This window comes from Hordeum vulgare, chromosome 5H, assembly GCF_904849725.1.
Source record: "Hordeum vulgare subsp. vulgare chromosome 5H, MorexV3_pseudomolecules_assembly, whole genome shotgun sequence".
Lineage (NCBI taxonomy): Eukaryota > Viridiplantae > Streptophyta > Magnoliopsida > Poales > Poaceae > Hordeum > Hordeum vulgare.
Window position 1 is genome coordinate 526,623,638 of NC_058522.1, and position 72,089 is coordinate 526,695,726.

Here is a 72,089-nt window from a genome sequence, read left to right on the forward strand (position 1 = left end):
GTAACTAGCTCCAATTCGTCAATCTAATGTAGGCATGTATTCTGTATGTAGTCATACGTGCTTAGGGAAAAGAACTTACATGACATCTATTGTCCATCCCTCCCGTGGCAGCGGGGTCCTAATGGAAACTACGGGATATTAAGGTTCTCCTTTTAATAAAGAACCGAACCAACGCATTAACACTTGGTGAATACATGAACTCCTCATACTATGGTCATCTCCAGGAGTGGTTCCGGCTATTGTCACTCCAGGGTTGTCGGGTCATAACACATAGTAGGTGACTACAACTTGCAAGATAGGATCAAGAACACACATATATTGACGACAACATAATAGGTTTAGATCTGAAATCATGGCACTCGGGCCCTAGTGACAAGCATTAAGCATAGCAAAGTAGTAGCAACATCAATCTCGGAACATAGTGGATACTAGGGATCAATCCCCGTCAAAACTAACTCGATTACATGATAGATCTCATCCAACCCATCACCGTCCAGCAAGCCTACGATGAGATTACTCGCGAACGGTGAAGAGCATCATGGAATTGGCGATGAAAGAGGGTTGATGATGACGATGGCGACGATCTCCCCTCTCCGGAGCCTAGAACAGACTCCAGATCTGCCCTCCAGATGAAGAACAAGAGGTGGCGGCACCTCCGTATTGTAAAATGCGATGAACTCTTCTCCTTGATTTTTTTCCGGGCGAGACGGACTAAATAGAGCTGAGATTGGAGGCGGTGGAGCATCGTGGGCCCCACAAGCCTGCCAGGCGCGGCTAGGGGGGCCCGCGCCTGGTGGGCTTGTGGCCTCACAGCTCCACCCCTCCGGTTGATTCTTGCGCCAGTATTTTTTATATATTGTAGAAAAATTCTCTGTAAATTTTCAGGTCATTCCGAGAACTTTTATTTCTGCGCAAAAACAACACCATGGCAATTCTGCTGAAAACATCGTTAGTCCGGGTTAGTTCCATTCAAATCATGCAAATTAGAGTCCAAAACAAGGGCAAAAGAGTTCGGAAAAGTAGATACGACGGAGACGTATCACATGCGCTGGGGGATATCATATAATTTGAACTCAACCATGGGAGGATTCTTCCTCGGATAGAAGTTAAAGCTTTGTACGAATATATTAGTGAGGAGGAGGTATTGCGGACACTTATCTTCAACGAAGGCGATAAGGCCTGCGTTCTCCATCAAGTAATAAAAGTCTTCATAAAGTCCGGCGGCGCGTAAGAACACATCGCTTGGCCATTCGCACACTCGAACTTCTGCAACTCAAGGGACCGGATACTTGGGCTTCTTCTCACTTCCATCATCCTTGGGGTCACGGCTTGAAGAGCCTCTTAAGAACCTCCTCATCTTTTCCCTTTTCTATCTCTGAAATTTTCTGAAATTTTTAGTGACTCTAAGGAAAAGTGACCAAGGCTCAACAAAACTCATAGCAACTACTCCCACAAATGCCTAGAGGCCATATTACGCATCAAAACTACTTGGGACCAGCTAAAATTAGCATGCAAAGCTCAAGAAGAGGGTCACCAAGGCAGCAAAAATACGCGAAGTATAAGGCACTAGAGCAAAAACTAATTGGACCAATGGAGGAGTCGCTTACCAAGGAGCAATTTCCCCAAAACAGTTCGGAGAATGGTGCTTTGAGCAAGGAGATCAAAAATTCCAGCAAGAAGAGCAAGAACACAGGTTTAAGCTGCGAAACAATTTTTTCTGGAGGTAGGAGAAGTAGATGGGAGCTAGAATGAGTGGAGGGGGTGCACGTGGGCCTCACAATCCTGGTAGGCACGGCCAGGGGGGTGCCCGCGCCTCCGCGGCTTGTGGCCCACTAGTGTAGCCCCCAAACTAGCTCTTCGTCTCAGTATTTTTCAAAAATTCCACAAAAAATCATACTTGATTTTCACGACGTTCGGAGAACTTTTATTTTTGGGGTACTTTTCCACGGGACGCTAAAAGCAGAAAACCGGGGAAACTAAACTAAACCTATCATTTTTCTTCTAAGCAACCGAAGGTGAAAGCTTGGAACAGAGGTTTGTGACTCCTCGATTCATCCATCTCATGGTCATCGAAAGTAATCCGTCAATGAGGTTGATCAAGTCTCCTTGACAAACTTTTCAAAATGCAAAAGAAGACGGAGAATTTTCAAATAGTCACTAGGTTACCTCAATCGGGATGTGTATCTCCCCAACAAGCAAATCATACTTAATCTTAACACGAGGAATGGGGCATTCAAAGCTCCCAGTAATAATCGACGAAGTTTTTTTGATAGCATTGATGCAATGTACTCGATATTGTTTCTTTGGAAAGTGCACCGTATGCTCATTGCCGTTGACATGGAAAGTGACATTGCCTTTGTTGCAATCTATAACAACCCCTGTAGTGTTTAAAAAGGGTCTTCCGAGGATGACCGCCATGGCATCATCCTCGGGAATATCCAGAACAACAAAGTCTGTTAAGATAGTGACGTTAGCAACCACAACAGGCACATCCTCGCAAATGCCGATAGGGAAACCAGTTGATTTGTCGGCCATTTGCAGAGAGATTTCAGTGGGTATCAACTTATCCAGTTCAAGCCTTTGATAAAGAGAGAGAGGCATAACACTAACACCGACTCCAAGATCTCATAAAGCAGTTCTAACGAGTTGACTTTAATGGAGTAAGGTATAGTGGGCACTCCAGGATCACCTAGTTTCTTAGGAGTTCCACCCTTGAAGGTATAATTAGCGAGCATGGTGGAAATCTCAACCTCAGGTATCCTCCTTTTATTAGTCACAGTATATTTCATGTACTTAGCATACAGAGACATTTTGATCATATCTGTCAAACGTATTTGCAGAAAGACAGGTCTAATCATTTCAACAAATCGCTCAAAATCCTCATCATCCTTTTTCTTGGATGGTTTGGGAGGAAAGGGCATGGGTTTCTGAACCCATGGTTCCCTTTCTTTACCATGCTTCCTAGCAGCGAAGTCGTTCTTATCGTATCTCTTATCCTTAGGTTGTGGGTTATCAAGATCAACAGGTTCAATCTCCACATCCTTATCATTGCTAGGTTGAGCATCATCATGAACATCACTATTGATATTATCATTAGGCTCATGTTCATCACCACATTGTGTTTCAGCATCAGAGACAAAGACATCGTTTGGACTCTCAGGTGTAGCAGCAATACGGTTGCTACCTGCAAGTTCCTATCATCTTTCTTCTTCTTTCTAGGATGACTAGGTGCATGAGTGCTAACTCCTTGAGAATCTTGTTCAATTCTCTTCGCACCCTCACGATACAAAGGTTCCTGGGTCATTCTACCGCCTCTAGTAACGACTCTGAAAGAATTGTCATTCAACTCATTGAGCAAGTCATTCTGAGCTTTAAGTACTTGTTCTACCTGAGTAGTAACCATAGAGGCATGTTTACTCAGAAACTTAAGATCGTTGACGTTTCTGTCCACACAAGCACTTAAATGACTAAGCATACGAGCATTCTGTTCCAATTGTATGCTAACATAATCATTGAAACTTTCTTGTTTGGCAACAAAGTTATCAAATTCATCTAGGCATAAGCTAGCAGGTTTATCAAAAGAAAAATCACTCTCATTGAATCTACGAACAGAATTTACTTCTACTACCTGTATCGGGTTATCAAGACAATGGATCTCTTCGATAGGTGGTAGATTTTTTACATCTTCCGATTTAATGCCTTTCTCTTTCATAGATTTCTTAGCTTCTTGCATATCTTCAGATCTGAAATCATGGCACTCGGGCCCTAGTGACAAGCATTAAGCATGGCAAAGTAGTAGCAACATCAATCTCACAACATAGTGGATACTAGGGATCAATCCCCGTCAAAACTAACTCGATTACATGATAGATCTTATCCAACCCATCACCGTCCAGCAAGCCTACGATGAGATTACTCGCGAACGGTGAAGAGCATCATGGAATTGGCGATGAAAGAGGGCTGATGATGACGATGGCGACGATCTCCCCTCCCCGGAGCCCAGAACAGACTCCAGATCTGCCCTCCAGATGAAGAATAGGAGGTGGCGGCGCCTCCGTATTGTAAAACGCGATGAACTCTTATCCTTGATTTTTTCCCGGGCGAGACGGACTAAATAGAGCTGAGATTGGAGGCGGTGGAGCGTTGTGGGCCCCACAAGCCTGCCAGGCGCAGCGAGGGGGCCCGCGCCTGGTGGGCTTGTGGCCTCATAGCTCCACCCCTCCAGTTGATTCTTGCGCCAGTATTTTTTATATATTCTAGAAAAATTCTCTGTAAATTTTCAGGTCATTCCGAGAACTTTTATTTCTGCGCAAAAACAACACCATGGCAATTCTGCTGAAAACATCGTTAGTCCGGGTTAGTTCCACTCAAATCATGCAAATTAGAGTCCAAAACAAGGGCAAAAGAGTTCGGAAAAGTAGATACGACGGAGACGTATCACATGCGCTGGGGGATATCATATAATTTGAACTCAACCATGGGAGGATTCTTCCTCGGATAAAAGTTAAAGCTTTGTACGAAGATATTAGTGAGGAGGAGGTATTGCGGACACTTATCTTCAACGAAGGCGGTAAGGCCTGCGTTCTCCACCAAGTAATAAAAGTCCTCATAAAGTCCGACGGCGCGTAAGAACACATCGCTTGGCCATTCGCACGCTCGAACTTCTGCAACTCAAGGGACCGAATACTTGGGCTTCTTCTCACTTCCATCATCCTTGGGGTCACGACTTGAAGAGTCTCTTAAGAACCTCCTCATCTTTTCCCTTTTCTATCTCTGAAAATTTATGAAATTTTTAGTGACTCTAAGGAAAAGTGAACAAGGCTCAACAAAACTCATAGCAACTACTCCCACAAGTGCCTAGAGGTCATATTACGCATCAAAACTACTTGGGACCAGCTAAAATTAGCATGCAAAGCTCAAGAAGAGGGTCACCAAGGCAGAAAAAATACGCGAAGTATAAGGCACTAGAGCAAAAACTAATTGGACCAATGGAGGAGTCGCTTACCAAGGAGCAATTTCCCCAAAACAGTTCGGAGAATGGTGCTTTGAGCAAGGAGATCGAAAATTCCAGCAAGAAGAGCAAGAACACGGGTTTGAGCTGCGAAACAATTTTTTCTGGAGGTAGGAGAAGTAGATGGGAGCTAGAATGAGTGGAGGGGGTGCACGTGGGCCCCACAAGCCTGGTAGGCACGGCTAGGGGGGTGCCCGCGCCTCCATGACTTGTGGCCCACTAGTGCAGCCCCCAGACTAGCTCTTCGTCTCAGTATTTTTCAAAAATTCCACAAAAAATCATACTTGATTTTCACGACGTTCGGAAAACTTTTATTTTCGGGGTACTTTTCCACGGGACGCTAAAAGCAGAAAACAGCGAAAACTAAACTAAACCTATCATTTTTCTTCTAAGCAACCGAAGGTGAAAGCTTGGAATAGAGGTTTGTGACTCCTCGATTCATCCATCTCATGGTCATCGAAAGTAATCCGTCAATGAGGTTGATCAAGTCTCCTTGACAAACTTTTCAAAACGCAAAAGAAGACGGAGAATTTTTCGAATAGTCACTAGGTTACCTCAATCGGGATGTGTATCTCCCCAACAAGCAAATCATACTTCATCTTAACACGAGGAATAGGGCATTAAAGCTCCCAGTAATAATCGATGAAGTTTTTTCGATAGCATTGATGCAATGTACTCGATATTGTTTCTTTGGAAAGTGCACCGTATGCTCATTACCGTTGACATGGAAAGTGACATTGCCTTTGTTGCAATCTATAACAGCCCCTGCAGTGTCTAAAAAGGGTCTTCCGAGGATGACCGCCATGGCATCGTCCTCGGGAATATCCAGAACAACAAAGTCTGTTAAGATAGTGACATTAGCAACCACAACAGGCACATCCTCGCAAATGCCGATAGAGAAAGTAGTTGATTTGTCCGCCATTTGTAGAGAGATTTCAGTGGGTGTCAACTTATCCAGTTCAAGCCTTTGATAAAGAGAGAGATAGGCATAACACTAACATCGGCTCCAAGATCGCATAAATCAGTTCTAACGAGTTGCCTTTAATGGAGCAAGGTATAGTGGGCACTCCAGGATCGCCTAGTTTCTTAGGAGTTCCACCCTTGAAGGTATAATTAGCGAGCATGGTGGAAATCTCAACCTCAGGTATCCTCCTTTTATTAGTCACAGTATCTTTCATGTACTTAGCATACAGAGACATTTTGAGCATATCTGTCAAACACATTCGCAGAAAGACAGGTCTAATCATTTCAACAAATCGCTCAAAATCCTCATCATCCTTTTTCTTGGATGGTTTGGGAGGAAAGGGCATGGGTTTCTGAACCCATGGTTCCCTTTCTTTACCATGCTTCCTAGCAGCGAAGTCGTTCTTATCGTATCTCTTATCCTTAGGTTGTGGGTTATCAAGATCAACAGGTTCAATCTCCACATCCTTATCATTGCTAGGTTGAGCATCATCATGAACATCACTATTGATATTATCATTAGGCTCATGTTCATCACCAGATTGTGTTTCAGCATCAGAGACAAAGACATCGTTTGGACTCTCAGGTGTAGCAGCAACACGGTTGCTACCGTGCAAGTTCCTATCATCTTTCTTCTTCTTTCTAGGATGACTAGGTGCATGAGTGCTAACTCCTTGAGAATCTTGTTCAATTCTCTTCGCACCCTCACGATACAAAGGTTCCTGGGTCATTCTACCGCCTCTAGTGACGACTTTGACAGAATTGTCATTCAACTCATTGAGCAAGTCATTCTGAGCTTTAAGTACTTGTTCTACCTGAGTAGTAACCATAGAGGCATGTTTACTCAGAAACTTAAGATCGTTGGCGTTTCTGTCCACACAAGCACTTAAATGACTAAGCATACGAGCATTCTGTTCCAATTGTATGCTAACATAATCATTGAAACTTTCTTGTTTGGCAACAAAGTTATCAAATTCATCCAGGCATAAGCTAGCAGGTTTATCAAAAGGAAAATCACTCTCATTGAATCTACGAACAGAATTTACTTCTACTACCTGTATCGGGTTATAAAGACAATGGATCTCTTCGATAGGTGGTAGATTTTTGACATCTTCCGATTTAATGCCTTTCTCTTTCATAGATTTCTTAGCTTCTTGCATATCTTCAGGACCGAGGAATAGAATACCTCTTTTCTTAGGAGTTGGCTTAGGAGGTGGTTCAGGAATAGTCCAAGCATTCTCATTGCACAAGATGTTATTCAATAGAATCTCAGCTTGTTCTACAGTTTGTTCCCTAAAAACACAACCGACACAACTATCTAGGTGGTCTCTAGAAGCATCGGTAAGTCCATTATAGAAGATATCAAGTATTTCATTCTTCTCAAGAGGGTGATCAGGCAAAGCATTTAGTAGCCGGGCGAGCCTCCCCCAAGCTTGTGGGAGACTCTCTTCTTCAACTTGTGCAAAGTTGTATATTTCCTACAAGGCAGCTTGCTTCTTATGGGCAGGGAAATATTTTTCAGAGAAGTAGTAGACCATATCCTAGGGTCTACGCACACAACCAGGAGCAATAGAAGTGAACCAAGTCTTAGCATCATCCTTTAGTGAGAAAGGAAACAACTTGAGGATATAGTAGTGGCGGATCTTTTCCTCACTAGTGAATAAGGTGGCTATATCGTGCAGTTTGGTAAGATGGGCTACAACCATTTCAGACTCATAACCGTGAAAACGATCAGATTCGATAAGTGTGATTAACTCAGGGTCGACAGAGAATTCATAATCCTTATCGGTTACAAAGATAGGCAAAGTAGCAAACTTCGGGTCGTATTTGTTGTGCCGAAGATGCATGCTGCCACTGTCATTTGCCTGCTGTGCTGCCAGCTAGCTGCTGCTTGTAGTTGCTGGCTACTGGTGCTGTTGCTTAGTTGCTTTGTTGCCTAGTGCACTGCTGCTAGGTTAGTTTCCTAGCCGGTTGCTCCTAGTTAGTAATTGCTAGCTGCTGTAGTTTGTTGCTCGCTGACGCTAGATAGATGCTAGGATGTCGGTTGCTGCATGCTAGTTTGTCGTGCTGTTGGTTGCCTGCTGCCGCTTTGCTGTTGTGTCGCCTGCCATCCCCGCCTATCGTGAGTCTTCGACTAATTCGCCGAGCACCACGACGTCCTCGACGACCCCGTAAACGAGTTCGACTTCCTCGACGTCGCTGAAGACCCGTGTTCGACTACTGAGGTGAAGACCATAACTGTCGTCGAAGACCGTGTACCACTACTTCAACTACCGGCGCGGGAACGACTACTTCCACGACTTCCACGACGACCGTTGGTCTCCTTCTCCGAATCGAACCGCTCCGATGTGCACGCTCCGAAGGTATAACGTTGAGACGTTGTCGTGTACCGTGTACAAGTGATGTATGAATATATGTATGTATGCACCGTATGTTGCCCGTTGCCCGCTGTCTTCTTTCGTCGTGCCTCGACACATGGGAACCCGAGATACAGGATCACCCCATCTTTACTTACCGTTTCCGCACACGCTTGTATACGTTGGCACGATATCTCGACGAGTTATCGGGACAGGAACGTTGCCGTGGCATCGTTTCCGATTTGCCGCCATGGTTCCCTCTCGCTCGTTGTGGCAACACCTGTTTCTTTCCCTTCTTGCCCGTGTTGAAACTCGCATGCATGACGCATTCATGGCATATATTATGTGTTGCATGTTCTTGTGCCGTAGCTCGTTCTATGTTTCGCGTGTTAAACCGACTAGGATGACACGTAGAACCGTCGCTTCACCCCTTGCCATGTTAACAACATTTAATATTGCGTGTTAAATAATCGGGTGTGAATTAAATAATTAAACGTGGAGTTTCGTCGATATGCAACCCGTTGCATATCGAGCTTCATTTAATGTGTAGTGTTTGCGTGAGGTGATTTGCCATGCCATCCCTTGCATATTGAACTGATCATGCATCATATTAGGGTATGCATCATGTCTTGCTTTTGTTGTGGTGAAAATCTGTGTTGATGTTTGTTTCTGGTTTGCTCCGTCTCGATAGAGTTCTGCAAGCGTGTCGGAATGTGAGGACCCGTTCGACTACGTTGGTTCGCCGACTTCTTGGAGTTGTTCTTCTTCCAAGAGGGATCTCAGGTAAGATGATCATTTCCCCAGATACCATTACTACCATTGCCATGCTAGTTTTATCACTTCTATCGATTATGTCTCATTGCCTACCACATGTTAAATATCAGCCTCTCAACAATGCCATGAAACCTTCAACCTGTTTAACCTAGCAAACCACTGATTGGCTATGTTACCGCTTGCTTAACCCTGTGTTAGCGTTGCTAGTTGCAGGTGCACATGCTTCCATGTGAAAACATGGGTTCCTTGTTATATCACCCTATTAACCGCTATCTAATTTAATGCACCTATATACTTGGTAAAAGGTGGAAGGCTCGGCCTTTCTAGCCTGGTGTTTTGTTCCACCTTTGCCCCCTTAGTTTTCGGCTACCGGTGTTATGTTCCATAAATGAGCGCTCCTAACACGATCGAGGTTGTTATGGGGACCCCCTTGATAATTCGTTTTAGATTAAGGCTGGTCCGGCAAGGCCCAACATTGGTTCTACATTTGCCCAACATAATAATTTTGTTAATATTGAAATGCATAGGGCGTCATGAACCCGAGGAGTAATTTTACATAAACACGGGGGCAGTACTGATGGTGTTGGTCCCAAAAGGACAAACTGCGGGGCCACCACGGGGCAACTCGAGGTTTGGTACCTGTAGGCTTTTCCATCCGTCGTGTCCTGAGAACGAGATACGCGGCTCCTATCGGGATCGTCGACATGCCGGGCGGCCTTGCTGGATTAGTTTTACCTTTGACGAGATATCTTGTGCATCGGGATTTCGGTGATGCTTTGGGTAATCTCAGAGTTGAGGTTTTCCACTAGGGAATCCGACGAGATCGCGAGCTTCGTGATAGAGGATTTCTATGCGGCTTGTGGTAATTTGTGATGGACTAGTGGGAGCACCCCTGCAGGGTTAAATCTTTTCGGAAAGCCGTGCCCGCGGTTATGTGGCAACGTGGAAACTTTGTTTAACACTGGTTCTAGATAACTTGAAGTTAACTTAATTAAAAACTTGCCAACTGTGTGCGTAACCGTGACTGTCTCTTTCGTGAGTTCCTTCTCCGATCAAGGACATGGTGGGGTTATGTCTGACGTAGGTAGGTGTTCAGGATCATTCATTTCATCATCAGTAGTTCACGTCCGTTATGCGTAGATCTTCCCCCTCTTATTTCTTGTACTCGTAAGTTAGCCACCTCATATATGCTTAGTCACTGCTGCAACCTCACCACTTAACCATGTCTCACCCATTAAGCTTTGCTAGTCTTGATACCTTTGGAAATGAGATTGCTGAGTCCCCTGTGGCTCACAGATTACTACAACACGAGTTGCAGGTACAGGTAAAGGTTACTTGACGCGAGCGCATTGATTGTTCATTTGGAGTTGCTTCTTCTTCTTCTTCTTCATCATCGATCTAGGATGGGTTCCAGGCCGGCAGCCTGGGATAGCAAGGATGGACGTCATTCTTATTTTTCTCGTTTGTTTTCGTCCAAAGTCGGACCCTGCTCTTACTCTTGATGATTATGTAATGTACTGATGTGACTCTGTTGTAGCTTGTGGCGAGTGTAAACCAACTCTGTATAGATATCTCTTCTTTTCAGTACATGTACTTGTAACGATATCCATTCTTGCGACACGACGAGATGCGCTTCTATCCTTGACGAGGCCTTCGTGCCAAATTGAGGATATGGTCGCATCTTGAGCGTGACAAGCTGGTATCAGAGCAGTACCGACCTAGGAGCCCCTTGATTGATCGAACTTGGCCTAGTCGAGTCTAGTGAAAAACTATTTCGAGTATAGTTATATATCGGAGAGTAGGATTCTTTTTTTTCTCCTCTTCTATGCTCTGGTGAGGAATCTTGATGTAATAATTTAATTCTACTCCTCTTCTCACTAAATTTTTTTTAGGATCACGCGGATATTGTTGGAATATATATGATGCCGATGTGACGGAGTTCTGTCTTGGTGCCTCCTATCTACTTTGAGTTTCAGGGGAGTTGAGCTCCAGGGGATTCTCGAGCACATCGGTATCATTCAGATTTCTTAGTATCTCAGAGCGAAGGATGTTCGTAATTGCTTCAATACTAGTAGTGGCGAGATAACCCCGATGTCCCCAGTACTGGTGCAGATTGTTCGGGAGTACTGCCATACTTTGTATCGTTGTGATCACGAGGGTCTGTATTAGATGAAGGTCCGAGATTCTAGTTGTGTGTTGACGGACGTGATACAGGTGACGGGTTAGTATAGGAGTTGTGTGATATTACTCCTTGTATCCGTGTACCAGATTGCATGACCAGATATTTCGGGAATTCTTAGGTGGGAATTCAAGGTGTTACTTATAGGACGATCTTCCAACAAATTCGTGTTGCTTCGATGTCAAGTGGTGATTTCAGATCTTTTCTAAGAGGTGTTCTCATATTTTTATGAGACTATTAATTCTTTTGCTATATCAATTATCATGTCAATTCCTTTTCAACCGGAGTCATCGTATTAATTCTTTTCAACCGGTGTGCTTCTCTTCAGTGAATTCAATCCTCTCAAATTATTGCAGATCATTCTCTCATTTTATTCCGGAGTTCATCTCATCCGTCCCAAGCTGTCTTTGTTTTCCCCCGCCCTCCCGCCCTTTTTCTTCAGTGATTGGATTTTCATCCAAGAGTTTTCTTTTCATTGTGCTTCCACTGTCTGTTCTTTTCTCTCTTGTCCGGTGATTCGTTGTGAAGTTCTCAGGAGCTTCATGTTCATCTTTATTCATTCTTGTCATCCTTACCGGTGAATTCATTTCAGTTATCCATGGTCATCATATCCTTTTCAACCATTAAATTATTTCCGACGTTCGAAATTCTTTCAGCCTATCTTGTTTATTAATTCCTCTCTCTTTCTATCCGGAGTGTTAAAGATATTTCAGTAGTTTCTCGTTTTCAATTCTTTTAATTATTTCGAGGTGCTAACTTCATCAAGTTTTCATTTCTACCGGTGCAATATCTTTCTTTGTTAGTAATTGTTTCAACGGTGGTTTCTTTGAGTGGGCCCATTGTTGGGGAACGTCGCATGGGAAACAAAAAATTTCCTACGCGCACGAAGACCTATCATGGTGATGTCCATCTACGAGAGGGGATGAGTGATCTACGTACCCTTGTAGATCGCACAGCAGAAGCGTTAGAGAACGCGGTTGATGTAGTGGAACGTCCTCACGTCCCTCGATCCGCCCCGCGAACAATCCCGCGATCAGTCCCACGATCTAGTACCGAACGGACGGCACCTCCGCGTTCAGCACACGTACAGCTCGACGATGATCTCGGCCTTCTTGATCCAGCAAGAGAGACGGAGAGGTAGAAGAGTTCTCCGGCAGCGTGACGGCGCTCCGGAGGTTGGTGATGATCTTGTCTCAGCAGGGCTCCGCCCGAGCTCCGCAGAAACACGATCTAGAGGAAAAACTATGGAGGTATGTGGTCGGGCAGCCGTGAGAAAGTCGTTCCAAATCTGCCCTAAAAGCCCCATATATATAGGAGGAGGGAGGGGGACCTTGCCTTGGGGTCCAAGGGATCCCCAAGGGGTCGGCCGAGCCAGGGGGGAGGACTCTCCCCCCCCCCCCAAACCGAGTCCTACTTGGTTTGGTGGGAGGGAGTCCTTCCCCCTTCCCACTTCTTCCTTTTTTTTTCTTTCCTTTGATTTTTTTCTCTCTTGGCGCATAGGGGATTGGTGGGCTGTCCCACCAGCCCACTAAGGGCTGGTGTGACCCCCCCAAATGCCTATGGGCTTCCCCGGAGTGGGTTGCCCCCCTCCGGTGAACTCCCGGAACTTCATTCGTCATTCCCGGTACATTCCCGGTAACTCCGAAAACCTTCCGGTAATCAAATGAGGTCATCCTATATATCAATCTTCGTTTCCGGACTATTCCGGAAACCCTCGTGACGTCCGTGATCTCATCCGGGACTCCGAACAACATTCGGTAACCAACCATATAACTCAAATACGCATAAAACAACGTCGAACCTTAAGTGTGCAGACCCTGCGGGTTCGAGAACTATGTAGACATGACCCGAGAGACTCCTCGGTCAATATCCAATAGCGGGACCTGGATGCCCATATTGGATCCTACATATTCTACGAAGATCTTATCGTTTGAACCTCAGTGCCAAGGATTCGTATAATCCCGTATGTCATTCCCTTTGTCCTTCGGTATGTTACTTGCCCGAGATTCGATCGTCAGTATCCGTATACCTATTTCAACCTCGTTTACCGGCAAGTCTCTTTACTCGTTCTGTAATACAAGATCCCGCAACTTACACTAAGTTACATTGCTTGCAAGGCTTGTATGTGATGTTGTATTACCGAGTGGGCCCCGAGATACCTCTCCGTCACACGGAGTGACAAATCCCAGTCTTGATCCATACTAACTCAACTAACACCTTCGGAGATACCTGTAGAGCATCTTTATAGTCACCCAGTTACGTTGCGACGTTTGATACACACAAAGCATTCCTCCGGTGTCAGTGAGTTATATGATCTCATGGTCATAGGAACAAATACTTGACACGCAGAAAACAGTAGCAACAAAATGACACGATCAACATGCTACGTCTATTAGTTTGGGTCTAGTCCATCACGTGATTCTCCCAATGACGTGATCCAGTTATCAAGCAACAACACCTTGTTCATAATCAGAAGACACTGACTATCATCGATCAACTGGCTAGCCAACTAGAGGCATGCTAGGGACGGTGTTTTGTCTATGTATCCACACATGTAAATGAGTCTTCATTCAATACAATTATAGCATGGATAATAAACTATTATCTTGATACAGGAATTATAATAATAACTATACATGTATTATTGCCTCTAGGGCATAATTCCAACAGTCTCCCACTTGCACTAGAGTCAATAATCTAGCCCTCACATCACCATGTGAATTACATTGTAATAAATCTAACACCCATACAGTTCTGGTGTCGATCATGTTTTGGCCGTGGAAGAGGCTTAGTCAGCGGGTCTGCTACATTCAGATCCGTGTGCACTTTGCATATATTTACGTCCTCCTCCTCGACGTAGTCGCGGATGAGGTTGAAGCGTCGTTTGATGTGTCTGGTCTTCTTGTGAAACCTTGGTTCCTTTGCTAAGGCAATGGCACCAGTGTTGTCACAGAACAAGGTTATTGGATCCAGTGCACTTGGCACCACTCCAAGATCCGTCATGAACTGCTTCATCCAGACACCCTCCTTAGCCGCCTCCGAGGCAGCCATGTACTCCGCTTCACATGTAGAATCTGCTACGACGCTTTGCTTGGAACTGCACCAGCTTACTGCACCCCCATTAAGAATAAATACGTATCCGGTTTGCGACTTAGAGTCGTCCGGATCTGTGTCAAAGCTTGCATCGACGTAACCTTTTACGGCGAGCTCTTCGTCACCTCCATACACGAGAAACATCTCCTTAGTCCTTTTCAGGTACTTCAGGATATTCTTGACCGCCGTCCAGTGATCCACTCCTGGATTACTCTGGAACCTACCTGCCATACTTATGGCCAGGCTAACATCCGGTCTAGTGCACAGCATTGCATACATGATAGAGCCTATGGCTGAAGCATAGGGGACGGAGCGCATATGCTCTCTATCTTCATCAGTTGCTGGGCACTGAGTCTTACTCAATCTCGTACCTTGTAACACTGGCAAGAACCCTTTCTTGGACTGTTCCATTTTGAACCTCTTCAAAACTTTATCAAGGTATGTGCTTTGTGAAAGTCCTATCAGGCGTTTTGATCTATCCCTATAGATCTTAATGCCTAGAATGTAAGCAGCTTCTCCTAGGTCCTTCATAGAGAAACTTTTATTCAAGTAACCTTTTATGCTCTCCAAAAGCTCTACGTTGTTTCCAATCAGTAATATGTCATCCACATATAATATTAGAAACGCCACAGAGATCCCACTCACTTTCTTGTAAATACAAGATTCTCCAACCACTTGTATAAACCCAAATGCTTTGATCACCTCATCAAAGCGTTTGTTCCAACTCCGAGATGCTTGCACCAGTCCATAAATGGATCGCTGGAGCTTGCACACCTTGTCAGCATTTTTAGGATCGACAAAACCTTTGGGTTGCATCATATACAACTCTTCCTTAAGGAAACCGTTAAGGAACGCCGTTTTGACATCCATCTGCCAGATTTCATAATCGAAAAATGCAGCTATTGCTAACATGATTCTGACGGACTTAAGCATCGCTACGGGAGAGAAAGTCTCATCGTAGTCAATTCCTGGAACTTGTGAAAAACCCTTTGCCACAAGTCGAGCTTTATAAACGGTCACATTACCGTCAGCGTCCGTCTTCTTCTTAAAGATCCATTTGTTCTGAATAGCCTTGCGGCCCTCAGGCAGTATCTCCAAAGTCCACACTTTGTTCTCATACATGGATCCTATCTCGGATTTCATGGCTTCTAGCCATTTGTTGGAATCTGGGCCCACCATTGCTTCTTCATAATTTGCAGGTTCATTGTTGTCTAACAACATGATTGATAAGACGGGATTACCGTACCACTCTGGAGCAGCGCGTGATCTCGTCGACCTGCGTGGTTCAACAGAAACTTGAACTGGAGTTTCATGATCATCATCATTAACTTCCTCCTCAACCGGCGTTGCAATGACAGAGGTTTCCCCTTGCCCTGCGCCACCATCCAGAGGGATGAGAGGTTCGACAACCTCGTCAAGTTCTATCTTCCTCCCACTCAATTCTCTCGAGAGAAACTCCTTCTCGAGAAAAGTTCCGTTCTTAGCAATAAACACTTTGCCCTCGGATTTGAGATAGAAGGTGTACCCAACTGTCTCTTTTGGGTAACCTATGAAGACGCACTTTTCCGCTTTGGGTTCCAGCTTTTCAGGCTGAAGCTTTTTGACATAAGCATCACATCCCCAAACTTTAAGAAACGACAACTTTGGCCTTTTGCCATGCCACAGTTCGTATGGTGTCGTCTCAACGGATTTCGATGGTGCCCTATTTAAAGTGAATGCAGCTGTTTCTAATGCACAACCCCAAAACGATAACGGCAAATCAGTAAGAGACATCATAGATCGCACCATTTCTAACAAAGTACGATTACGACGTTCGGACACACCATTACGCTGTGGTGTTCCAGGCGGTGTTAACTGCGAAACAATTCCACATTGTCTTAAGTGAGTACCAAACTCAAAACTCAGATATTCACCCCCACGGTCAGACCGTAGGAACTTGATCTTCTTGTTACGATGATTTTCCACTTCACTCTGAAATTGCTTGAACTTTTCAAATGTTTCAGACTTGTGCTTCATCAAGTAGACATAACCATATCTACTTAAATCGTCAGTGAAGGTGAGAAAATAACGATATCCGCCGCGTGCCTCCACGCTCATTGGACCACACACATCGGTATGTACGATTTCCAATAAGTCACTTGCACGCTCCATTGTTCCGGAGAACAGAGTCTTAGTCATCTTGCCCATGAGGCATGGTTCGCACGTGTCAAGTGAATCAAAGTCAAGTGACTCCAAAAGTCCATCAGCATGGAGTTTCTTCATGCGCTTTACACCAATATGACCCAAGCGGCAGTGCCACAAAAATATGGTGCTATCATTGTTTACTCTAACTCTTTTGGTCTCAATGTTATGTATATGCGTATCTCTATCAAGATTCAATATGAACAATCCTCTCACATTCGGTGCATGACCATAAAAGATGTTATTCATAGAAATAGAACAACCATTATTCTCAGACTTAAAAGAGTAACCGTCTCGCAATAAACAAGATCCAGATATAATGTTCATGCTCAACGCAGGCACTAAATAACAATGATTTAAGTTCATCACTAATCCCGATGGTAGTTGAAGTGACACTGTGCCGACGGCGATTGCATCAACCTTGGAACCGTTTCCTACGCGCATCGTCACTTCATCTTTCGCCAGCCTTCGTCTATTCCGCAGTTCCTGCTTCGAGTTGCAAATGTGAGCAACAGAACCGGTATCGAATACCCAGGCACTACTACGAGAGCCGGTTAAGTAGACATCAATAACATGTATATCAAATATACCTGATTTTTCTTTGCCCGCCTTCTTATCTGCCAGATACTTGGGGCAATTGCGCTTCCAGTGACCCATACCCTTGCAATAGAAGCACTCTGTTTCAGGCTTAGGTCCAGCCTTGGGTTTCTTCGGTGGATTGGCAACGGGCTTGCCGCTCTTCTTCGAATTGCCCTTCTTGCCTTTGCCGTTTCTCTTGAAACTAGTGGTCTTGCTCACCATCAACACTTGATGTTCTTTACGGAGTTCAGACTCTGCGACTTTCAGCATCGCAAACAACTCGCCGGGAGACTTGTTCATCCCTTGCATGTTGTAGTTCAACACAAAGCCTTTATAGCTTGGCGGCAGGGATTGAAGGATTCTGTCAGTGATAGCTTCTTGCGGGAGTTCAATCCCCAGTTCAGCTAGACGGTTTGAGTACCCAGACATTTTGAGCACATGTTCACTGACAGACGAGTTTTCCTCCATCTTGCAAGCATAGAATTTATCGGAGGTCTCATACCTCTCGATCCGGGCGTTCTTCTGAAAGATAAACTTCAACTCCTGGAACATCTCAAATGCTCCATGACGCTCAAAGCGACGTTGAAGTCCCGGTTCTAAGCCATACAAGACTGCACATTGAACTATTGAGTAGTCCTCCTTACGTGCTAACCAAGCGTTCTTAACATCCTGATCAGCCGTAGCGGGAGGTTCATCTCCTAGAGCAGCATTAAGGACATAATCCTTCTTTCCAGCTTGTAAGATTAGCTTAAGATTACGAGCCCAGTCTACAAAGTTGCTTCCATCATCTTTCAACTTAGCTTTCTCTAGGAACGTATTAAAATTCAGGATGACACTTGCGTGAGCCATGATCTACAACACAAATATATATTCAAAGTGGACTTAGACTATGTTCAAGATAATTAGAGTTCAACTTAATCAAATTATATGCTAAACTCCCACTCAAAAAGTACATCTCTCTAGTCATTTGAGTGGTTCATGATACACTTACACTATCCCAAGTCCGATCATCACGTGAGTTGAGTATAGTTTCAGTGGTAAGCATCCCTATGCTAATCATATCAACTATATGATTCATGATCGACCTTTCGGTCTCATGTGTTCCGAGGCCATGTCTGCACATGCTAGGCTCGTCAAGCTTAACCCGAGTGTTCCGCGTGCGCAACTGTTTTGCACCCGTTGTATGTGAACGTTGAGTCTATCACACCCGATCATCACGTGGTGTCTCGAAACGACGAACTGTAGCAACGGTGCACAGTCGGGGAGAACACAATTTCGTCTTGAAATTTTAGTGAGAGATCACCTCATAATGCTACCGTCGTTCTAAGCAAAATAAGGTGCAAAAAAGGATTAACATCACATGCAATTCATAAGTGACATGATATGGCCATCATCACGTGCTTCTTGATCTCCATCACCAAAGCACCGGCACGATCTTCTTGTCACCGGCGCCACACCATGATCATCCATCAACGTGTTGCCATCGGGGTTGTCGTGCTACTTATGCTATTACTACTAAAGCTACATCCTAGCAAAATAGTAAACGCATCTGCAAGCACAAACGTTAGTATAAAGACAACCCTATGGCTCCTGCCGGTTGTCGTACCATCAACATGCAAGTCGATATTTCTATTACAACATGATCATCTCATACATCCAATATATCACATCACATCGTTGGCCATATCACATCACAATCATACCCTGCAAAAACAAGTTAGACGTCCTCTAATTTTGTTGTTGCATGTTTTACGTGGTGACCAAGGGTATCTGGTAGGATCGCATCTTACTTACGCAAACACCACAACGGAGATATATGAGTTGCTATTTAACCTCATCCAAGGACCTCCTCGGTCAAATCCGATTCAACTAAAGTTGGAGAAACCGTCACTTGCTAGTCATCTTTGAGCAAAGGGGGTTACTCGTAACGATGAAACCAGTCTCCGGTAAGCGTACGAGTAATGTCGGTCCAAGCCGCTTCAATCCAACAATGCCGCGGAATCAAGAAAAGACTAAGGAGGGCAGCAAAACGCACATCACCGCCCACAAAACCTTTTGTGTTCTACTCGATAAGACATCTACGCATGAACCTAGCTCATGATGCCACTGTTGGGGAACGTCGCATGGGAAACAAAAATTTTCCTACGCGCACGAAGACCTATCATGGTGATGTCCATCTACGAGAGGGGATGAGTGATCTACGTACCCTTGTAGATCGCACAGCAGAAGCGTTAGAGAACGCGGTTGATGTAGTGGAACGTCCTCACGTCCCTCGATCCGCCCCGCGAACAATCCCGCGATCAGTCCCACGATCTAGTACCGAACGGACGGCACCTCCGCGTTCAGCACACGTACAGCTCGACGATGATCTCGGCCTTCTTGATCCAGCAAGAGAGACGGAGAGGTAGAAGAGTTCTCCGGCAGCGTGACGGCGCTCCGGAGGTTGGTGATGATCTTGTCTCAGCAGGGCTCCGCCCGAGCTCCGCAGAAACACGATCTAGAGGAAAAACTATGGAGGTATGTGGTCGGGCAGCCGTGAGAAAGTCGTTCCAAATCTGCCCTAAAAGCCCCATATATATAGGAGGAGGGAGGGGGACCTTGCCTTGGGGTCCAAGGGATCCCCAAGGGGTCGGCCGAGCCAGGGGGGAGGACTCTCCCCCCCCAAACCGAGTCCTACTTGGTTTGGTGGGAGGGAGTCCTTCCCCCTTCCCACTTCTTCCTTTTTTTTTTTTCTTTCCTTTGATTTTTTTCTCTCTTGGCGCATAGGGGATTGGTGGGCTGTCCCACCAGCCCACTAAGGGCTGGTGTGACCCCCCCAAATGCCTATGGGCTTCCCCGGAGTGGGTTGCCCCCCTCCGGTGAACTCCCGGAACTTCATTCGTCATTCCCGGTACATTCCCGGTAACTCCGAAAACCTTCCGGTAATCAAATGAGGTCATCCTATATATCAATCTTCGTTTCCGGACTATTCCGGAAACCCTCGTGACGTCCGTGATCTCATCCGGGACTCCGAACAACATTCGGTAACCAACCATATAACTCAAATACGCATAAAACAACGTCGAACCTTAAGTGTGCAGACCCTGCGGGTTCGAGAACTATGTAGACATGACCCGAGAGACTCCTCGGTCAATATCCAATAGCGGGACCTGGATGCCCATATTGGATCCTACATATTCTACGAAGATCTTATCGTTTGAACCTCAGTGCCAAGGATTCGTATAATCCCGTATGTCATTCCCTTTGTCCTTCGGTATGTTACTTGCCCGAGATTCGATCGTCAGTATCCGTATACCTATTTCAACCTCGTTTACCGGCAAGTCTCTTTACTCGTTCTGTAATACAAGATCCCGCAACTTACACTAAGTTACATTGCTTGCAAGGCTTGTATGTGATGTTGTATTACCGAGTGGGCCCCGAGATACCTCTCCGTCACACGGAGTGACAAATCCCAGTCTTGATCCATACTAACTCAACTAACACCTTCGGAGATACCTGTAGAGCATCTTTATAGTCACCCAGTTACGTTGCGACGTTTGATACACACAAAGCATTCCTCCGGTGTCAGTGAGTTATATGATCTCATGGTCATAGGAACAAATACTTGACACGCAGAAAACAGTAGCAACAAAATGACACGATCAACATGCTACGTCTATTAGTTTGGGTCTAGTCCATCACGTGATTCTCCCAATGACGTGATCCAGTTATCAAGCAACAACACCTTGTTCATAATCAGAAGACACTGACTATCATCGATCAACTGGCTAGCCAACTAGAGGCATGCTAGGGACGGTGTTTTGTCTATGTATCCACACATGTAAATGAGTCTTCATTCAATACAATTATAGCATGGATAATAAACTATTATCTTGATACAGGAATTATAATAATAACTATACATGTATTATTGCCTCTAGGGCATAATTCCAACACCCATAACCCACAGGTTTTCCCAGGATCTTTCCTGACTCTTCTAATCTTTTCCCAGAGTTCTCTAATTATTTCAACTATGACGTAAGTATGAATTTCACCAGTCATATCCCTTCTCCAAGGTCTATTCGAATTAATTCTCATATTTGGCTCAACATTCCATTCTTCTTTATTCCGGAGTGTCTCATTATTCTTGGTGTTGTTCTCGTCATCATTCTCAGCTTGCAAATCCGAAGGGGTGTTTCTCTCAAATCTTGGTCCATTCTCTTGGAGATTCATCATTTCAGCTTCGTGTTATCATCTTGAATTTGTTCCAATCATGAGAATCCATTTCTCGTTATCCGGTGGTTTTCTGAGTTGTTTTCATTCTCGTTCCTCCGAAGGCCATCATTACAAAAGATTCTTCGTTCTCAGCTTTCAGCTTTCGTTCTCCAATTCTTCTCCATTGTTGTCTCTTCGCCGTCTCTCGTTTATCCGATGCCTTGTTCTAGTTTTATTTCAGGTGGATCATGATCTCTTCATTCTCATGTATATCCATTAATTCTGGGTATTCCCATTCAATTGTGAATTCTCACCGGCGCTTCCTTCAATTATGCTTCAAATGGTGCTTATCTCTCTGCCTCTTCAAGATTCTTTCAACAATAAGTGCTACGCTAAATCCGTTGCTTGTCATCAATTAAACTTGATGAAGGATAAGCATAACATAATTCTTATTCTTGTTCATAGTAATCTGAATTCTTCTCCCGGAGTGGCTCATGATATCGATTCTTTTCTCAGGTGCTTATCTTTCTTTTCCGGAGTTCTAAGTTCTTTTAAGTATCTCTTTGTGAGGCTTCATCTTAATTTTGTCAAGGTCATAATGTTATTCTTTTCTACCTTCATATCGTTGCATCATTCATACGGAGGTCCTTCATGGCGATTCATCATCATATCAATTCATTCTCAAAGTGTTCTTCAAGATTCTTGTTGGAGAACCTCAAGTATCATTTCTCTTGCATTTATATGTGCAATTGTTCTTCCTTTATCCTTTGAGGTGGTATTATAGCATTCTTGTTAGTGTAGGAGCCTCGAAGAGTTTTCCTTTCAAGTATGAGGTAATTAAACCCACCAATTCTTTGATCATGAGATATTTGAACCCATGAATTATTCATTGAGCTATCTTGGTTTAGACTTCACCTAAAGCTTTTCCTATGGATGGTGCTATCATGGTGCTTGTCATTAATCCCAGTTCTCAATGCACCCTCTTGGTGTAAGAAGTTTTGATATCTTTTCTTTCTTCTATTCTTGTTTCTTTTAGTGGTTGGTTGTCACCTCATATATGTTGAGATGATCTTCATAAGCCCATTACTATCTTGTTCTTTTCGTTGTTGTTTTTTCAACAACTCCGTTCAATTCTTCTTGCAAGGATGCTTGCCAAGTTCATTGGAGTTAGTAGTTGTCATTCTTTTCTTCATTCTCTTCTTCCGTTTGAGCTAGTTCCTATTCTATTGTTCCGGAGTCATTGTGATGTTGCTCTTTTGGGTCAATCTTGTTGTTCTATCAAGATCATGGTGTTCCCTTGTTCTATTTAGTTGTTTGTCATGTATATTGTATAATTCTCTCTTCTTATCGAATTTTTTGTCCCATTTTCCTACTGAAGTGCTGCCGAAATTTTCCGTGAATTCTTGCTTCCTTCTCATATCAGTCCTCATCTCTTTGCAACCTTCAAGGATTGTTGGTTTCACTCGTTTGTCAAAGAAGCGACTAAGTTTTTACCTCTTGTTCTTTCTCATCCTCTCCCCCCTTTCATTCTTGGATCTCGGGGCGAGATCCTCTTGTAGTGTAGGAGAGTTGTGACAGCCCGAGACCGACGCCCAGAAGATTCCCCCCTTTATGCCGTTTCCGTCGTGTGGTTAGTTTTATTTGTTGCATCGTCATTTAGTTTGCATCGTCGCATCATGCATGGCATCTTGCATCGCCTGTCGCGTGTGGTGTTTTGAGTGTTGTGCTTCGAGTGATCACCGAGTCGTAGAACGATAGTAGTTCCCCCTCTCTCTCCTCTTGTTTCATTTTGTGGTTTTGCTAAAGTTCCGTTCTAACCCCTTCTAAAAAATTCTTCTTCTTTTAAAATGTCCTTTTATTAAATGTGGGGCAACCCTTGGGTTTAATTTTATTTCTCCTTGTGAGTTATTTAAAAAAAAACCTCTCTTTTCTTTTCTCTTTTAAAGGGTTTTTATTTTATTCTTTAAATAAAAGGGTTTTATGTTATTCTTAAAAAGGGTTTTATTTTTACTTCTTTAAAAATGCCCAATCTATTTTTTTATATATAGTTGGGGTTTAATTATTTTCAAAGGAGCAAAGGCATTTTTTTATTTTTTTATTTTAGTTTGTTAAAAAGTTTTCTTTGTTTAAGTTTTTTTGTTTTAAATGTTTTAAAAAAAACCAAGAGCTAGCAGGGAGAGGGAGCCCACCCGGTCAGGCCCAAGGCCGAGCCAGCCCCCCTCCCCGTAGCCCTAGCGAGAGGGATCCACACGATCCCCTCGTCCTCCTCTCGTTCTTCCTCCCTGCGCCGCATCCTTCCCCTTTGTCCCGATTCCCCTGCGCGCCACCGCTCGCCTCCCTGCGCCGCAGCCGCCGGCGTCCCTCGCCGCCGCGCCGCCTCGGCTCGCCGTTCTCCCGCTCGCTGCCGCCCACCTGTAGGAGCTCCGTGCCCGCGGCCCCCTCTCTGCGCGTCGCTGCCGTCCTACCCGAGGTGCCGCGAGGCCCCTTGTCAGCGCTCGCTTGCAGCTCGCCATGCCGCCATGCCCGAGTTGTCCCAGCCTCGCCTCTCGATGCTGGTAACTGCAGCCGCCTTGGCCGTTCCCTTGCCCGTTGCTGTTGTCGGCGTGCTGCCGCGATGCGTTGTGCCGTTGCCGCTGTAGTTGCTGTTGTGCCTGCTGCATTTGCTGCGCCGCTGCCGTGTGCCGTTGCTGCTGCCGAGCTAGCTGTTGCTGCTGGGATGGTGCCTGCGTGCGCTGCTATTGCTGTCGTGTTTGCTGCTAGTGTAGCCTGCTGCTGCCGCTGCTTGGCGTTGCTGCTGCCAGAGTTTTGCTGCTGTTGCTGTTGCCAAGCTGCTGTAGTAGGTGCTTGGCCGATGCTTGCTTTGCTGTTGCTGCCTGCTGCCGGATGTAGTTTAGGTTGTTGTGCTTGCGATAGCTTGCTGTGCCGAAGATGCATGCTGCCGCTGTCATTTGCCTATTGTGCTGCCAGCTAGCTGCTGCTTGTAGTTGCTGGCTACTGGTGCTGTTGCTTAGTTGCTCTGTTGCCTAGTGCATTGCTGCTAGGTTAGTTGCCTAGCCGGTTGCTGCTAGTTAGTAATTGCTAGCTGCTGCAGTTTGTTGCTGGCTGACGCTAGATAGATGCTAGGATGTCGGTTGCTGCATGCTAGTTTGCCGTGCTGTTGGTTGCCTGCTGCCGCTTTGCTGTTGTGTCGCCTGCCATCCCCGCCTGTCGTGAGTCTTCGACTAATTCGCCGAGCACCACGACGTCCTCGATGACCCCGGAAACGAGTTCGACTTCCTCGACGTCGCCGAAGACCCGTGTACCACTACTTCAACTACCGGTGCGGGAACGACTACTTCCACGACTTCCACGACGACCGTTGGTCTCCTTCTCCGAATCGAACCGCTCCGATGTGCACGCTCCGAAGGTATAACATTGAGACGTTGTCGTGTACCGTGTACAAGTGATGTATGAATATATGTATGTATGCACCGTATGTTGCCCGTTGCCCGCTGTCTTCTTTCGTCGTGCCTCGATACATGGGAACCCGAGATACGGGATCACCCCATCTTTACTTACCGTTTCCGCACACGCTTGTATATGTTGGCACGATATCACGACGAGTTATCGGGATAGGAACGTTGTCGTGGCATCGTTTCTGATTTGCCGCCATGGTTCCCTCTCGCTCGCCGTGGCGACACCTGTTTCTTTCCCTTCTTGCCCGTGTTGAAACTCGCATACATGACACATTCATGGCATATATTCTGTGTTGCATGTTCTTGTGTCGTAGCTCGTTCTATGTTCCGCGAGTTAAACCGACTAGGATGACACGTAGAACCGTCGCTTCACCCCTTTCCATGTTAACAACATTTAATATTGCGTGTTAAATAATCGGGAGTGAATTAAATTATTAAACGTGGAGTTTCGTCGATATGCAACCCGTTGCATATCGAGCTTCATTTAATGTGTAGTGTTTGCGTGAGGTGATTTGCCATGCCATCCCTTGCATATTGAACTGATCATGCATCATACTCCCTCCGTTCCAAAATATAAGACCTTTTAGAGATTCCATTAGAAGACTACATACGGAGCAAAATGAGTGAATCTATACTCTAAAATATGTCTATGTACATCCGTATGTAGTTCATAGTGCAATCTCTAAAAAATCTTATATTTAGGAACGGAGGGAGTATTAGGGTATGCATCATGTCTTGCTTTTGTTGTGGTGAATATCTGTGTTGATGTTTGTTTCTGGTTTGCTCCGTCTCGATAGAGTTCCACAAGCGTGTCGGAATGTGAGGACCCGTTCGACTATGTTGGTTCGCCGACTTCTCGGAGTTGTTCTTCCAAGCGGGATCTCAGGCAAGATGGTCATTTCCCCAGATACCATTACTATCATTGTCATGCTAGTTTTATCGCTTCTATCGATTATGTCTCATTGCCTACCACATGTTAAGCCAACTCTGTATATATATCTCTTCTTTTCAGTACATGTACTTGTAACGATATCCATTCTTGCGACACGACGAGATGCGCTTCTATCCCTGACGAGGCCTTCGTGCCAAATTGAGGATAGGGTCGCATCTTGGGCGTGACAGTGGACCCGTGTCATTTCTAGTTGAACTGCTTATGTAATATGCCACTATAGATTGCACTCATGCTTGTTTTCAAATTTAGTTGTTTTCCATCTTTGCTCACTACCTCCCTCCTAGTTCTTTTTTTGTCATTATTTATGAAATGTGGACCATTAAGTGATACATTATTTAGTTCTAACATATTGGTTCATGTTGATACAGATTAGTGTTGGGAAGAAGAGACAGTGCAAAGATAATGGATGTTATATGGGCTCTGCAACCAGCTGCAAGGTGTATGCCAATATGCCTAGTTGCCTGCCAAATTGTACTATTTTATGCTGCTTAGGTGTTTGCCTTGCCTTATGCCTTATCACTTAGGTAGTGAGGCACCCCAACGCCTTCTCTCGTCTCGAAAACAATGCATATAACTTATATTTTACTATATTAGTTAAAATCATGATCAAAATATGACCTAAAATATGAAGGTGAATAGTAAACCTGGGCAAAGATAGTATGAAATATCAATATATGATACAACGACAATAATGAAATTAACAATCAACAAAAGTTATGCAATGTTGACTCAGTTATCACGTCTTCTTGTCATGATGGACGAGTTAGCAACAGTTACATGTATACATGCTATCGAGAAAATATAATGTATATGCACTGAGTCATTTGAATAAATAGTTGCTTAAAATTGCTAAATACATTGAAGTCAATCTATGTGTCCCCATGATTTTTTATGAATCTATCTACTTTGTAAGCCATGTTTGTATAAATAATATTGTACTAAATAAACATCAATTAATATGGATCGAGGGGGAATATAACACTTTCTCCGTCCAGAAATATTTGTTGTAGATTGAATAAATCTAGATGTATTTTAGTTTTAGATGCATTTATTTATATACATTTTTACGACAAGTAATTCTGAACGGAGGGAGTAGTTGAAGAACACATCAACCCAAGGGAAACAAAAGCTAAGAAACTTAAGCGAACGCATCCCTTGAGGAAATATCAGGTGGTCCCCATGCTCGAATATAGAAAACAATTCTAAATGTTTCAAAAATTCCAAAAAATGTGAATGTTTATAGAGAATGTGGCTACAACCCCTAAAACTTTCATGTCCAAACTTGGAATGCACATTGAAAAACAGAAAAGGCAAATTCAAACGCGAATAGTATCGGTGTTGCTTTTGCCTTTTTTGGCACTATTGATGTTAGATTTCGCATTTTTGTTTCTCAATATGCATTTGGAGTTTGGATCTGATCTTTCTAGGAGTTGTACTTACATTTCTTGTAAACATTCATATTATTTTTCAGAAAAAGAAAGAAAATATTTAAAATTAAAGCATGGGAGCATCACAAGAATGAAAGCACCTGATATTTCCCCCACAACCCTTTGTGATAGATAGAGACCTAACATGTTACTACATAAAGACTTTTTATTACTCCCTCCGTTTCAAAATAAGTGTCGTAAAGTTTAAATTTAGGAGAGCGCTACGCATCAACCGGTAGATGGCTAATAAAACATCTATCACCACGATGACCGTCGGATCCCTACGTGTGCAGTCGCCGACAGCCATCCGATCTAACTTCCGGCACGTAGTTCGGTCGCATCCTTGGATACATTAATTCCCGAAACAACAAACCAGTTGCGGAAACAACCGCTTTGTTTCGGCCCCGACAGAGCTGCAGTTGGCTATAGACTTTTTTTTTGTCACAAAGATTAAATACAGGGTCATCAACAGATTTAGCTGACAGTTTTTGCAACAAGCATAATGTTGCGTTCGGATGTTTGCAACGCGGGCCGTGTTGCGAAACTTTTGCAACATAGATATCATTGCAGGATTTTTTCTGCAACAAAGCTAATATTGCAGATTTTTTTTAACTTTACGTTGATGTTACGAAAAATGTTCTGCAACATAACTAATGTTGCAAAAAAATTTTCTTGCAACAATGAAGATGTTGCAGGAAAAAACCCAAATCCAGTCGTTCGTCTTCCTAGCCAGACGAGCCCCGAAACACCCCTACTATTATCCAGTCTCAGAAATGTCTGTCCCGAAACAACAGATGAGTTGCAGAAAAATGAAAACGACTTCGATAGACGCGAGGACGCTGTCACCATCTGATCAACACACGATCAAACGGCCACGGAACCGGCGGACGGCCGCGCGCGATCGGCCGGTAGAACATAATATTTTCCCTTAAATTTAATGCTAAAGTACCGGCACTTATTGTGAGACGGAGTGAGTATTAAATTCATTTTTGAGCAAAATAACTCTTTTTGGTGGCTTGCGCCGTCCCCGGGGTGTCCGTAGCAGAAACGTCCGGGAGATAAACGAGCGGCGGAATGGGATGGGCCGGGAGCGGTACTTGAGCCAGGGCCTCTGAATCTCGCGAAAACCCCTCTTTGGCTGCGCCTGGCCTCCTCCCCTCCCCTCCCCTTCCCCCACCCCTCGCCGCCTCGCGTGAGTCTGTGGCGGCTATCCTCGTTGCCCTCTCCTCCTCACTTCCCCCCCACCCTCACCCTCCCCCTCCCCTAGGGTTTATCCCTCCGCTCCGGCACCTACCCTCCACCACCCGTGCTCCAATCCGCCGCCGCTCGCGTCCCACCTCGTCGTGACGTCGCGCCCCCCTGCCGTCCCCGCCCCGTCCTCGACCTTTGGGCGCCGGTTCTCGAGGTACGAGCTCCGCGGCCGTCCGGTGACGATTTCTTTGGAACCCAGACCGGCTAGCCGACGACGCAAATCATCGGTGTGCCGGCGCACCACCTCGCCTTTCCTTTTTCTTTTCTCTACCAGGCGGCGGCTCTCGTCCGTTGCCATGTTCTAGTCGGTGCCTGTTCTAGTTGTGTGGGGGCTTATTGGACGGGAAGTTTGCTGAAAAAAAACCCCCCGTTGCTTTTGATAATTGTAGCCGTCCGGGATGGTGTACGGATCTGCCAACGCCGGCAATGGGCAGGGCGCGGGGCTTCACGTGGACATGCAGAAGCTGTCCCTGGAGGGGAAGAAGGATGCCGCCGGCGCCGACGCGGCCCAGCAGGTAGCTTTTCCATGCGATGGTCTGCTCGCCCTTGTTCGTTGCTCTGTTCTAGCCTGTGTGGTTCTTGGAGGAGAGGTTGCTGAAAACTGCTTCGTTTGGGAATTATATTACAGCCTTCCGGGATGCAGTATGGGTCTGCCAACACCGGCAATTCGCAGAGCGTGGAGCCGCATGTGGACAGGTCGATAACGCCCCTGCTCCAGGAGGCCATGGACCCCAACTTTTTCTACCAGCCCAATGGATACCCCTCACCGGCCTACTACTACCCTAGCGGTACATGAGCCTCACCTATTATTAGACAATGGCTAGACTTGATTCATTCATTGTGAATCAGCTATTTTTGGATGCCTTGAGTCATTCACTGACAAGCTTCATTTCGGTATGCTGCGAATCAGGTTATGATGGCTCTACCAATGAGTGGGACTCTAGGTATGCTGGTCATGAAGGAATGGAAGTGCCCCAGGTGAGCTAGCAACCTAACATTTGTATTGTTACTCACTAGTGTGTGGTCATTGTACTATGTATATGTAGTTTCAGTAATGAGAATGATGTATTATTAGTTTATGCATTTTTTCACCCGTGTTTGAAAGCTAGGAGTAAGCACTAAGATGAAAACTGTGCCCATGTAGATGATGAATTTGCAATTTGGTGAATTGTTTACTGACTTGTGCTATACGTATTTAAGTTGTGAAATTGACTAATTCTTCTGTTGCATTTGCATCAATGAAGCAGAGTGTGTATGGTGACATGTACCATGGATATGGTTATGCTCCCTATGGCCCGTATCCTTCAGGTTCTCCTGTCCCAACTGTTGGGCATGACGGGCAATCATACGGCACACAGCAATATCAGTACCCTGGTCAGTATTATCAACAGCCAGCTCCAACCAATCCGATGCATGGTATTAACAGTGCCAATCCTCAATCTGAGTTGCCTTCCGCTGCGGCTCACCAGGCACGTGCTACGGTAGTTTCAGCAAAAGCAACTACCGGGACCGCTAGTGGGATTGCAAATGCTGCCAATTCACTACCGCGTAAGCAAACTCACCACCATGTATCAGTGACCAACAGTGGTTCATATGGAAGAGGGCCCTCACAAGGTGGACCTTCTGCTAGCAATTTTGGTCACACTGGTCACCGTTCTCCAGCTCAGTGGTATGATGGGCCGGTCTATTCTAATGGGCATCAGAGATCAATTGCTAGTTCCACATCTTACGTTTCTAATTCATCTTCAGCAAAAAATCAGAGTCACCGTCCAACAACAAACCTCATGGTATGTTCTGCAAGATATCCAATTTCTTTGTTATTGTGTTGCAGAGCTTTCCTTAGTGATTTGATGTCCTGCATAATTAATTCTAATATTCTATGGCTGGTCCCAAGTGTTTCACATATCATTTGAGTATTAAATCCTATAATATGATATCTAGGTTTTCAGTACCTTACTGTACGAAGATACAGAGACATAAAGATCAGTTTCACATTAGTTTTCACGATAGTCTGCGGTGTCCTTCAATAAAACTCAGCTGTTACTTTCTATTTGTTTCCAGGGTATGCATACACATGTGCCTTCATCTGGGATGGGTCTGACCTCTCCTAGTTATTCTAGTCGGATGTACCCTGATAGCAGACTGTATGGTCAGTACGGTCAGTATGGGAACACACTGAAAGCTGGACTTGGTTTTGGTTCTAATGTGTATAACTCGAGAAATAATGGACAGTGGGGAGTCGTGGACACGGTCAAATACAAGCCTAGAGGCCGGACAGCTTTTGGGTTTGGCAGTGAGAATCAAGATGGCTTCGCTGAGCTTAACAGAGGGCCAAGATCTGGTGGATTCAGACACCAAAAACCATTTGGACCTACTATCACTATTGCTGTGAAGGGGCAGATCCTCCCTTCAGTTGGAAAACAAGAGAATATTGTCCTTCCAGATAAGAATCAATTTAACCAGGAAGGCTTTTCTGCAACATACAAGGATGCAAAGTTCTTTGTTATCAAATCTTACAGCGAGGATGATGTGCACAAGAGTATCAAGTACAATGTGTGGGCAAGCACTCCTAATGGAAATAAGAAGCTGGATGCTGGATACCGAGAAGCTCAGGAGAAATCCAGTGAATGCCCTGTGTTCTTATTTTTCTCTGTAAGTATGCTGCTACTGTATTGTATCACCCTTTCCCCATTTAGCATTTGTATTAACCTTGAGCTGGGCCTTTTAGGTGAACACAAGTGGTCAGTTTGTTGGTGTTGCCGAAATGGTTGGTCCTGTTGACTTTGACAAGACGGTGGATTATTGGCAACAAGACAAGTGGAATGGCTGTTTTTCAATCAAGTGGCACATCGTGAAGGATATCCCCAACAACATTCTGAAGCATATTACGTTGGACAACAATGACAATAAGCCTGTGACAAACAGCCGTGACACACAAGAGGTACACTTCCTCAAAACTTCTGTCGATAACTACTCACTTTGGGTGGTGATTTTGTAAGAGGCCATGGCCCACTAGGGCTGATGTTAATACTTTGTATGTTTGTTTAGATAATGACGTTGATGTAGCTTGCTATTTTAAGGACACACATTTTAGATATGGTTTATCAGGTGCCTTCCCCAGTTAATTAGAACAGTTAACTTAGAAATTTGTTTCTCCACTATTATCATGGGTATGCTAAAACTATGATGATGTCCAGTATGTAAGCGACTTAAGAATGTTTCCCATGGTGTTAATTCATATTTCTGTGCACATACACAACTTTCTGGCTAATCAGCACTGCCATGACCGACTATAGGCAATTGTTTTTTATCCATTGACAAATTGACCAAAATAACATAGGTTCAGTGGGGAGGTCATTGTACTCCCTCCGGTCCTTTTTACTCCGCATATTAGATTTGGGTCAAGTCAAACTTTACAAAGTTTGACCAAATATATATTGAAAAATATCAACATCTACAATACCAAATATACATATCATGAAACTACCTTTCGTAATGAATCTAACAATATTAATTTGACATTGTGAATGTTGATACATGTTTCTATAAATTTGGTCAAAGTAGAGATACTTTGACTCCGGACAAAGCTAATATGCAGACTAAAAAGGACCGGAGGGAGTATTTATATAATGCCATGATTGATGTTTCTAGTAGTAGTAGCCTCTAAACTTATTACTCAAAGCACTGGTCCGCTGTCTCCCTTATGCTGCAGGTTAAGCTTGAGCAAGGTCTTCAAATGCTCAAGATTTTCAAGGAACATGTCAGCAAGACCTCAATTTTGGATGACTTTGCATTTTACGAGAACAGGCAGAAGTTGATGCAAGAAAAGAGAGCAAAGCAACAACCGCTTCAGGGGCAGGCAAGTGTTGTATCCATGCATTAGAGCGCTCTGTTGTTGATAAATTTAGAATTTCAGGAGTACCTGTTCAGGTGGTGTTGATATAGGTCCTGATGCTGGCTTGTTATCCTTGTATTGTCCAGGGCGGTGATGAGAAGGAGAAGAACACAGCTAATGGAAATTCTGCTGCACCGAAGCAGACACCGAGCAAGGAGAGCACCGCCCCTGCTGCCGGGGAAGAGGCGAATGCTTCCAAACCCACCACCACAGCTGAAAGTGGCGTTGCGAGTGCCAACTAGCATGGCATATTTCCTGCACTCGTTGCTGTAACAGTGCCGTCCATTCGCAAAACTTGGGCAGGTTTCGAATGCGCGGATCATACATGATGGGAAACTAAATTTAGTTGACTTGGTTCTCGGTTCTCTTTGCGGTCGGCGTTAGGGTCTCTTATATACCTGGTGACATCGGGCTGTTATATGGCCCATTTCCTATTCCTATTTTTGTTTTGGAGTCTTGTTTGGTTCGCGGTATTTGTTATTGTTTAGCTACTACTACTACTACTAAGCAGCCGATTTTCGATACATCGAGAGACAACAGTAAGGTGGTTCTAGTCTTTTTTTTGAGTGTTGTAGTGCTGGAGAAAGTAATAAGAACAAAGAACTCCCTGTTATTTTCAGCCCCTTGGTTCTGTGCGTGGTTTCTTGTTTGAAATTTTGTGCTTGGAATGTGCTTTGGTTTTGTTTCCCTGCCTGCCTCGTGTGATTTGAATGAACGAGATACGGCATGACGATTGACGAGGTGTGATTTCTTCACGTCCTTTGCACAAGGACAGGTGAGAGACACGGATTACCATGTGCGCTCTCTGTTGTGCTGTTTGGCATCCTTTCAGTGTCAAGTTTGCTTTTCTTCACGTCCTTTGCACAAGGACAGGTGAGAGACACGGACTACCATGTGCGCTCTCTGTTGTGCTGTTTGGCATCCTTTCAGTGTCAAGTTTGCTTAGAGTATCTTCAACATGCATTCAAAAACTGCTCTTCCGTATTTTAAAAATGCTACAGTGATGCGTTAAAAAATTTATTGGGTATGGATTTTTTATGCTGCGGTTGGAGATGCTCTTAAAGCATCTGCAATCGGACAGCTTAAACCCCCTCGTATGCCTGGGCAAACGGCATGGTCAATGACCGGTCAAAAGAAAAAAAGAATCAAGTAGTGGACATCTCCGAAGATGATTAGGGCAAAGTAGTATGGAAAAAGTTTCGTCGTCTACACGCCGACGGAAGCGTTTTGTCGGTTGCTATCGTTCGCTCCGTCAGATCCCCTGCTCGTGTCCAGTTTTCCCCCCTTTGTTCTCTACTTCTCCCTCTCGTCTCCGTCAGATCTATTTTTGTTTCCGTCAGATCCATGGTGGACGGAAAAGCTACATCCGGCTATACGGAAGTTGCAACCGACAGACGGAGGAGCTGCAAACAGAAAGGCGACGAGGGGCGGGGTGATCCCATGACCGGCAGGTGAGGTTGCTGCACGAGGACCTGCAGGGATGGTGTTGCGAATGCTACAACCATGTATCACAAAAGCTACAAACGTCTAAAAAAAGCTACAACCATTGATAAAAAAGGTACAACCACATCCGTCAGAGTTGCAACCAAAGTTCGTCGGAGTTGTAGCCGGAGTTACAACCATGATAGAAAAATGCTGCAACCATTATACAAATTTGCTACATCTGTCATTCTATTTTGTTGCAACTGTATTTTTTTTTTGCTACAACCGTTGGCATGACCGAGCTGCAACCATGATGAAAAAAATGCTACAACCATTATACAAATTTACTACATTCGCCATTCTGTTTTGTTGCAACCGTATTGTTTTTCTTTGTCACCATCGATAATTTTTTTTGCTTCACGGGAGGCGAGATGTTGGTGGTGGGTTGCTGCGAACCACGATGTCGACGGCGAGCGCGGTGAGCAGGCTGACGATGGGGTCGACGACGGCGAGCGCGCGGGAGCCCGTGGGGCTACCCGCAGACAGCGACGCATGCAAGATGTAGGTAGGCGGGGGGATCGGGGATGCGCGGTTGAGTTGCGTGAGGAGGGTGAGGAGGACGAAGGAACATGGGAGAGATCCAATGATGAAGGAGACTCCAATCGTACGGCTGCGCTGCGACCCCGCGTGAGTTTTCGGTCCGGCATGTCGGCGTCCAGTACTGTCCGGAGTGGTATTGGTTGATTTGCATAGGAATTCCTCGTTTGCATGTTTTATATGGATTTAAGTTATCAAATATAAGATATTGGGATGCAGAGTAAATTAAATTTGATGTCGGATGCTCTTAGAAGAAACCCTTGGGCATCGAGACTGTTCCATCTGTTGAGGGTTTGTCGGCTTCAGGTACGAACATATGCTCCTATGTTTGCTGTAACCTGTCGATTGCCATAGCTTAGAGTTCGAGCCAGAACCATCACATCCAGTTGCAGTTACCATGCCGTCTACAGTTGAACCCCAAATGTCTCCCTGAATTCTTGTAGGATGTGTGTGTCTGCATTTTTAGACCGATTACACATGAATCTTACCAGTGTATCTCTTAACCTACATGTGCTAAGAAACAAGATTACACTGCTTGCACATGAATATTGCCATCTCTAATTACCATCTAAACAGGTACTAGGACAATGGCATTCTCGTAAACTGAATCCCATAAACATCTGCTCCCTCCATTCTAAGACGAGTGGAACCAAAACTGCGACACATATTTTAAGACGGATGTGTTGCGTAACAAGAAGAAACATAGCTGCCGCAAATACGCCTCCCGTTTTCACGTGAACAGATCTTAATACTAGATTGATGGAGGAGTACAAAGTTGTCATGATTGACAAATAAAGTTGTCATCCTCGCTTCATTAAACTTGTCACAAATTACCGTTCGTAGTTGCCATATGTTCATGCTACACGTATGACACCTATCAGTTATCAGGATCCAAATATAAGCACGCGGATCGCGCTCCCCCTGTACCTCGTCTTCTTGTATATAGGTCACGCTCTTTGCTCCTGAAAGAACACCGTATACTATACGTGACAGCGCAGCACACATTTCCCTCTTGCTTCCTGCACTACCACTTGGTTTGCATAACCTCGTCCTCTTATCATCACTCGCTGGCTCGATATGTGAGTATGTGTGTGTGTGTGTGAGACAGTTTATCGTCTTGTTTCAGGGCAGTGGTGGAGCGCCGCAGAGCTCGTATCAAGCAGCCGAGGTGGTGGTGATCAGTCGCTCTGCTGCAGGCTTGGCGGGCATGGCGACGGCCGCTGCGAGCGTGATCGCGCCGATGATGCTGCAGGGGCGGGTGGCGATCGTGACGGGCGGCGCCGGCGGCATCGGCTCGGCCGTGTCGAGGCACCTGGCGTCCCTCGGCGCGCGCGTGGCCGTCGCCTACGTCGGGGACCCGGCGCCCGCGCGGGAGCTCGTGGCCTCCATCAACGCCGCCGCGCACGGCGGCGACCGTGACGCGCGCGCCGTGGCGGTGGAGGCGGACGTGTCGGACGCGGCGCAGGTGCGGGCGCTGTTCGACGCGGCGGCGGCGGCGTTCGGCGGGGAGCTGCACGTGCTGGTGACGGCGGCGGCGGTGATGGACACCTCCTACCCGCCGCTGGCCGACACCAGCGAGGCGACCTACGACGCGGCCTTCGGCACCAACGCGCGGGGCACCTTCCTGTGCCTCCGCGAGGCGGCGCGCCGGCTGGCCCGCGACGGGCGCGGGCGGATCGTCACCTTCTCGTCGTCCGGGGTCGGGTCGCTGCGGCCGGGATACGCGGCGTACGCGGCCAGCAAGGCGGCCGTGGAGACCATGACGAGGATCCTGGCGCGGGAGCTGCGGGGCACGGGGATCACCGCCAACGCCGTGGCGCCCGGGTCGACGGCCACGCCCATGTTCTACGGCGGCAAGACGGCGGAGGAGGCCGAGCGGTACATCGCGGAGGCGCCGCTGGGGAGGCTGGGGATGCCGGAGGACATCGCGCCGCTCGTGGGGTTCCTCGCCAGCGACGCCGGCGGGTGGGTCAACGCCCAGGTCCTGCGCTGCAATGGCGGCACCGTCTGACATGCGTGCCTGGTTTAAGAAGATGGAACTTGTTGCTGATTCGTTGGCTTCGTAGCAGCACTCCTTTTTCTCTCCTTGTTGGAACTGTGTATGTGTGTATTTTGGTGCGTTATCCGTGCTGTACTGCTGTTGCGGTAGAGTTTGTTGTGGAATTATGGTTGCTGCCATGACTCACGAGTTAAGCATTCCTCTTTCTATCATGTGTGTTTCTTCAAGGCTATATAAACATACATTTAACTCTATAAACACACAAATTCTATCTTTATGAATCTTATCTTATCTTATCTTATCTTATCTTATCTTACCTACTAATAAAACAAATAGTGCTTCTTTCGTACGTCATCCAAATTGCCTTAAAGTTGACTAAAATTACCCACCAATGCCACCTATCTTTACCTATTAATAAAGCAGTTACTGCTTCTGTCGTACGTCATAATTTTTACCCCTAAAGTTGTTATAAATTACCCACCATGTCATCTACAAGTTAAGAAAACGATTCAGATTTTCGCTCCTGTCAAAATCGCCGTGACGTATCGTTGTTATAAGTTTGGACAAGAAATTGGTACAAACGCATGCGTAACGTAGTGGCTGAAGCCGCCCCCTGCTTTTGAGAAGACCCGGGTTCGATCCAGGGATCCTGCGGCCTTTTCCAGTCTCTCCTTTTTCTTTTTATTACAACTAGCATGCACATCCTCCTTTCCACTATGTTTCCATGGCTGGTTCATGTTTTTATCTTTATTTTTATGTCTTTTTTTCTCATTAATTTTTTTATTTTTCCTATCTTCAAATTATTTCGTAATTTCCCAAGAATCCAAATTTTAAAAGTTGTGAGTCTCTCCTTTTTCTTTTTATTACAACTAGCATGCACATCCTCCTTTCCACTACGTGTTCATGGTCGGTCCATGTTTTTATCTTTATTTTTATGTCTTTTTTTCTCATTAATTTTTTTATTTTTCCTATCTTCAAATTATTTCGTAATTTCCCAAAAATCCAAATTTTAAAAGTTGTGAGTTCTAAAAAAATGTTCATGAAATCATACAATGTTTGTTATTCAGAAAATTCGGACTTTGTAAAAAAATAATGAATTAGAAAAATGTTTACGATTTCTAATAATGTTCGTTATTTCAAAAATGAATTGTGGATCAGACAAATGTTCATTATTTAAAAAATATTCAAAAATTTGGAAGAATTTAGGAAAATGAAAAGGAAATAAATAAAAAAGTAAATAGAAAAGCTAAGAGAAAATGTGAAACCGAAAAGAAAACATAAAACGTAACATAATAAAAAATAAAAACCAGGCAAAAAGAGATTCATTTTGCGAAAGCGATGGACACTAAACTGTTGATATGAGGTTTATGTACGAGTGGTTTAATATTGATTTTCATATTGTTTGAAATTGTGCTAATAATGATTATTATTTTCATACTGTCATGTGATCTATTTTAGTAGTTCTCCATAAGATTGATCTAAATAGCTTTAGAATTTAAGCGGTTAAGTCTTTTAGGTTTAGGTTTTACTTAGTTCTTGAGAAGTGTTTATATGCCTAGGGGTTGGGAGTAGTTTGTGATCGACGAGATTAGTTGTTAAAGTTTTAAAAATCCCATTGTGCTACACAATAACAAGTGTGGCGTGCAGTGGCTGGCTCATAGTCTTGAGATTTACCACGTCAAATGCATTGTAATTACATGGACACACCGGACATCATTAAAGAGCGTGGAAAAAATAAAGAAGTGTCAACATGATGAGCCACTGTGTTAAAATTAAAAAAATAGAGGACGCTCATACATCGAGGTATTGAGTCATACTTATTTGGTTTGGGCGTAATATTTTGACTCCCGTTGCAACGCCGGAAATATTTGCTACTTAATAATAAAGCAAATAATGCTTCTGTCATACGTCATAAACATTATCCCTAAAGTTGTTTAAAATTACCCACTATGCCATCCATAAGTCAAAAGAAAACGGTTTGTTGTTTATCTCAAATCGCTCCGCCATGTATTGGTTTATAAGGGGCTAAACCGCACTTTGGCACCTAAGTTCTCCTAGCATACTGGCTCGAGCACGCTCCTTCTTTCTGGGAGACCTGAGTTCGAATATTGTCCTAACATAATTTTTTCTTTTTTTGTTTACCTTTTCTTCTTTTTCTTCTACCAGGCTTATTCAAATCAAGCAATTTTCGTTTATTTTCCCCTTTTTGTTTACCTTTTCTTCTTTTCTTCTATCAAGCTGATTCAAATCAAAACGATTTTTGTTTAATTGTTTTCCCATTTTTGTTTATCTTTTTTTTTCATCAGGCTGATTCAAATCACGCGATAGGAATTGGGAGGAGAAGATGAAATGGACTATTTGTCGAAGAGGCCAACTATCTATGATAGGTTGTCAGATTGTATACCACTAACTAGACCGCGAACAAAAAAATTGCCCCAATGGCCTCTGGATTAGTTCATTTTGATTTCTTTCACTCATCTACGACAGTATGCACACGAGCACAGCGGCTCCCGGCGTAGACAACATCAGCCAGATATGCATAAGAGTGGTTGTTGGATTTTGAATCTATTTTATGCTCCCATGCGGCATTTGGCCAGTGGAAATCTTGAATTGCACTTTTGTAGGGTAAGTTTATCTTTGTTTGTGTTGTAACTAAAATTTATCAGATTATAGATCATTTTTTATAAATTAAGAGCGTGAAGCATTTTTTTTTCTTCCGTTGCAACGCACGGGCCCTTTTGCTAGTAAGTCATAAAAAACGTTTCAAACAGGAAAATCTCCGAACTGGGCCGGCCCATGTAGGCACCTCCTATATTACGCTGTGGGCGTTGGAAAAAGATGCAGCACACCTGTTTGGGCCGGCCCATGCGTGGGCGCCTGTTTTTTTTAGTTTTTTTATTTTTCTTTTCAGTTCCATTTTGTTTTTCTACTTTAAATAATTTAGAACTTCAAACAACTTTTCTCAATTTTAAGAAACTGAGAATTTCGAAGTAAAATATTCAAAAACATATTTTTTTAGAATTCAAAAACTACTCAGGAGTTTTGAAAAATATTTGCATATAAAAAATGTTTAAACTTGGAGAAAATGTCCATAAAATAAAAAAGTCAACGATTTTAAACAAAAGTCCGTGTAAAAATCTTAAAAACAGTTTGTGCCTCTGTTTTTAGTCTCATTTTTTATTTTCATTTTTCTGTTCCATTTTTTAGTTTAAATAATTTATAACTTTGAAAAACTTTTGCAATTTATAAAACTGGGAATTTTGAAATAAAAGTTTGAAGAAAATATAAAATGTTTGTGAATTCAAAAAATGGTGAGGATTGTTGTAAAAATATTCGCATATTCAGAAAAATGTTCATAACTTTGAGAACAATGTTGGTGAAAACAATAAAAGTCCATGATTTTGAAAAAAAGTTTGTGTGCTATTCGTTGAGTGCAATTGAAAAAAATGTTTGTTAATTCAAAAAATGTTCATGCATTTCAAGAAATGTCCTAAAATTTTAAAGACATAATATGATCAACACCATTGGAGATTATAATTGTTTTTCTCCCGTTGCAACTCACGGGTCCTTTTGCTAGTACTTTTAAAAAACTGAACCGATACATCATTTCAAGATTGATGAAATCGTCATAGACGCCTTCGTAGTTGACAAGAAGGTCTCCTTCCACCGAATGCACGTCGACAAAAGACCTACTATGTATTCATTGTGTGTTGGTCTCTGCATCTTTTGTTCACAAACAATGTTGGAAATTTGAATTTGAACTTCACCACTAGCGATACAATAACAATCCTCGTATCCTTAAACTCCAAATATATAGGCGCCTGATGCACTACGAAGGAAAAGCCTATACACAGGATCTTAGTAGTAGCGCTGGAAAAAATAGCACGCTGCTGCTAATTAGCAGTAGCGCTGATCCACTTGAGCGCTACTACTAAGAGCTTAGCAGTACCGCTGCTTGTCAGGAAAGCGCTACTACCATGTGGGACCAGACGATGCCACCGACGGTAGCTGTAGTAGCAACGTTGTCCATAAGCCAACGATATTACTAAGTTTTTAGCGGTAGCGCTTTGTTTTGCACCACCGATGTTGCTATTTTGGCCCCTATTAGTAGTAGCGCGCTTCTGTAACCAGCGCTACTACTACAATAAGAGCAGCATCACTTTCTGGTATGCAGCGCTACTGTTAGTTGCGGCTGGTGCCACCTTTCTACCCCTCTCCCCCTCCTCTCCCCCACTTTGACCTACCTCCCCCTCCTTTCCCCTCTCCACTCTCCACTCCCCACACCATTGTTGCTCTTCTTCTCTCTTCCTCCTACCTCTATTCTCTCCTCATTAATGTCCCCCTTCACCATAACTCTCCTTCATAAATGGCCTCTCTCACATCTCTCTTGGTCCTAGCTAGCTACCTCTCTTCCTCTCCCCATTAATGCCCCCCTTCGCCATAACTCCCTCTCCATTAGTTAGATAACTATATTCACCTCTCCTCCCCAACAACTAGATTTAGCTAGCTATTTAGCCATCCACACGTGTTCTTTCGATCGGTCACTCTCTCATCATCTCTCTCGGGCCGGGAGATATATATGTGAGTAAAAAAGTTGTTCATTTGAAGAATGGGAATATTTGTGTGAATGAGAATATGTGTGCGTGGGATATATATATATATATATGTGTGTGTGTGTGTGTGTGTGTGTGTGTGTGTGTGTATGGAGAGATTTGTGCGAGTGTGACATGCCCTCGAGTTGCTTATGTTTTGCCGAAATGTTGATTTATTTCCGGTTCGGTGAATTTCGAGCAAACTCAATATGTCCTATTTTTAGGCAAGGTCATGCCAAAATTTTACATGACTTTGAAGCATGCATGCATGCATTATTTATTTTATAACCCTTTTGCTTGTTATATACCGTGCAGTCGGTCATGAAGGTGAGTGGATGGAAGGTGGAGCGGTACATGCAATCCACGGCGATGGACATGCATGCAAATAATCGGACTAGGATTAGATGTCCGTGTGCAAGATGCAAGGAAGGAGTCCTTTTGGACCCTTTTGATCGTGGCACTTTGAAGGCGCACCTGCTGATGAATGGTTTCATGGATGGCTATACTAGGTGGATAAGTGAAGAATACGATGATTATGAGGACGTCCAAATGGAAGGGAATAACGACATGGGGCTAGACGAAGAGATGACCGATCGACACGAAGACGATTGTGCCGGACATGGCGGCGGGGAAGAGTCCGGAAATGACGGCGGCGGAGAAGATTCCGGACACGGCGAAGAAGAGTCCGGACATGGCGGAGAAGAGGCGGTGGTCACGCTGCAGTCTTCGACGCTACTAAGTGCAGTCGTGCAAGACCCTCATGTTCAAGACCTCCTTCGCAAGAATACGACTAGCGAGAGAGCTGCTTCTAGAGAGGAGGCCAAGCTGGCTCAACTTGAAGTGGACTCGAAGACTCCATTGTATGACGGTTGCGATTCCGAGGTGACCCGCTTGAGTTTCACGCTCGGACTTATAAAGACGAAGGCCAAAAACAAATGGATAGACAAAAGCCTCGATGAGCATTTGAAGTATCTACATAATAAAGTTCTTCCAGCGGGGAACCTGTGTCCTAGTACTGTCGAGGAGGCCAAGAAAATCGTTTGCCCTTCTGATTTGCCGCACATTAGGTACCACACGTGCATCAACGATTGCACCATTTATCGGGGGGGGGGGGCACGCGGAAAAAACCAACTATCCAGTGTGCAATGCTTCTCGATACAAGAAGGAAGGAAAGAAAGCTCCTCAGAAAGTTGTATGGTACTTTCCGATCACTCCCCGTGTGCAGCGGTATTTTGTAGATCCTAAGGAAGCAAAGCTCATGCGCAGGCACGCGGAGAGGAAGAAGCCCGACGATGGAGATGATCCGAGCCTGAGACACCTTGTAGATGGTAGCCAGTGGAGAGCATTCAACGTCGTATATGGATTTGCTAAAGAAAATCCAAGGAACATCGTGCTTGGTGCGAGTATCGATGGCATGAATCCGTTTGAAAACCAGAACACCAACCACAACACATGGCCCGTGTTTGTATGGATGTACAACCTCCCCCCATGGAAGTGCATGAAGACAAAGTACATACACATGTGCATGCTGATTCAAGGGCCGAATCAACCGGGAAATAGTATTAACCTGTATATGGGGCTTCTGCAAGAGGAGCTAGACACGTTATGGAAATCACCGGCATGGACATGGGACTCCAGCAAAGGAGAGTATTTCCATATGAGAGCTGGACTGATGACGACATTGCACGACTATCTCGGTCATGGGTACACCGCAGGCCAGGTGTGCCACGGATACATCGGATCACGAGGTGCATGGATGATACAACATCTCAGCAGCTTAAGTCAACGAAAGATGGCGGGTTTGGGAAAATCGTGTACATGGGGCATCGTAGATGGCTCGAGAAGGATGACACGTGGAGAAAACGTGGAGATCTGTTCAATGGGTTGGCTGAGCTTCGAGGACCTCCACGTAAGAGGATCGGCGCCGAAATCGCCGCACTATTGAGAAACTAGGAACAATGCCCCAAGCCGGGAAAGATCAAAAAGGCGCCAGAGCCGCTGCTGAAGGTATGGAAAATGAGGTCTATTTTCTGGGACTTGGAGTACTGGCCCAATAACGACATGCCTCATTGCCTTGATCAAATGCATATTACGAAGAATGTCCTTGAGAGCTTGCTTGGCGCACTGATGAACATGGCGGAGAAGAACAAGGATGGGCCGAAGGCAAGGAAAGACTTGGAAGATTTGAAGATCAGGAAAGACCTCCACCGTAAAAAGTTGATGGAGGAGACGGAGAGGGAGACAGAGGAGGGGGAAAGGGGCAGAAAAGTCAACAATAAGGAGGAGAATTATTGCCCCCCTTCTTGCTTCACCTTAAGTCCAAAGGAGATCGATCAATTCATCAAGTGCCTTATGGGAATCAAAGTTAGTTCCGGTTACTATGGGAAGATAAGCAGATTTCTAGACCCCAAGAAGAAAAGGTTCAGCAGGATGAAGTCTCATGACTGTCACGTGATGATGACGCACATACTCCCGGTTGCCGTTAGAGGGATAATGGAAAAGGACGTCTGTGAGACACTTACTGGTCTCTGCAACTTCTTCAACGTTATCTCTCGAAAGTCCATAAGTGTGAAGCAGTTCCGAAGGCTACATGAAGAGATCGTTGTCATACTATGTGAGCTTGAGATGTACTTCCCGCCCACGTTCTTTCACGTCATGGTGCATCTGTGTGTCCACATCGACCTCGGCCCGACATTCCTTCACAACATGATGCCGTTCGAGAGGATGAATGGGGTCATCAAAGGATTTGTTTGTAACAATGCCCGTCCCGAAGGGAGCATCGTCCAGGGGTATCTGACGCATGAGTGCATATCCTTTTGCGAGAATTATATAAGCGTCGGAGACCCTGTTGTTGGTTTGCCCGTCAAGAAGCACGATGGGAAGCTCGAAGGAGATGGTCACAACAACGACCGGAGGGAATTGCACGTGGACTACTCGAATCGACGGAACGACTTTGACAGGGCTAACTTAGTAGTGCTACAACACCTAGATGTGGTAGATGATTATGTGGCACGACACAAAGAAAGCATCGCAAAGAAGTACCGTGATAAGGGGATGGTCAAGACGGACGACGAAATTACTATACAGCACAACGCTACTTTCTTGCGTTGGTTCAAAGAGCAAATTCTTGAAAATCCCCCGGAAGAGGGTAGTTCGGACGGATTGCTCATACACGCCATAGCACATGGCCCTGCGCCCAAGCTCGCGACCTATCAGTCCTACGATATTAATGGGTACACGTTCTACACGGAGGCCAAAGACATGGACAGTGATTACCAGAACTCCGGGGTGACAATTCAATGCGTGACCGACGCCAACGGCACAACTGAAAGATTCTACGGAAGGGTCGAAGAGATGTGGGAGCTTGACTATGCTGGAATGCACGATGCGACGATGTTCCGTATCAGATGGGCCAAGGACGTCGAAAGAGAAAACAAGTATTTCACCACCATGTCTATACCCGACGCAAAGAGCACTCCCGTGAACGTTAACATCATCGCCAAAAATGAGCCATGGGTACACGCTAAGCACTTGACACAATGCTTCTTCATAACCGACCCGGCCAATCCCGACCGTGTTGTTGTGAGGAGATCCAAAAGGAGCATCGTCGAAATGGATGGAGTCGCCAACGAGGAAGACTACGACCAATACGGCAACCCGATGAGGGAAGATGATGATGACGTTGTAGCATACGTGAAAAGAAGATTCAAGACTATAAGGCGGCGAAAAGATCGTACTCCATGGCTTCGAAAAAGTCACAAGGAGGGGCTCAATTACTCGGAAACGAACAAGAAAGGGAAGAAGAAGCTCAATGTGAAGCGTCGTCGACGCAGCTGATCAGAAACTTACATTTATATATTTGTATATATTTTGTGTACGCACTTAAGTAACCGTTATCGGTCAAATGATATGTTACCACATGAAGGTTCTCGTGATATTCGCGCATAGGGGGGAGAGGGAGACGCCGTCGTCGTCGGGAGAAAAACAAATAATAAAAAGAAAATAAAAGTAAACAGAAAAGGAAAGAAAAATAATAAAATAAAAAGAAAATAATAAATAAAATAAAGTAAATGGCTTAGTAATAGCGCTAGTACGAAGCCGGCGCTACTACTATTGCACTTAGCGGTAGCGCTGGAAAGAAGCTAGCGCTACTGCTGCTAGCAGTCCCCGACAACGACACTAGAAGAATGTTGTTGACGTGTTCCTGACTTGATGCCTTCGCAGCAACAGAGCTAGAACTGCTCCCAGTTGCTCAACAATTAGCAATTGTCTTGCAATGGCCCACCAACGCGTGGGTTCGCGGCAGTTTTCGAGGGTAGAGTATTCAACCCAAATTTGTTGGTTTGCCAGACGGGAAGTGAAAGGATACTCTCAAGTATTAGCAGCTGAATGTGTCAGATTCAACCGCAACTGAAAGATTAGTATCTACAAGCAAAGTATCAGTAGCAAAGTAGTATGATAGCAACGGTGTCAGAAACGATCTGTTGACAAGGCAGACTATTCCTAACTATTGTATCAATGGTGCGAGTAAGTTGCCCGTGGACGAGAAATATTCTTTCCCGTCAACGTCGAGCAAAAAAGTACTGTAGCAGGTAGCAGCAGTGTAACGAGTAACAGCAGTGGCAAGGAATAGCAGTAGTGACAGCAGTAGCAAGTAGCAACAGTAGCAAGTAACAGTAGTAGCAAGTAGCAACAGTAGTGACAGCAGTAGCAAGTAGCAACAGTAGTAACAACAGTAGCAAGGCAAAACAAGTAACATCAGTAGTGGGCAAACTCGTAGGCAATGGGTCGGTGATTCGTTTGGATGACATCCATCATGCAACAATTATAACACGGAGAAATATGTGGCTAGCTCCCGTTCGTCAATGTGATGTAGGCATGCATTCCGTGTGTAGTCATACATGCTTAGGGAAAAGAACTTGCATGACATCTATTGTCCATCCCTCCCGTGGCAGCGGGGTCCAAAAGGATACTACGGGATATTAAGGTTCTCCTTTTAATAAAGAACCGGAACAACGCATTAGCACTTGGTGAACACATGAACTCCTCAAACTATGGTCATCACCGGGAGTGGTTCCGGTTATTGTCACTCCGGGGTTGCCGGGTCATAACACATAGTAGGTAACTACAACTTACAAGATCGGATCTAAAACACACATATATTGGTGACAACATAACAATTTCAGATCTGAAATCATGGCACTCGGGCCCTAGTAACAAGCATTAAGCATGTCAAAGTAGTAGCAACATCAATCTCAGAACATAGTGGATACTAGGGATCAATCCCCGTCAAAACTAACTCGATTACATGATAGATCTCATCCTACTCATCACCGCCGAGCGAGCCTACGAATAGATTACTCATGAACGATGAAGAGCTTCATGGAATTGGAGAGGGAAGAAGGTTGATGATGACGATGGCGACGATTTCCCCTCTCCGGAGCCCAAAACGGACTCCGGATGTGCCCTCCAGATGAAGAACAGGATGTGGTGGCGCCTCCGTATCGCAAACGCGATGAAATCTTCTCTCTTGATTTTTTTTCTGGACGAAAGGGAATTTATAGAGCTCGAGTTGGGGGCGGTAGACCCACGTGGGCCCCACAAGTTTGGTTGCCGCGGCCAGGGGGGCGGCAACATGGCTTGTGGCCCACTGGCCCATCCCCTCTGGTGGATCTTTGCGCAGGTATTTTTCATATTTTCCAGAAATATTCTCCGTAAAGTTTCAGGACGTTCCGAGAACTTTCATTTCTGCACAAAAACAACACCATGGAAATTCTGCTGAAAACAACGTCAGTCCGGGTTAGTTCCATTCAAATCATGCAAATTAGAGTCCAAAACAAGGGCAAAAGAGTTTGGAAAAGTTGATACGATGGAGACGTATCAGCTACCACTATGGCACTTAGCGGTAGCGCTGGTACAAAGCCAGCGCTACTACTATGGCTTAGCGGTAGCGCTGGTACAAAGCCAGCGCTACTACTATAGTTACCCCGGCTTAAAATTTCCTAACTCCCCCGCCCTCTCCCTCCACTCCCTCTTATCGATCCCCCCCTCTCCAAACGCCACCGCACCTCTCCAACGCCGTCGCACGAAACCCTCCTGCAGCGATCTTGCCATGCGCCTCCGCACCCACCGCTGCCTGCTACCGGCGCCGCCGCCTCCCCTGCTCGGCGCCCTCCACCCCTCTCTCCCACCTCCCCTACTCGGTGCCCATCGCCCCTCCCTCCCACCTCCCCTGCTCGGCGCCCACCGCCCCTCCCTCCCACCTCCCCTGCTCGGCGACCGCACCCTCCCTGCTCGGCGCCCATCACCCCTTGTTCAGCAAAGGTATGATTCTCCCCTTGTGTTTTCATGTATTTTTTTCATTACTATTATGTGTTGGTGAATTGTATCAAGGGCAGTGGTATTATGTGTTGATGAATTGTATCATTGCTATTATGTGTTGATGAATTGTATCAAGGCAGGGGTTAATGTAAATGATATTATGCTGAAATAATAGCTAGTAGTAGGAAAAGAAAGAAGAAAGTCCTTTCTTTATTAGGAAGTAATGTAAATCTGGTGCACGGGGTAAAGCATTTTATTATATGCCAATTCCTTTTATAAGAATTTGTTTGGTCCTTCTGAATGTCTAAAGAATATTACCCTAGATAGTGATATGTCCTTCTGAATGTCCGAGTGGCCTATGTTTTGCCGGAATGTTGATTCATTTCTGTTCTGGCAAATTTCAGGCGCTCCATATGTCTAATTTTTAGCAAAGGTCATGCCGAAATTTTCGGCATGACTTGTGCTAGAAACTAGGATATATGGAGTACCCGGGATTTGCCGGAAGGGGAATGAATCAACATTGCGACAAAATATAGGCCCCTTTTTTCTCTTCATTATATCTTTTATTTACAATTGTTGCATAGGAAACATGTCTACCAACGCCGAAGTAGTGGGTGGTTCTGCTCCCTCCGCAGACCCCATGGAGGCAGCAAATCACTATTTCGGTTACCTGGATGAACATACCTTGGGGTTGTATGCTGGCGGCAGTGGTCCCAACCCCGACACTGGCGCCGACTCCGGCGCCGACTCCGGCACGAACACTGGCACCGGCATCGATACCGCCCCCGATACCGACAACGATGATGTCTTCGCCGGTAAAGCACCGAAGAAGAAGAGGACAAGAAAACCAAACGCGCTTGGCATCGGACAAATTGTGGTCACGAAGATTCACCCCAAAAGTTAGAGCCAACGGCGCCACAGGAAGCGCGCAAGTGCTGGGGCAATCAACTTGGATGCATCCTCAGGGAAACCGCCAACATCAACGACGAGAGGTTGAAGCAGATACCACATATGGAGCACATGCTCCTAAAGAAGTTGCACAATAGGTTCATGTTCCCCGGCCGGAATGAAGAGAAATATAAAGAGCCGTGGGATGATCCCGTCATGACAAAAATAAACGAGAAGGTGATGGTGACGTTCACCAACGACTTGTCCTCCTGGAAAGTTCGGATGAAAAATGCGGTTGGGAAGGATGAACCATGGTCCAAGATTCATGCCGATCATCCGACAATAACGGAAGAGGACTTTGCAAAATTCCTGGAGAGTTACGAAAAAGAAGAAGTCAAGGCAAAGTCGGAGAAAATGAAGGCGCTCTAGGCCAGGAACACGCCTCCCCACCGCCTCAGAAGCTGTGGTTACGAGGGGAAGAGGCACATATGGGCCAAGGAGGACGCCGAACGTGAAAGTCTCGGGATCCGAAACCCCTTGGCGGAGTTCAGCGACCCGCTGAAGCATGACTGGATCAGGGCCCGATTCAAGTGGGACAAAAAGAGAAAGATCTTTTACACGGACCCGAACACGAGGGAGTTCATGAGGCTTCTGGTAATTGTTATATTACCACATTATCATATTAATTAGCTTCCAATCAATTTGACTGCAAGTTTTGTCACATTAGTAAACCATCCACGTTCCTTTTGCAAAAAGAGCAGCACCAGAAGGCAGCCGAAAGCGACGAGTCGTCACAGTCGTCGGCGAGGCCCAAGTGGGACACCCCATTCAACCGGGCCCTGAACATACTGAAAAAGGTCCCAGTGGACAAGCCACCGTCCTATGGACGTGTGCACGGTGTCGGAGATGGGGCCTCGTGGAAGATGTGCTACCCCGAGGAGCCAGAGGAGAGAAGGAAGAGACGGTTGGTTGTGACTCAGGAGAGCATCGACGAGAAGGTCGCGATTGCGGTCAATAAGACCAAAGCTGAGACCAAAGAAGAGTTGGTCGACGTAGTCAGTGGGTTGGTCACTGACGCGGTGGCCAGCTTGATTCCGGCAATTTTCAATTACACGAAGAACAATCCAAATGTACGGCCGGAGGACTTTCCAATTCCCAGCTTTGTCGGGAGCAACTCGGCGAACACCACAACACCAGCACCTGCCCAAGCAACCGCAAAAGGTCCCGTTCCTGTTCATAGCAGCCCGACCTTGGTGTTTGGCATGCTCGGCGGGCCTTCCTCGCTGGCTGAGCTTGACGCCCTCACGGTAATTAAGCGTCATATCCTTCTCACCAGCATGTCTATAGTCTTTCGTTTCAGTTGCCTTTCAGATGTTTGATGTCGCATACATGTCTCCTTCCTAGGCCGACGACACCCCGTGCACCCTACTCTACGACATCAAGGGCCAGGAGGTGGCTGTGGGAAAGGCAACCATCGTGAAGCCGAAGGACCGCATGTTCCACAACTAACAGATGCCCGATGGTGTCTTCAAGGTTATCGTGGCCAGTGTCTTGGCGGGCTACGAGGATTTGCCTCCTCCAATACCAGTCGATGACGACGAGACCCCTAAGACGATTGGCGCATGCAAGAACTGGTTCTTGACTTGGTCGAAGTCTCTTCTTCGTCTCGAGGAGCCCAGTATCATCACTCCAACGCCAACTTCTCAAGAAGGTATGAACACCACCCCACCTACCACATTACCTATGTGACTAGCTCCCGTTCGTCAATGTGATGTAGGCATGCATTCCGTGTGTAGTCATACGTGCTTAGGGAAAAGAACTTGCATGCCATCTATTGTCCATCCCTCCCGTGGCAGCGGGGTCCAAATGGATACTACGGGATATTAAGGTTCTCCTTTTAATAAAGAACCGGACCAACGCATTAGCACTTGGTGAACACATGAACTCCTAAAACTATGGTCATCACCGGGAGTGGTTCCGGTTATTGTCACTCCGGGGTTGCCGGATCATAACACATAGTAGGTAACTACAACTTGCAAGATCGGATCTAAAACACACATATATTGGTGACAACATAATAGGTTCAGATCGGAAATCATGGCACTCGGGCCCTAGTGACAAGCATTAAGCATGGCAAAGTAGTAGCAACATCAATCTCAGAACATAGTGGATACTAGGGATCAATCGCCGTCAAAACTAACTTGATTACATGATAGATCTCATCCTACTCATCACCGCCCAGCGAGCCTATGAATAGATTACTCACGAACGACGAAGAGCTTCATGGAATTGGAGAGGGAAGAAGGTTGATGATGACGATGGCGACGATCTCCTTGATCCGGAGCCCAAAACGGACTCCAGATCTGACCTCGAGGGCAAGAACGGGATGTGGCGGAGCCTGTGGATCGTGAAACGCGATGAACTCTTCTCTCTTGATTTTTTTCGGGACGAAAGGGAATAAATAGCGCTGGAATTGGGGGCGGCAGAGCTACGGGGGCCCCACAAGCCTGGTAGTCGCGGCCAGGGGGGAGGTCGCGGCTACACGGCTTGTGGCCCACTGGCCCGTCCCCTCCGGTGGATCTTTACGCAGGTATTTTTCATATTTTCCAGAAATATTCTCCGTAAATTTTCAGGACGTTCCGAGAACTTTCATTTATGCACAAAAACAACACCATGGCAATTCTGCTGAAAACAGTGTCAGTCCGGGTTAGTTCCATTCAAATCATGCAAATTAGAGTCCAAAACAAGGACAAAAGAGTTTGGAAAATTAGATACGATGGAGACGTATCAACTCCCCCAAGCTTAAAACCTTGCTTGTCCTCAAGCAACTCAGTTGACAAACTGAAAGAGAAAGAAAAACTTTGACAAACTCTGTTTGATCTTGTTGTTGCAACTATGTCTAACTCATAACCAGAATTTCAGCAAGATCACAAGTTAACCACATAAGCAAGTGACACAAAGGTCTCACGGTAAACTAATATCAATGGCATAATCAACTAGCGAGCAAATAATAATGAGTTTCAGATACCAACAATTCAATCAAAACAAGCATGAAGCAATATGAATAGGTGGTATTGATACGTCCCCGTCGTATCTACTTTTCCTTGCCCTTGTTTTGGATTGAATGGAACTAACCTGGACTGACGTTTTTTTCAGCAGAATTGCCTTGGTGTTGTTTTTGTGCAGAAATGAAAGTTATCGGAACGTCCTGAAAATTTACGGAGAATATTTCTGGAAAATATGAAAAATACCTGCGCAAAGATCCACCGGAAGGGATGGGTCAGTGGGCCACAAGCCCTGTAGCCGCCACCCCTGGTGGCGGCTAGCAAGCTTGTGGGGCCCACGTGGCCCTCCCGCCCCCAAACTTAGATCTATAAATTCACTTTCGTCCGAGAAAAAATAAAAAGAGAAGATTTCGTAGCGTTTGCCATACGGAGGCGCCGCCACATCATGTTCTTCATCTGGAGGGCATATGTGGAGTCCGTTTTGGGCTCCGGAGAGGGGAAATCGTCGCCATCGTCATCATCAACCTTCTTCCCTCTCCAACTCCATGAAGCTCTTCATCGTTCGTGAGTAATCTATTTGTAGGCTCGCTGGGCGGTGATGAGTAGGATGAGATCTATCATGTAATCGAGTTAGTTTTGACGGGGATTCATCCCTAGTATCCACTATGTTCTGAGATTGATGTTGCTACTACTTTGCCATGCTTAATGCTTGTCAGTAGGGCCTGAGTGCCATGATTTCAGATCTGAAATTATTATGTTGTCACCAATATATGTGTGTTTTAGATCCGATCTTGCAATTTGTAGTTACCTACTATGTGTTATGACCCAGCAACCCCGGAGTGACAATAACCGGAACCACTCCTGGTGATGACCATAGTTTGAGGAGTTCATGTGTTCACCAAGTGCTAATGCATTGGTCCGGTTCTTTATTAAAAGGAGAACCTTAATATCCCGTAGTTTCCTTTTGGACCCCGCTGCCACGGGAGGGATGGACAATAGATGTCATGCAAGTTCTTTTCCCTAAGCACGTATGACGACACACGGAATGCATGCCTACATCACATTGACGAACGGGAGCTAGCCACATATCTCTCCGTGTTATAATTGTTGCATGATGAATATCATCCAAACAAATCACCGACCCATTGCCTACGAGTTTGTCCCACTACTGTTGTTACTTGTTTTGCTCTGCTGCTGTTACTTGCTCTGCTGCTGTTACTACTGTTGCTGCTACTATTACTTGTTCTGTTGCTACTTGCTACTATTGCTACTTGTTGCTGCTGCCACTACTGTTACTTTGCTACTGTTACTTTGCTTGCAGATACTAATCTTTCAGGTGTGGTTGAATCTGACACATTCAGCTGCTGATACTTGAGAGTATCCTCTCACCTCCTGACTGGTGAATCAACAAATTGGGTCGAATACTCTACCCTCGAAAACTGCCTCTATCCCACGCGCTGGTGGGTCATCGCAAGACAATTTCTAATTGTTGAGCAATCGAGAATAGCATTTTTCTAGCCATTGCCACAGATCTGCTAAACATCATTTTTCTGGCGCCGTTGCCGGGGAGGCGATTGCTATATTCTCTAAGTCACTTGGGATTTATATCTGCTGATCACTATGAAGAATCTGGAGGATTCAAAAACCAGAGTTTTGCCCTCAACTAAGAGGGGAGGTAAGGAATTGCCATCTAGCTCTGCACTTGATTCACCTTCAATTATGAGTAAGTTTGCGACATCACCTCCTGCTGGAAATCTTGATATGTCGTCTGTGCTTGATGTTGCTTATGATACTGCTAGAGATGCTATGCTTGATGATGCTAGAGATGCTATGCCTGATACTGCTTTGCCTGATACTGCTAGAGATGCTATGCCTGATACTGCTTTGCCTGATACTGCTAGAGATGTTATGCCTCATGATGCTAGAGATGCTATGCCTGATACTGCTAGAGATGCTATGCCTGATACTGCCTTACCTGATGATGCTATGCTTGATATTGCTAGAGATACTACTTTGCCTCATGTTCCACTAGGGGTGTTCCTTGATGCTTATATTGCTAGAGTTACCGCCAATGCTCGTGATGCTTCTGAAACTGCCGATACTATTGAGATAGAACCTGCATTTGCTCCTACTAGATCTAGCTCTCCTAGATATGAATTGGCTGATATACCTGAGGGTTACGTTATGAAGGGAGAGATAGCTGAGGATTTTCTTGCGTGTAAGGATGCCTATGACGCTGGGAAATTACTTCTCAAGTGGAAGGAAAAACCTCTGAAAGCTAGGAGGAAATATGACCTGAAGTTTGCCACTTCACCTATCTTTATCACCGATAAGGATTTTGAATTCTCTGTCGACAGTGAGATAATCTCTCTAGTTGAATCTGATCCTTTCCACGGTTATGAGTCTGAGACGGTCGTAGCCCATCTTACCAAACTACACGATATAGCCACCCTTTTTACTAGTGAGGAGAAGATCCGCCACTACTACATCCTTAAGTTGTTTCCTTTCTCTCTAAAGGATGACGCTAAAGCGTGGTTCACCCCTCTTGCTCCTGGATGTGTGAGTAGTCCCCACGATATGCTCTATTACTTCTGTGAGAAATATTTACATGCCCATAAGAAGCAAGCTGCCTTGTAGGAAATATACAACTTTGCTCAACTCCAAGAAGAGAGTCTCCTACAAGCTTGGGGGAGGCTCATCCAGCTACAAAATGCTTTGCCTGATCACCCTCTTAAGAAGAACGAGATACTTGATATCTTCTATAACGAACTTACCGATGCTTCTAGAGACCACCTAGATAGTTGTGCCGGTTGTGTTTTTAGGGAACGAACTATCGAACAAGCTGAGATCCTTCTGAATAACATCTTGATCAATGATAATGCTTGGACTATTCCCGAACCACCTCCTAAGCCAACTCCTAAGAAAAGAGGTATTCTATTCCTCGGTCCCGAAGATATGCAAGAAGCCAAGAAACCTATGCAAGAGAAAGGCATTAGATCTGAAGATGTCAAAAATCTACCACCTATCGAAGAGATCCATGGTCTCGATAACCCGATACAAGTAGTAGATGTGAATTCTCTGCGTAGGTTTGATGAGAGTGATATTCCTTTTGACAAACTTGCTAGCCTATGCTTTGATGAATTTGAAAACTTTGTTGCCAAACAACAGAGTTTCAATGATTATGTTAGCAGACATTTGGAACATAGTACTCGTGTGCTTAGCCATTTAAGTGCTTGTGTAGATAGAAATGTCAATGATCTGAAGCTTCTGAGTAAACATGCCTCTATGATTACTACTCAGGTAGAACAAGTACTTAAAGCTCAGAATGACTTGCTCAATGAATTAAATGACAACTCTGTCAGAGTCATTACTAGAGGAGGAAAAACGACTCAGGAACCTTTGTATCCTGAAGGCCATCCTAAGAGAATTGATCAAGATTCTTAAGGAATTAATGTTGATACACCCAGTCATCCTAAGGAGAAGAAGGATGATAGAAACCTACATGCCAGTTCACCGAATACTGTCACACCTGAAGAACCTAATGATATTTTTGCGTCTGATGCAGAAACACAATCTGGTGATGAACATGAACCTGGTGATAATATGGACAGAGATGTTCCTAATAATGATCAACCTAGCAATGGTGAGGATGTGGAGATTGAACCTACGGTTAATCCTGATAACCCACAACCTAAGAGATACGATAAGAATGACTTCATGGCTAGGAAGCATGGTAAAGAAAGGGAGCCATGGGTTCAGAGACCTATGCCCTTTCCTCCTAAGCCATCCAAGAAAAAGGATGATGAGGATTTTGAGCGCTCCGTTGAGATGATAAGACCCGTCTTTCTGCACATGCGGTTAATTGATATGCTCAAAATGTCTCCGTATACCAAGTACATGAAAGATATCGTGACCAATAAACGGAAGATACCAGATCTTGAGATCACCACCATGCTTGCCAATTACACTTTCAAAGGTGGAACTCCTAAAAAACTTGGTGATCCCAGAGTGCCCACTATACCTTGTTCCATTAAAGGAAACTACATAAGAGCTGCCTTATGTGACCTTGGAGCCGGTGTTAGTGTTATGCCGCTCTCTCTTTATCGTAGACTTGAACTCGATAAGTTGACACCCACTGAAATTTCTCTGCAAATGGCTGACAAATCAACTGCTTTCCCTATCGGCATTTGTGAGGATGTGCCTGTTGTGGTTGCTAACACCACTATCTTAACAGACTTTGTTATCTTGGATATTCCCGAGGACGATGCCATGGCTGTCATCCTCGGAAGACCCTTTTTAAACACTGCAGGGGCTGTTATAGATTGCAACAAAGTCAATGTCACTTTCCATGTCAACGGTAATGATAGCGCGTAGCATAAACCCCACCAAAGAAATCCCCCTCAATGGCATTATTATTCAGCCTCCTTACTATTATAGCTCCCATGTTGAAGCTCCTGTCACATGTTACTGCGCTCTTAAGGATACTAAGGTCGGATGCGTATAGGTGACAATGTTCAACCTTGCCATTAATGCTTCTACCTATGAAGAGGGCAAAGTAGTGCAAGGCAGGGAAATGAATGCTTCCTATGGTAGCTTGCGTGATATCTCTAGTTTCTCCAACAGTTATACTAGAGACAAAGTCTCTGACCGAAGACTTAGCAGGATCATTAATACTACCCCATCGGGTATCTTGCAAATCCTATTGAAATCCTCCAAATCCATGGTGTAGGATTTATCATACAGATCAAATAGTATGGATGAGTCACGGCCAACTGAAAATTTAAATCTACGCACGGAAGAGGCAATGAGCATAGCATACTGTTCACATTTATCTGAGAGGAATTCTGCTAACCCGGCATTGCGGACAAGTGTATCAAGCTCATCCTTGAAGCCTGCTTCGATCATGAACTCATCGGAAGGCCATTCACATGGTTGTACCGGTGCGTCCCTTAGTTGATAAGGATCGGGCTCCCGAAAAGGAAGACGGGGACCCTTCTTACTTGAGGAACCAGCATGAAACTTCCTCCTTAACATAATTTCCTTTTGCTGAAATTTTTGAAGTTCAAGAGAAAAGTGAATGAAGACCAACCACACCTTGTAGCAACTACTCCTACTAGTGCCTAGAGACCGTATCACGCGCTAAAACTACTTGGGACCAGCTAAAATCAACATTTCAAGCTCAAGAACAGGGTCACCAAGGTAGCAAGAATACGCGAAGGATAAAGCACTAGAGGAGAAACTAATTGGACCAATGGAGGAGTCACTTACCAAGGAGTAATTTCCCCAAAACGGTTCGGAGAATGGTGGTTTGAGCAAGGAGATCGAAAATCATAGCCAAATGAGCAAGAACACGGGTTTGAGCTGCGAAACAATTTTTTCTGGAGGTGGAAGAAGAGGATGGGAGCTGGAATGAGTGGAGGGGGTCCCTGTGGGCCCCACAAGCTTGGTAGCCGCGGCTAGGGGGAGGCCGCGGCTACATGGCTTGTGGCCCACTGGTGTGGCCCCCAGGCCAGCTCTCAGTCCCAGTATTTTTCAAAAAATCCAGAAAAAATCATATTTGATTTTCAGGACCATCGGAGAACTTTTATTTTCGGGGTACTTTCTCCGGGACGCTAAAACAGAAAACAGGAAAAGCTAAACTAAATCTATCATTTTCCTTCTAAGCAACATAAAGTGAAAGCTTAAAACAGAGGTATGTGACTCCTTGATTCATCCATTTCATGGTCATCGAGAGAAATCCGTCAATGGGGTTGATCAAATCCTCATGACAAAGCCTTTTCGAATCGCAAAAGCAAACAGAGAATTTTCGAATAGCCACTAAGTCACCTCAGTGGGAATATGTATCTCCCCAACAAGAAAATCATACTTCATCTTGACACGAGGAATAGGGCACTCAAAGCTCCCAATAAGAATCGATGAAGTTTTTTCGATAGCATTGATGTAATGTACTTGATATCGTTTCTTCGAAAAGTGCACTGCATGCTCATTACCGTTGACATGGAAGGTGACATTGCCTTTGCTGCAATCTAAAACAGCCCTTGCGGTGTTTAAGAATGGTCTGCCAAGAATGATCGCCATGGCATCATCCTCAGGAATATCCAGGATAACAAAGTCCGTTAAGATAGTAACGTTAGCAACCACAAAAGACACATCCTCGCAAATGCCGACACGGAAAGCAGTTGATTTGTCGGCCATTTGCAGAGAAATTTCAGTAGGTGTCAACTTATCCAGTTCAAGTCTATGATAAAGGGAGAGAGGCATAACACTAACACCGGCTCCAAGGTCACATAAGGCAGTTCTTACGTAGTTTCCTTTAACGGAGCAAGGTATAGTGGGCACTTTGGGATCACCAAGTTTCTTAGGAGTTCCACCTTTGAAAGTGTAATTGGCAAGCATGGTGGAGATCTCAAGATCTGGTATCTTCCGTTTATTGGTCACGATATCTTTCATGTACTTGGCATATGGAGACATTTTGAGCATATCAATTAACCGCATCTGCAGAAAGACGGGTCTCAACATTTCAATAAAGCGCTCAAAATCCTCATCATCCTTTTTCCCGCATGGCTTAGGAGGAAAGGGCATGGGTCTCTGAACCCATGGCTCCCTTTCTTTACCATGCTTCCTTGCAGTGAAGTCATTCTTGTCGTATCTCTTAGGTTGTGGGTTATCAGGATTAACCATAGGTTCAATCTCCGCATCCTTATCATTGCTAGGTTGAGCATTATTATGAACATTGCTGTCCATATTGTCACCAGGTTCATGTTCATCACCAGATTGTGTTTCTACATCAGACGCAGAAATATCATTTGGTTCTTCAGGTGTGACGGTATTTGGTGAACTGACATGTAGGTTTCTATCATCCTTCTTCTTATTCTTAGGATGACTGGGTGTATCAGCATTAATTCCTTGAGAATCTTGATCAATTCTCTTAGGATGGCCTTCAGGATACAAAGGTTCCGGAGTCATTTTGCCTCCTCTAGTAATGACTCTGACAGAGTTGTCATTTAATTCATTGAGCAAGTCATTCTGAGCTTTAAGTACTTGTTCTACCTGAGTAGTAATCATAGAGGCATGTTTACTCAGAAGCTTCAGATCATTGACATTCTGTCTACACAAGCACTTAAATGACTAAGCATATGAGTACTTTGTTCCAATTGTCTGCTAACATAATCATTGAAACTCTGTTGTTTGGCAACAAAGTTGTCAAATTCATCAAAGCATAGGCTAGCAGGTTTGTCAAAAGGAATATCACTCTCATTGAATCTACGCACAGAATTCACCTCTACTACTTGTATCGGGTTATCGAGACCATGGATCTCTTCGATAGGCGGTAGATTTTTGACTTCTTCAGATCTAATGCCTTTCTCTTGCATAGATTTCTTGGCTTCTTGCATATCTTCGGGACTGAGGAATATAATACCTCTTTTCTTAGGAGTTGGCTTAGGAGGTGGTTTGGGAATGGTCCAAGCATTATCATTGATCAAGATGTTATTCAGTAGAGTCTCAGCTTGTTCTATAGTTCGTTCCCTATAAACACAACCGACACAACTATCTAGGTGGTCTCTAGAAGCATCTGTAAGTCCGTTATAGAAGATATCAAGTATCTCGTTCTTCTTAAGAGGGTGGTCAGGAAAAGCATTCTGTAGATGGATGAGCCTCCCCCAAGCTTGTGGGAGACTCTCTTCTTTGAGTTGAGCAAAGTTGTATATATCCTGCAAGGCAGCTTGCTTCTTATGGGCAGGGAAATATTTCTCACAGAAGTAATAGACCATATCCTGGGGACTACTCACACATCCAGGAGCAAGAGAAGTGAACCAGGCTTTAGCGTCATCCTTTAGAGAGAAAGGAAACAACTTAAGGATATAGTAGTAGCGGACCTTCTCCTCACTAGTGAAAAGGGTGGCTATATCATGTAGTTTGGTAAGATGGGCTACAACCGTCTCAGACTCATAACCGTGGAAAGGATCAGATTCGACTAGAGAGATTATCTCAGGGTCGACAGAGAATTTATAATCCTCATCGGTGATAAAGATAGGTGAAGTGGCAAACTTTGGGTCGTATTCCATCCTAGCTTTCAGAGATTTTTCCTTCCACTAGAGAAGTAATTTCTCAGTGTCATAAGCATCCTTACACGCAAGAAAATCCTCAAGACTAGCAAAGCTTAATGGGTGAGGTATGGTTAAGTGGTGAGGTTGCAGCAGCGGCTAAGCATATATTTGGTGGCTAAACTTACGAGTACAAGAAATAAGAGGGGGAAGATCTACGCATAACGGACGTGAACTACAGATGATCAAATGAATGATCCTGAACACCTACCTACCTCAGACATAATCCCACCGTGTTCTCGATCGGAGAAGGAACTCACAAAGGAGACAGTCACGGTTACGCACACAGTTGGCAGATTTTAATTAAGTTAACTTCAAGTTATCTAGAACCAGTGTTAAACAAAGTTTCCACTTTGCCACATAACCGCGGGCACGGCTTTTCGAAAGATTTAACCCTGCAGGGGTGCTCCAACTAGTCCATCACAAGTTACCACAAGCCGCATAGAAATCCTCAATCACGAAGCTCGCGATCTCGTCGGATTCCCTAGTGGAAAACCTCAACTCTGAGATTACCCAAAGCATCACCGGAATCCTGATGCACAAGATATCTCGTCAAAGGTAAAACTAATCCAGCAAGGCCGCCCGGCGTGTCGACGATCCCGATAGGAGCCGCGTATCACGTTCTCAGGACACGACGGATGGAACTAGCTACGAGTGCCAAACCTCGAGTTTCCTCGCGGTGGCCCCGCAGGCAGACCGTTTGGGACCAACACCATCAGCACTGGCTCCTCCTGTTTATGTAAAATTACTCCTCGGGTAGCGCTAACTCCCTATGCATTTCAGTATTATCAAATTATTATGTTGGGCAAATGTAAAACCAATGTTGGGCCTTGCCAGACCAGCTTTAATCTAAAACGAATTATCAAGGGGGTCCCCATAACAACCCCGATCGTGTTAGGAGCGCTCAATCATGGAACATAACACCGGTAGCCGAAACTAAGGGGGCAAAGGTGGAACAAAACACCAGGCTAGAAAGGCCGAGCCTTCCACCTTTTACCAAGTATATAGGTGCATTAAATTAAATAGCATTTAATGAGGTGATATAACACGGAACCCATGCTTTTACATGGAAGCAACTGCACCTGCAACTAGCAATGCTAACACAAGGATAAGCAAGCGGTAACATAGCCAATCAGTGGTTTGCTCGGTCGAACAGGTTGAAGGTTATCATGGCATTGTTGAGAGGCTGATATTTAACATGTGGTAGGCAACGAGACATAATCGATAGAAGCGATAAAACTAGCATGGCAATGATAGTAATGGTATCTGGGGAAATGGTCATCTTGCCTGAGATCCCGCATGAAAGAAGAATGCCTCCGTGAAGTTGACGAACCGACGTAGTCGAACGGGTCCTCACAATCCGGCACGCTGCGGAACTCTATCGAGACGAAGCAAAGCGGAAACACAAATCAACACACGGAATTCACCACACGATGCACAACACATATGATGCATGAGCAGCTGAATACATGCAAGTCACGGCATGACAATTCACACAATCAAACACTACACATTAAGTGAAGTTCAATATGCAACGAGTTGCATATTGACGAAACTCCACGTATGAGTTATTTATTTCTATCCCGATTAGGTACACGGCAAGGTTAAATGTGGTTAAACATGGCAAGAGGTGAAGCGCAATTAATGTACCTATCTAGGCATTTTAAATGAGGTCGGAAATGACATATAGCACCTCCGAGACGACCTCACATGTTAATTTGCAATTCTGTCCAGATCTGAACTAACACATTTAATTAGTTGTTAAACAGCAAAACAAATAGGTTCACGTGATTCTACGCGTCATTTCAAGCAATCTACACAAAGAGATCATCTCCAACGGAGCTACGGATCAAAAGTTACAAGCACCACAAGATATGATGGCATGAATGCAATATGTGTGCAACGACGGCTACGAGCACTTCAAAACATACAACCAGCAAGAGAAAATGAAACTACACGAGATTCTAAGCAAGTTTCATGTAGGACATGATCAAATCGGAGCTACGGTTCAACAACTACGAGCAAAACAAGAAATCACTACAATCTGCCAAAATCAGTCACATAGCATTTTCTACACCCCACAACTACGAGCTACAAAACTCCAATATGCTCAAGCAAGGCATGGCACGAAAGAGGGCAAGAAGCACTACAAACAACTAACAACAACTAGCATGGCATCATGGATCACTAGGGAAAGAAGACACAAAATGGCTTCCCACACACTATTTCAGACTTAGTGAAAATTACACCTTATGAAAGTGCAGTTTTCGATCTGAAGCCATATTGACAGCAGCAAAACCTATAGCTACAGGACTCCAAATGGCATGAAAATTTACAGCATCATAGAGAAACACAAGGGGTACAACTAACTCCATTGGACCAACCTCAAAAGAGATACAATCACAAGATACAAGCAAGACAAGACAGTAACAAAATATAACAGATTCCAGACTTAGAAATATTTCAGCACCTCCAAATCAGCACTATTTCTAGCAACTTGAGGGCAATCAAACCACACCTAAACATGCATTTCTAATGCAACCAAAAATACCAGGGGCTAGTCTAAACACCCAAGAACAACTCCCTAGTTGACAACTCCGTCAAACGAAGCACGAAATAAATCCTACGAAATAAACAAAAGGGCAACATAGCAAAATATCTCGCGAACTAACTTACTCAAAAGCTAAAACCAATTGCACAGAAAAATCCCATGGATTTTTCTACCCCGGAAACATATAAAATATGTGGGGTTGCAACACAAAATAATGCCACACATAAATGCGAGAAAATAACCTATACGCGGGAAAATAAATTAGCGGCAATTCCCTACACACAAAAATAAAATGACCGCTCTAAAATACATGGAAAAATGGTTCCTAAAACTTGGACATTTAATCTACGGTATACGGGCAATCCGGACACACACGAGAAATAACTATGGATCGGATCCTATTGAAACAGCACGCAAAACGATGCATTAGGCACTTCAAACTGCCTCAAATAATTATGCAAGTTAGAAATTCGAAATCTACGCGGAATTCTACACAAAATCCATATGCTACACATTCCGATCCGACACACGTATTAAAAGTTATACGCGTTTTAACATACGTCTATATTCTGGAATTTATTCTAATTCCGAAAATTCCTAATATACTACATGGGCCGAATCTATTCCGAACGGGCTACACAGAGCATGGGCGCAGGATATCAATATTGCAACGAGGGTGAGGGATAACTGGACTCACCATGGGCTTGGGGCGAAGATGGGCCTCGCGTGGAGGTGGGCCTGGAGGCGGAGGCTGGCCTCGGGTGGCAGTTGCTCCTGCTAGGCCGGGGCGAGGTTGAGGCCCACAGGGCGAGGCGAAGGGGCAGCCCGAGCGGGCGAACTGCTCGTCCTCCTCCCTGTGCTCGTGGACGAGCAGAGGACAACGCCGGCAGCAGGAGGCGCCGGTGGTACTCGGGGCCGGAGGGGAGGCCGCAGGGCGTTGGATCCGACGCGGGGCTGGGCGGATCTCGCGCCGGCGTCCCCATAACTGCTGGAGGAAGGCGACCGGAGGTGGCAATAGCTCGGGAGCTCGCCAGGGCGGGCTGCGCCAGGAGCTGTGTTCTGCGCGCAGCGGCGGAGGACGGCAAGGACGGCAAGGAGCTGATGCCCGGAGGCGGCGGCTACGGCTGCCGGCCGGTCTGGGCGGCGACGCACAAGGGCGGCACGCACGGGAGCAGCGGCGGCTGTGCCTCAGCTCGGCGGGGCTGCTGCTGTGGGGAGCTTGGGCCCAACGCGGGCTTTGCGGGCCCGGCGGCTGGAGGCTGAAGGGAGGAAAGAGAGAGAGGTGGGATTAGGGTTAGGGGCACGGATCCCGAGGTGGGAGGAGAGGGGCTGTCTAAAATGCACGGGGGTCTATTTATTGACAAATGGGGGGCTAGGTTTAGCGAAATTCCGCCCCGGTTTCAACCGCGCGGTCGGATTCGACTAATTCTGAACGCGGGAACGGTTACGAGGCCGTGTAGAGGGGATATCCGGGGACGAGAGGGAGAACGTGCGGCGCGGCAACCAATTTGAAAACACCGACAGACGTCCGACGGTAGACCGAATACGGTACCGCTACGGTCGACCGTTCGGGTACCAGACGAACTCCGATCGCGACAAAATTCGACACGCGGCCTAACTAAATCAAATTACGACCGCATGCCAAGTTTCACCCTGATCAGAGAAAGTTTTAAACGCACTTTAAAAACAGGGTTTTGACGATGCCGCGGGCGCGTGCGTGTGCGGTCGGGCTCGGAACGGACAACGACGCGAACCGACAACTAACAACGGATGCAAGTTTGAAAACTGGTGGCACGGAGATGCCGATGCAATGCAGATGATGCGCATGTTGCGATGATGATGCAACAAATCAAAATAACCACACGACGAGAACGGAATATAAGGGGAATCTTCTGAAACGTCGGCACCGGGCTGTCACAGGAAGTCTTTTTGATAATGGGATCGAAATAAAATATTTGGGGCAAAACAACTCCCCTAATTTGAGGACTTATAGTACAAATCCCAACTCAGGGTTTTTCAAAAGCTTAAATTAAATAAATGTTTTTTGGTCAAATAATATTTGGTAAAAATAGTTTTTGGTCCTATACACATGGTATAGTCATTGGACAAAGGTTTGGGACAATAAGATGAGTCTAGAGAGTAGGAGGGAGTTTTGTGATTTAAAACACAAGCAAACAAGCAAGCAAACAACAACCACAACAATCATCACAAGCACTCATAATTTTTTTTAATTGGACCTGATTCTTGACGCATGTTAGTTTAGCCAGGAGAGTCAAAACACGGGCTGTGACAAATAATAGGGAGTTGTGTTCTATGTAGCGCCAACTTTAACCCTTCTTTATATGCTTCCAACTTCGCATCCAAAGGACTATCACACGAATGTTGCTCCCCGCATACCGAGAAGATACTTGAGCCATCATGGTCAGAAAAGACCATCCCACACCCAACCTGGCTAGTTGGCGCCACAAAATTATCGACGGTGTTCAGCTTCGTCCAACCCTTCAGTTGCAAGCACTAGCGCAACACCTCATTGTTCCTGTTTGGCATGGCTTGGGTTCTGGGCGCCCCGTGAACAGGAGGAGCATTTATCACCATCTTACTCTTCTCCATATTTTCTTGGAGGGAACTCCTTGATGCAAAACAACAACAACAACAACAACATGATGTAGCTTCACAAGAACTTGAAAGAGGCCTTTGTGATCTCTTTTCGAACATTCCAGGATAGCCAAAAGGTCATAAGAACTACCATATGGGTCATGGATCAAACACGTCGAAGAGTCACCCCTACTTGGTAGTGCGCACAACATCAATGTCTGTAGCTAGGGGCCACCTCCTGGCCATTGCACACCATAACTCCTTAGCGTGTGGGCATCTACACATTGCATGGAAGTCGTCCTCACATTCCATACCACATAGGAGGCACATATTAGTAGGTTCAAGATCACAGTAGATTTTATTCGCCCATGTAGCGACTCGTGAGGGAGTTTGACACGAGACGCCATGCGAAGACACATACTTTAGGGGGAGCTGGGAACCCTCATATGGTCGTCCATGTGGTGCGAGGACCATCCGATGCTCTCCTCAAGGCGTCTGTCGATGGACGCTCACGTTCATCCATGGCAAAGCGATAAGCCGACCTCACGATGAAGATGTCGGTCTTCTTTACTAGGATGCATGTTTAGTATACTTTCATATGAAAAGATTACAATGTTGGTGCAAATCATAAAATTGACTTCCTTGCTTACTAAATAATTTCTTGATGGTAGAACCCTTGTTGGATCTTTGCAACCATATGTTATGTAAACGAGTTGAATTAATAATGCACCAAGAGCGCTTGAATGAGTATCCTTGTAAACATATAATAATAATTAAGGACAGTAAAACTGCACCACATCCCAGCCTTCTCACGCATCCTTTTTTTTGGCCGTCAGATCATGTGTCCTGATCGTTTCTAGCCATACGATTACTACCCATTCTCGTGATTAACAACTAAGTGGGCCTACTGTCCTGGGGCAGCTACTCCCGTAGCCAAATCGGTGGCTTCTCGTTAATTTGGGTCCTTACACCACACAAAGCCCACCATCGAAATACCCAACCCAAACAAACCCTGCTCTCTTTCTTCTTCTCCCTAGATTCCCTCGTCTCTCGAGTCCCACATCGATCGCCGCCGCCGCCATCGCCGCCGCCGTCCCCACATACCGGCGACCTTGATCCCGGAGTCGGTCCTCTCCTTAGCACAATCGCTCCCACTCCTCCCAGATCGAGCAGCGGGTCAGGTGGGGAACGCTTGCGTAACGAGGAGGAACAAACTACAATTGGCAGACCTTCACTTTGTTCGTCCTCCAACAGTCAGGTGTTCATCCTCCAAATCTTCCACTCGCCTTTTATCTAGAATTTTGTCATGTTGATTACTAAAGCCTAATGCAATCTGCAACTTCTTTTTGTGTGTTTGTGTGGCGGCAGGAACAACAACACATTACAACGAATTTTTTTGTTTCTCCCTCTTTTTGTATTGTACAGTTGGTATTTGGTTGTGGTGGAGAAAGGAAGGAAGGAGAATAGCCTCCGGACTGCTTGAACCCTTCGTGTCGCACATCAAGGCCGCCCAGGACCATATGCCCAATGGAGGTCGTACAATCCTTATCTAGCCGGATCTAGAGGCCAGCACACCCTGGTTCACCAAGGCAGGTTCGTCGTCTACCTGTCAGCCGTCTCGTGTCTCTTTACCAGCTTCCCACGCCGACGGCGACGTCAATTCATTTTACATGGATGCTTCTTTATTGCAGGTTCGTCCATTTCGTAAGCATGCCGGAGGTCCTGGAGCGTGTGACAACCATACAGTCCGAGATATTGCAGCTCGAGGATGATGTCGCCGTCCAGAGCAATGAAAATCATAGATTGAAATCTGTAAGTGGATGATATATTGTAACCTGTAAAGTAATGTGTACCTATTGAGAGAGATAATAGCAGAATGGTGACAAATGTTTCTGTTTGGGATTTGCTAGGCTGAAGGGCACAATGTGAAAATGGTGGACCCTGTGGAAGGTACAATATCGCTGATTACATTTCTGAATGTTGTGTTGGATAATCATAATATCTATGAAGAAATCTTCAGCAATGCTTATTCGTAACTGAAAATCCTATCCAGATTGTGCAATAGATTCTCTTCTCCTCTGGACGTTGATGTCACTCCTCCAAGGAAACCAGACAATCCTCTTCATACAACTTACCAAGCTTTATTTCTCTCAGTCTTCCACTCACCCCCGTAAGTTCAATCCAAGAATTTTCTCCTGGACTAATATCGCCAATTGCATGTCAAAACATTGTGATATTAGGTGAAGGAAATATTTATGGAGGAAACTAATGTTGACGTATTGGTAGATCTTTCTCACACTTTTGGAATGGTCTCATTTTATTAATATAGTTAATTGGTTGTTGAAAAGTATAATGAAGGTCTGTTCAACTTTAGTAACATCATGCCATCATCCTCATAGCTGTGTTTTGGTCTTGTGTTTAGTTATATTCTTTTCAGTTTACTTGCATGTAAACAACTAACTAGACAAAACCAGGAATAGTGTCTTAGTGGGCATATTTAGTGTCTTCCACAATAAAATGCTCAGAATATAGTGTTACTGTCAGCCAGTATTGGTTTCTATTGCAGGATCGCACAAATCAGTCAGCCAAGCATTTTACTCTGTCCGGGTAATTTCAAATCCCTTCAACCCATTTCTATCTATGCCCACTTCTATGACGTTTCCATTCTTTATAATATGTGATTCCTTCTAGTTTCATTCATATGGTTATATTTTATTACGATTAAATATACATCAAGGAAAGGTTTATACATATATTTTTGGTAGAATTCTCAATGTTCTTTTTGTTTGTTCCTTTTCGATCCATCCAATTAGGCTTGAAATAAGTACAATTTCCATTGTCATTATTTCAGAAATGCCATGCCTTGTTGTATCAGTCTATCGCTAGGCCTCATGGCCAAAAATACTACAATTTAGGTTTCTATATTCTTAATGACTTCACTTTATTTGCATGTGGATGAACTAATAGGTGTGTCTGTAACTATATTTTGACTTATCTACTTTTAGAGTAGGGAGGCCTAAGAGAGCATGGAGAAAACTTGTGAATCATCTACCTAAGAGATCATAAATCTGTTACATGCAACTATTTTGATGTTCTAAACCCGAGTTCGATCAATTGTTATATATATTATTATTCATGGTAATCGATCACTTTATGCAATTCTAATTTCTAATTCAACAACTTCTTCCATGTTATAAATCGAACGGCTTATATGTGTATCATCTATTTAGTTTCAGATGGATGCTAAGGTTACAATGGAGCAACAACTTGGTTCTAGCGCAATGATTATAGGGCGCCAAGGCTGGAAAAATTTAGTACTTAACCATGTGAATTTAACAAAACAAGCAAACAAAAATGAAATATAAAATTAACACATATCCCACTTGCTGCATGTATGGTACCCCACTCTGTAAATTTTTATAAGACATTATTAGAGTCCATGACAGTGTCAAAAACACGTCTTGTATTGATTTAATCCTTGTTATTAAGTATATTATTATTTTATATTCCAACTAATTTAATCCTTGTTAGTACTCTTGTCCTATGAATATGATGCCCTCCACAAGAAATATCGAGGTGCATTAGGCTGACATAATTATTTGTTTCCAAACATGATGGCCCTTTGGTAGAGGCATGTGACGACTTTCATTTATGCTCCATGTATATGCAATCTATTTCTTATTTCCTATTATATGTGTTGATTAGTTTTATTTACTACCTAAATTTTTGTGTATGTTGTTATCCAAGCCAATTTGTATATGTGAATCTTGCCTTTACCGAGTATTTATATGAGATAGCATTTAATTACTGACTAATGTATGACTATGTTTAAGCAAATTTAATATAATATGTTTCATGTGGTCATATATTTATGAAAATTCCTACCATTTCATTGTATAAATAGAGGGGCGCGGCAACGCGCGCCTTCAATGATCTAGTAACAACTTATATATTAAAGCTGCTAAGGAGGGGCTCCTCCCATGAGTTCCCAATTTAGTTAGACACATTCTCTCATGTGGACACGTCGCTCTTGCTTTTTCTATTATTTTTCTGGGTTTACTACTATTTTTAATATAATACAAGTAGATACTCATATATATATATACATATACACTCACTCTACACGTATATCCTACACTTATGAAAATGTAAACACTAACGCCAATGTAGATGCTCACATTGATTTCTTTTTTCATTACTGGGTTTTTTCTATTTGTGTTAGCTACTTTTTCGTACAATACAATGTAAATGCTCACATATACGCACGTACATTCATCACTAAGAACACATGTACGCATATCCTGTAATTTACATAAACCTTTAAGATACTATCCCGATACAACATCTTGAGATTGACGCTAATATCGTTAGCTAATAAGTTAGCACTGATGCCATATGTTTGTGTAGTTTGGCGTGAGTGCATTTCGAGCTGACACATGGTGGTTTTTTGTTTGGTTACTACTAGATTTTTCTTTTGTGTCTGCTACTATTTTCAACACGGTACAATGCAGGTGATCGTATACATTCATTTCTATGAACGCATGCACGCATACTGTACCCTTATAATGTTATAGAAAAGACTGAAATAAATATAAAAAATGTGAGCACCACTTCCAAGACAATACAACAGAGATGTTGATATACACACATCCCTATAAATGCACACACATGTACATCCTACCCATATAACGTTGTGAGTAGTACAAGTTGTAGCATTCTTTATTCATTCTACCTTCTATACAAAGTTAGGTTAATTATGATGCAATACATATTAACATTTTCTGTAGGAGAACATAGAATAAGCAAATCAAAGAGTATCTATTTAGACTCTTAGAATTATGCTTTATTTTGATTGATAATGCATCTTTAATTGTGTTGCTTATGCATGGTATTTATCACGACAAAGGTTTATGAGATGCAACAAATCTTACTCAAAATACCATGTATTAAAAAACCGTCAATGCACTGTAATAGCAGATTTCATTCATCTTTTACTTTTTTGTGAAATAAAATTTGTATGCATTACAGGAAAGAATAACATTGTTGTTAATTCATTTTTTGTGTGTTTTCCTTCTTTTTTATCTTGCTTCGATTAGTAATACACATTTCCGTTTGTTTAAGTATGTAATATTATCAATAAAATGAGATCTTTAAAATGTATACTAGAACAATTTTCCTTTGGTTCGAAAAAAGCTTCATTTCGTACAACTTTTGGTTGAACAAACTTTGACTATCATAGTAGTAACAACTTTGGCTGGAACATTTAAGATATATAAGTAAGTGACTATAATCATGAGCGAACTGTTTTTGGTACCTTTCGGTATTTATTTAAGTCAAATTGACTTTCACATTATCAACTGTCAGCTTGCTTCTACACTGCGTTCTTATATTCTATAAGGAAAACAACACAACCACACACGCGCGCTTCACGATGGGCACGACGTGGCGCTGTGCCTCCGCCTGCTAGTTACTAGTATGTTGACTACTTCACCCAATTTTCTCTCTCTTTGGTGCATGCACAAATAACATTTTTGTGTTAAAAACACGTATTTTGTTTTAATACATGTATCACCGATATTGACCCTACATGGAGGCCTATACTTGACAATTCCAGTGGGGAGGGTAATGAAAGGCTAAGGATTACTTGGAAGGATGCTTCTTAATTAAGTTTCCATCTCTCAAAAACTGAATGAAATGAGCCATTATAATTACAATCGCTATATGTAGGCTGAATGCAAGCTCTATTGCCAAGTAGAAATTGTAGGCTCGTTGACACCTCATGTGCGTTAGTCAAATTGCGGAAAATAAGTACATCACCATAAGGTATATTAAGTTCCTTAGCTCCCCCCCTCTATTGTCAAGTAGAAATTGTAGGGGCATTAGCACCTCATATGCGTTAGTCAAATTTCAGAGAATAAGTACAGCCAATATGGCTCTCTTAGCATTTTTTCCATGAGCTCTCGACACCAAAAAGTTTAGGCGATCTAAATTCAAGAGCCATGGAGCCTTGGGCAAACAACAATCCATAATCCTTCATGTGGTGCACCGTGCTGACTTTCTTGGTCATTCTATGTACAAAATGTCGGCTTGCTCTGTACCTCTTCTTCACCTTGACCAATAATATTCTCTTTCATCCAACGTTTGGTGGGTTGACGCAAATCAATCAGTGTAGATGGGCGAATAATATCTATTCTCAACAAGACAACAACAGTTTTTCCGACCATCACCTTGTTGTGGATCTTCTGAGAGAATTCACTGCAAGGTTTGTTGAGATTTAAGTTGACAAGTTTTTCTAGAGGGTTGGTGGTTTTGTTAGGGATAGTGTAAACAAATTGAGTGCAAAGATGAACTAGAACGCTAAAATGATATGCAATTTGAGGCTTTATTGTGGTCAGGGGGTATTGCCCCCCCTCTATTGTCAAGTAGAAATTGTAGGCGCATTGGCACCTCATATGCGTTAGTCAAATTGCAGAGAATAAGTACAGACAATATGGCTCTCTTAGCATTTTTTTTTCCACGAGCTCTTGACGCCAAAAAGTTTGGGCGATCTAAATTCAAGAGCCATGGAGCCTTGGGCAAACAACAATCCAAAATCCTTCATGTGGTGCACCGTGCTGACTTTCTTGGTCATTCTATGTACAAAATGTCGGCTTGCTCTGCACCTCTTCTTCACCTTGACCAATAATATTCTCTTTCATCCAACGTTTGGTGGGTTGACGCAAATCAGTCAGTGCAGATGGGCGAATAATATTTATTCTCAACAAGACAACAACAATTTTTCCGACCATCACCTTGTTGCGGATCTTCTGAGAGAATTCACTGCAAGGTTTGTTGAGATTTAAGTCGACAAGTTTTTCTAGAGGGTTGGTGGTTTTGTTAGCGATAGTGTAAACAAATTGAGTGCAAAGATGAACTAGAACGCTAAAATGATATGCAATTTGAGGCTTTATTGTGGTCAGGGGGTATTGCCCCCCCCTCTATTGTCAAGTAGAATTCGTAGGCGCATTGACACCTCATATGCGTTAGTCAAATTGCATAGAATAAATACAGCCAATATGGCTCTCTTAGCATTTTTTTCCACGAGCTCTCGACGCCAAAAAGTTTGGGCGATCTGAATTCAAGAGCCATGGAGCCTTGGGCAAACAACAATCCAGAATCCTTCATGTGGTGCACCGTGCTGACTTTCTTGGTCATTCTATGTACAAAATGCCGGCTTGCTCTGCACCTCTTCTTCACCTTGACCAATAATATTCTCTTTCATCCAACGTTTGGTGGGTTGACGCAAATAAATCACTGCAGATGGGCGAATAATATTTATTCTCAACAAGACAACAACAATTTTCCCGACCATCACCTTGTTGTGGATCTTCTGAGAGAATTCACTGCAAGGTTTGTTGAGATTTAAGAGCCTGTTTGGGATTGCTCTGCTTCTTAAAATCCAGCTCTGCTCCGGAAAAGACAAGCCAAATGGGGTAACTTCACGATATGCCGCTCCAAAAAAAACTAGAATCAGGGGTACAACTTCAAAGTTTTTATGAAGCTCATGAGAGGGTGCTCCAAAAAACTCTAGAAGCTGGAGTTGGGGAGAAATTACCCACCACTGCCACCAGTAAGTGGATACCCCTTCATTTCTTTCCCCTCAACCAATTAAATATATTTTTTTCACCAAATTTTCTATTTCTGAAGCTGGAGCTAGGTGAAAG

General features: G+C 44.4%; 2 protein-coding genes across 4 annotated transcripts; both read left to right on the forward strand.

Annotated features, from left to right (window-relative positions):
* Positions 1-28,255: 28,255 nt before the first annotated feature.
* Positions 28,256-32,930, forward strand: LOC123452218 (YTH domain-containing protein ECT4-like). Of its 2 annotated transcripts, none has more exons than XM_045128832.1 (9): positions 28,256-28,570; positions 28,806-28,931; positions 29,045-29,204; positions 29,327-29,394; positions 29,661-30,203; positions 30,478-31,068; positions 31,145-31,357; positions 32,129-32,275; positions 32,398-32,930. In XM_045128832.1, the coding sequence occupies exons 2-9, from the start codon at positions 28,815-28,817 to the stop codon at positions 32,551-32,553; spliced, it is 1,995 nt and encodes a 664-aa protein (XP_044984767.1). In that variant the 5' UTR covers positions 28,256-28,570; positions 28,806-28,814; the 3' UTR covers positions 32,554-32,930. The 2 variants fall into 2 exon arrangements, with proteins under 2 accessions (XP_044984767.1, XP_044984768.1); XM_045128833.1 differs by having other exon boundaries at positions 28,315-28,570; positions 29,664-30,203.
* Positions 32,931-35,054: 2,124 nt separating this feature from the next.
* LOC123398351 (NADPH-dependent aldehyde reductase-like protein, chloroplastic) lies at positions 35,055-36,541 on the forward strand. 2 transcript variants are annotated; one of them, XM_045092828.1, is made up of 2 exons: positions 35,055-35,364; positions 35,457-36,541. In XM_045092828.1, exon 2 carries the CDS (start codon positions 35,538-35,540, stop codon positions 36,339-36,341), a length of 804 nt encoding a protein of 267 aa, XP_044948763.1. In that variant the 5' UTR covers positions 35,055-35,364; positions 35,457-35,537; the 3' UTR covers positions 36,342-36,541. The 2 variants fall into 2 exon arrangements, with proteins under 2 accessions (XP_044948763.1, XP_044948764.1); XM_045092829.1 differs by having other exon boundaries at positions 35,462-36,541.
* Positions 36,542-72,089: the final 35,548 nt, after the last annotated feature.

Bases quoted from the DNA above. Each gene is read 5' to 3' on its own strand.
- LOC123398351 (XM_045092828.1), top strand. From the start codon at position 35,538: ATGGCGACGGCCGCTGCGAGCGTGATCGCGCCGATGATGCTGCAGGGG.
- LOC123452218 (XM_045128832.1), top strand. From the start codon at position 28,815: ATGGTGTACGGATCTGCCAACGCCGGCAATGGGCAGGGCGCGGGGCTT. The intron at 29,395-29,660 runs GTGAGCTAGCAA...GCATCAATGAAG, and splicing joins AAGGAATGGAAGTGCCCCAG to CAGAGTGTGTATGGTGACAT. The intron at 31,358-32,128 runs GTACACTTCCTC...CTTATGCTGCAG, and splicing joins ACAGCCGTGACACACAAGAG to GTTAAGCTTGAGCAAGGTCT.